The sequence below is a fragment of the Salvelinus fontinalis genome, chromosome 14 (assembly GCF_029448725.1).
Source record: "Salvelinus fontinalis isolate EN_2023a chromosome 14, ASM2944872v1, whole genome shotgun sequence".
Lineage (NCBI taxonomy): Eukaryota > Metazoa > Chordata > Actinopteri > Salmoniformes > Salmonidae > Salvelinus > Salvelinus fontinalis.
In genome coordinates this window covers 11,152,975-11,225,063 of record NC_074678.1, presented here as the reverse complement: position 1 = coordinate 11,225,063, position 72,089 = coordinate 11,152,975, and positions in this window count along the sequence as shown.

Below are 72,089 nucleotides of genomic sequence, written 5' to 3'. Positions count from 1 at the left end.
GTTAGAGTTATAATGGATGAATCGGCCCTGGTCTGTATAGGTTAGAGTTATAATGGATGGTCAGTCCCTGGTCTGTATAGGTTAGAGTTATAACGGATGGTCAGTCCCTGGTCTGTATAGGTTAGAGCTATAATTGATTATCAGTCCCTGGTCTGTATAGGTTAGAGTTATAATGGAAGATCAGGCCCTGGTCTATATAGGTTAGAGTTGTAATGGATGGTCAGTCCCTGGTCTGTATAGTTTAGAGTTATAATGGATGATCAGTCCCTGGTATGTATAGGTAGAGTTATAATACATTATGAGTCCCTGGTCTTTATAGGTTTGAGTTAAAATGGATGGTCAGTCCCTGGTCTGTATAGGTTAGAGTTATAATGGATGATCATGCCCTGGTCTGTATAGGTTAGAGTTATAACTGATGATCAGGCCCTGGTCTGTATAGGTTAGAGTTATAATGGATGGTCAGTCCCTGGTCTGTATAGGTTAGTTTTATAATGGATGGTCAGTCCCTGGTCTGTACAGGTTTGGGTTATATTGGATGATCGGACCCTGGTCTGTATAGGTTAGAGTTATAATGGATGATCAGTCCCTGGTCTGTATAGGTTAGAGTTATGATGGATGATCAGTCCCTGGTCTGTATAGGTTAGAGTTATAATGGATTGTCAGTCCCTGGTCTGTATAGTTTAGAGTTATAATGGATGATCAGACCCATGTTTGTATAGGTTAGAGTTATAATGGATGATCAGGCCCTGGTCTGTATAGGTTAGAGTTATATATGGATGGTCAGTCTCTGTTCTGTATAGGTTAGAGTTATAATGGATGATCAGTCCCTGGTCTTTATAGGTTAGAGTTATAGTGGATGATCAGTACCTGGTCTGTACAGGTTAGAGTTATAATGGATGATCAGGCCCTGGTCTGTATAGGTTAGAGTTATAATGGATGGTCAGTCCCTGGTCTGTATAGGTTAGAGTTATAATGGATGGTCAGTCCCTGGTCTGTATAGGTTAGAGTTATAATGGATGATCAGTCCCTGGTCTGTATAGGTTAGAGTTATAATGGATGGTCAGTCCCTGGTCTGTATAGGTTAGAGTTAAAATTAATGATGAGTCCCTGGTCTGTATAGGTTAGAGTTATAATGGTCTGTATAGGGTAGAGTTATAATGGATGATCAGTCCCTGGTCTGTATAGGTTAGAGCTATAATGGATGATCAGGCCCTGGTCTGTATAGGTTAGAGTTATAATGGATGATCAGACCCTGGTCTGTATAGGTTAGACTTATAATGGATGATCAGGCCATGGTCTGTATAGGTTAGAGTTATATATGGATGGTCAGTCTCTGTTCTGTATAGGTTAGAGTTATAATGGATGATCAGTCCCTGGTCTGTATAGGTTAGAGTTGTAATGGATGGTCAGTCCCTGGTCTGTATAGTTTTGAGTTATAATGGATGGTCAGTCCCTGGTCTGTATAGGTTAGAGTTATATTGGATGATCAGGCCCTGGTCTGTATAGGTTAGAGTTATAATGGATGGTGAGTCCCTGGTCTGTATAGGTTAGAGTTATAATGGATTATCAGGCCCTGGTCTGTATAGGTTAGAGTTATAATGGATGGTCAGTCCCTGGTCTGTATAGGTTAGAGCTATAATGGATGATCAGGCCCTGGTCTGTATAGGTTAGAGTTATAATGGATGATCAGGCCCTGGTCTGTATATATTAGAGTTGTAATGGATGGTCAGTCCCTGGTCTGTATAGGTTAGAGTTATAATGGATTGTCAGTCCCTGGTCTGTATAGGTTAGAGTTATAATGGATGGTCAGTCCCTGGTCTGTATAGGTTAGAGTTAAAATGGATGATCAGGCCCTGGTCTGTATAGGTTAGAGTTATAATGGATGATCAGTCCCTGGTCTGTATAGGTTAGAGTTATAATACATTATGAGTCCCTGGTCTTTATAGGTTAGAGTTATAATGGTCTGTATAGCTTAGAGTTATAATGGATGATCAGTCCCTGGTCTGTATAGGTTAGTTTTATAATGGATGGTCAGTCCCTGGTCTGTATAGGTTTGGGTTATATTGGATGATCGGACCCTGGTCTGTATAGGTTAGAGTTATAATGGATGAGCAGTACCTGGTCTGTATAGGTTAGAGTTATAATGGATGATCAGTCCCTGGTCTGTATAGGTTAGAGTAATAATGGATGGTCAGTCCCTGATCTCTATAGGTTAGAGTTATAATGGATGATCAGGCCCTGGTCTGTACAGGTTAGAGTTATAATGGATCATCAGGCCCTGGTCTGTATACGATAGAGTTATAATGGATTGTCAGTCCCTGGTCTGTATAGGTTAGAGGTATAATGGATGATCAGTCCCTGGTCTGTATAGGTTAGTTTTATAATGGATGGTCAGTCCCTGGTCTGTATAGGTTTGGGTTATATTGGATGATCGGACCCTGGTCTGTATAGGTTAGAGTTATATATGGATGGTCAGTCTCTGTTCTGTATAGGTTAGAGTTATAATGGATGATCAGTCCCTGGTCTGTATAGGTTAGAGTTATAATGGATGATCAGTCCCTGGTCTGTATAGGTTAGAGTTATAATGGAAGGTCAGTCCCTGGTCTGTATAGGTTAGAGTTAAAATTGATGATGAGTTCCTGGTCTGTATAGGTTAGAGTTATAATGGTCTGTATAGGTTAGAGTTATAATGGATGATCAGGCCCTGGTCTGTATAGGTTAGAGTTATATATGGATGGTCAGTCTCTGTTCTGTATAGGTTAGAGTTATAATGGATGATCAGTCCCTGGTCTGTATAGGTTAGAGTTATAATGGATGATCAGTCCCTGGTCTGTATAGGTTAGAGTTATAATGGATGGTCAGTCCCTGGTCTGTATAGGTTAGAGTTAAAATTGATGATGAGTTCCTGGTCTGTATAGGTTAGAGTTATAATGGTCTGTATAGGTTAGAGTTATAATGGATGATCAGTCCCTGGTCTGTATAGGTTAGAGCTATAATGGATGATCAGGCCCTGGTCTGTATAGGTTAGAGTTATAATGGATGATCAGACCCTGGTCTGTATAGGTTAGACTTATAATGGATGATCAGGCCCTGGTCTGTATAGGTTAGAGTTATATATGGATGGTCAGTCTCTGTTCTGTATAGGTTAGAGTTATAATGGATGATCAGGGCCTGGTCTGTATAGGTTAGAGTTATAATGGATGGTCAGTCCCTGGTCTGTATAGTTTCGAGTTATAATGGATGGTCAGTCCCTGGTCTGTATAGGTTAGAGTTATAATGGATGATCAGGCCCCGGTCTGTATAGGTTAGAGTTATAATGGATGGTGAGTCCATGGTCTGTATAGGTTAGAGTTATAATGAATGGTCAGTCCCTGGTCTGTATAGGTTAGAGCTATAATGGATGATCAGTCCCTGGTCTTTATAGGTTAGAGTTATAATGGATGGTCAGTCCCTGGTCTGTATAGGTTAGAGCTATAATGGATGATCAGGCCCTGGTCTGTATAGGTTAGAGTTATAATGGATGATCAGGCCCTGGTCTGTATATATTAGAGTTGTAATGGATGGTCAGTCCCTGGTCTGTATAGGTTAGAGTTATAATGGATTGTCAGTCCCTGGTCTGTATAGGTTAGAGTTATAATGGATGGTCATTCCCTGGTCTGTATAGGTTAGAGTTAAAATGGATGATCAGGCCCTGGTCTGTATAGGTTAGAGTTATAATGGATGATCAGTCCCTGGTCTGTATAGGTTAGAGTTATAATACATTATGAGTCCCTGGTCTTTATAGGTTAGAGTTATAATGGTCTGTATAGCTTAGAGTTATAATGGATGATCAGTCCCTGGTCTGTATAGGTTAGTTTTATAATGGATGGTCAGTCCCTGGTCTGTTTAGGTTTGGGTTATATTGGATGATCGGACCCTGGTCTATATAGGTTAGAGTTATAATGGATGAGCAGTACCTGGTCTGTATAGGTTAGAGTTATAATGGATGATCAGTCCCTGGTCTGTATAGGTTAGAGTAATAATGGATGGTCAGTCCCTGATCTCTATAGGTTAGAGTTATAATGGATGATCAGGCCCTGGTCTGTACAGGTTAGAGTTATAATGGATCATCAGGCCCTGGTCTGTATACGATAGAGTTATAATGGATTGTCAGTCCCTGGTCTGTATAGGTTAGAGGTATAATGGATGATCAGTCCCTGGTCTGTATAGGTTAGTTTTATAATGGATGGTCAGTCCCTGGTCTGTATAGGTTTGGGTTATATTGGATGATCGGACCCTGGTCTGTATAGGTTAGAGTTATATATGGATGGTCAGTCTCTGTTCTGTATAGGTTAGAGTTATAATGGATGATCAGTCCCTGGTCTGTATAGGTTAGAGTTATAATGGATGATCAGTCCCTGGTCTGTATAGGTTAGAGTTATAATGGAAGGTCAGTCCCTGGTCTGTATAGGTTAGAGTTAAAATTGATGATGAGTTCCTGGTCTGTATAGGTTAGAGTTATAATGGTCTGTATAGGTTAGAGTTATAATGGATGATCAGGCCCTGGTCTGTATAGGTTAGAGTTATATATGGATGGTCAGTCTCTGTTCTGTATAGGTTAGAGTTATAATGGATGATCAGTCCCTGGTCTGTATAGGTTAGAGTTATAATGGATGATCAGTCCCTGGTCTGTATAGGTTAGAGTTATAATGGATGGTCAGTCCCTGGTCTGTATAGGTTAGAGTTAAAATTGATGATGAGTTCCTGGTCTGTATAGGTTAGAGTTATAATGGTCTGTATAGGTTAGAGTTATAATGGATGATCAGTCCCTGGTCTGTATAGGTTAGAGCTATAATGGATGATCAGGCCCTGGTCTGTATAGGTTAGAGTTATAATGGATGATCAGACCCTGGTCTGTATAGGTTAGACTTATAATGGATGATCAGGCCCTGGTCTGTATAGGTTAGAGTTATATATGGATGGTCAGTCTCTGTTCTGTATAGGTTAGAGTTATAATGGATGATCAGGGCCTGGTCTGTATAGGTTAGAGTTATAATGGATGGTCAGTCCCTGGTCTGTATAGTTTCGAGTTATAATGGATGGTCAGTCCCTGGTCTGTATAGGTTAGAGTTATAATGGATGATCAGGCCCCGGTCTGTATAGGTTAGAGTTATAATGGATGGTGAGTCCATGGTCTGTATAGGTTAGAGTTATAATGAATGGTCAGTCCCTGGTCTGTATAGGTTAGAGCTATAATGGATGATCAGTCCCTGGTCTTTATAGGTTAGAGTTATAGTGGATGATCAGTCCCTGGTCTGTATAGGTTAGAGTTATAATGGATGATCAGGCCCTGGTCTGTATAGGTTAGAGTTATAATGGATGGTCAGTCCCTGGTCTGTATAGGTTAGAGTTATAATGGATGGTCAGTCCCTGGTCTGTATAGGTTAGAGTTATAATGGATGATCAGTCCCTGGTCTGTATAGGTTAGAGTTATAATGGATGGTCAGTCCCTGGTCTGTATAGGTTAGAGTTAAAATTAATGATGAGTCCCTGGTCTGTATAGGTTAGAGTTATAATGGTCTGTATAGGTTAGAGTTATAATGGATGATCAGTCCCTGGTCTGTATAGGTTAGAGCTATAATGGATGATCAGGCCCTGGTCTGTATAGGTTAGAGTTATAATGGATGATCAGACCCTGGTCTGTATAGGTTAGACTTATAATGGATGATCAGGCCATGGTCTGTATAGGTTAGAGTTATATATGGATGGTCAGTCTCTGTTCTGTATAGGTTAGAGTTATAATGGATGATCAGTCCCTGGTCTGTATAGGTTAGAGTTATAATGGATGGTCAGTCCCTGGTCTGTATAGTTTTGAGTTATAATGGATGGTCAGTCCCTGGTCTGTATAGGTTAGAGTTATAATGGATGATCAGGCCCTGGTCTGTATAGGTTAGAGTTATAATGGATGGTGAGTCCCTGGTCTGTATAGGTTAGAGTTATAATGGATGATCAGTCCCTGGTCTGTATACGTTAGAGTTATAATGAATGATCAGGCCCTGGTCTGTATAGGTTGGAGTTATAATGGATGGTCAGTCCCTGATCTCTATAGGTTAGAGTTATAATGGATGATCAGGCCCTGGTCTGTACAGGTTAGAGTTATAATGGATCATCAGGCCCTGGTCTGTATACGTTAGAGTTATAATGGATTGTCAGTCCCTGGTCTGTATAGGTTAGAGGTATAATGGATGATCATGCCCTGGTCTGTATAGGTTAGAGTTATAACTGATGATCAGGCCCTGGTCTGTATAGGTTAGAGTTATAATGGATGATCAGGCCCTGGTCTGTATAGGTTAGAGTTATAATGGATGGTCAGTCCCTGGTCTGTATAGGTTAGAGTTATAATGGATGATCAGTCCCTGGTCTGTATACGTTAGAGTTATAATGAATGATCAGGCCCTGGTCTGTATAGGTTAGAGTTATAATGGATGGTCAGTCCCTGGTCTGTATAGGTTCGAGTTATAATGGATGGTCAGTCCCTGGTCTGTATAGGTTAGAGTTATAATGGATGATCAGGCCCTGGTCTGTATAGGTTGGAGGTATAATGGATGGTCAGTCCCTGGTCTGTATAGGTTAGAGTTATAATGGATGATCAGTCCCTGGTCTGTATACGTTAGAGTTATAATGAATGATCAGGCCATGGTCTGTATAGGTTAGAGTTATAATAGATGATCAGACCCTGGTCTGTATAGGTTAGAGTTTAAATGGATGATCAGGCCCTGGTCTGTATAGGTTAGAGTTATAATGGATGGTCAGTCCCTGGTCTGTATAGGTTAGAGTTATAATGGATGAATCGGCCCTGGTCTGTATAGGTTAGAGTTATAATGGATGGTCAGTCCCTGGTCTGTATAGGTTAGAGTTATAACGGATGGTCAGTCCCTGGTCTGTATAGGTTAGAGCTATAATTGATTATCAGTCCCTGGTCTGTATAGGTTAGAGTTATAATGGAAGATCAGGCCCTGGTCTATATAGGTTAGAGTTGTAATGGATGGTCAGTCCCTGGTCTGTATAGTTTAGAGTTATAATGGATGATCAGTCCCTGGTATGTATAGGTAGAGTTATAATACATTATGAGTCCCTGGTCTTTATAGGTTTGAGTTAAAATGGATGGTCAGTCCCTGGTCTGTATAGGTTAGAGTTATAATGGATGATCATGCCCTGGTCTGTATAGGTTAGAGTTATAACTGATGATCAGGCCCTGGTCTGTATAGGTTAGAGTTATAATGGATGGTCAGTCCCTGGTCTGTATAGGTTAGTTTTATAATGGATGGTCAGTCCCTGGTCTGTACAGGTTTGGGTTATATTGGATGATCGGACCCTGGTCTGTATAGGTTAGAGTTATAATGGATGATCAGTCCCTGGTCTGTATAGGTTAGAGTTATGATGGATGATCAGTCCCTGGTCTGTATAGGTTAGAGTTATAATGGATTGTCAGTCCCTGGTCTGTATAGTTTAGAGTTATAATGGATGATCAGACCCATGTTTGTATAGGTTAGAGTTATAATGGATGATCAGGCCCTGGTCTGTATAGGTTAGAGTTATATATGGATGGTCAGTCTCTGTTCTGTATAGGTTAGAGTTATAATGGATGATCAGTCCCTGGTCTTTATAGGTTAGAGTTATAGTGGATGATCAGTACCTGGTCTGTACAGGTTAGAGTTATAATGGATGATCAGGCCCTGGTCTGTATAGGTTAGAGTTATAATGGATGGTCAGTCCCTGGTCTGTATAGGTTAGAGTTATAATGGATGGTCAGTCCCTGGTCTGTATAGGTTAGAGTTATAATGGATGATCAGTCCCTGGTCTGTATAGGTTAGAGTTATAATGGATGGTCAGTCCCTGGTCTGTATAGGTTAGAGTTAAAATTAATGATGAGTCCCTGGTCTGTATAGGTTAGAGTTATAATGGTCTGTATAGGGTAGAGTTATAATGGATGATCAGTCCCTGGTCTGTATAGGTTAGAGCTATAATGGATGATCAGGCCCTGGTCTGTATAGGTTAGAGTTATAATGGATGATCAGACCCTGGTCTGTATAGGTTAGACTTATAATGGATGATCAGGCCATGGTCTGTATAGGTTAGAGTTATATATGGATGGTCAGTCTCTGTTCTGTATAGGTTAGAGTTATAATGGATGATCAGTCCCTGGTCTGTATAGGTTAGAGTTGTAATGGATGGTCAGTCCCTGGTCTGTATAGTTTTGAGTTATAATGGATGGTCAGTCCCTGGTCTGTATAGGTTAGAGTTATATTGGATGATCAGGCCCTGGTCTGTATAGGTTAGAGTTATAATGGATGGTGAGTCCCTGGTCTGTATAGGTTAGAGTTATAATGGATTATCAGGCCCTGGTCTGTATAGGTTAGAGTTATAATGGATGGTCAGTCCCTGGTCTGTATAGGTTAGAGCTATAATGGATGATCAGGCCCTGGTCTGTATAGGTTAGAGTTATAATGGATGATCAGGCCCTGGTCTGTATATATTAGAGTTGTAATGGATGGTCAGTCCCTGGTCTGTATAGGTTAGAGTTATAATGGATTGTCAGTCCCTGGTCTGTATAGGTTAGAGTTATAATGGATGGTCAGTCCCTGGTCTGTATAGGTTAGAGTTAAAATGGATGATCAGGCCCTGGTCTGTATAGGTTAGAGTTATAATGGATGATCAGTCCCTGGTCTGTATAGGTTAGAGTTATAATACATTATGAGTCCCTGGTCTTTATAGGTTAGAGTTATAATGGTCTGTATAGCTTAGAGTTATAATGGATGATCAGTCCCTGGTCTGTATAGGTTAGTTTTATAATGGATGGTCAGTCCCTGGTCTGTATAGGTTTGGGTTATATTGGATGATCGGACCCTGGTCTGTATAGGTTAGAGTTATAATGGATGAGCAGTACCTGGTCTGTATAGGTTAGAGTTATAATGGATGATCAGTCCCTGGTCTGTATAGGTTAGAGTAATAATGGATGGTCAGTCCCTGATCTCTATAGGTTAGAGTTATAATGGATGATCAGGCCCTGGTCTGTACAGGTTAGAGTTATAATGGATCATCAGGCCCTGGTCTGTATACGATAGAGTTATAATGGATTGTCAGTCCCTGGTCTGTATAGGTTAGAGGTATAATGGATGATCAGTCCCTGGTCTGTATAGGTTAGTTTTATAATGGATGGTCAGTCCCTGGTCTGTATAGGTTTGGGTTATATTGGATGATCGGACCCTGGTCTGTATAGGTTAGAGTTATATATGGATGGTCAGTCTCTGTTCTGTATAGGTTAGAGTTATAATGGATGATCAGTCCCTGGTCTGTATAGGTTAGAGTTATAATGGATGATCAGTCCCTGGTCTGTATAGGTTAGAGTTATAATGGAAGGTCAGTCCCTGGTCTGTATAGGTTAGAGTTAAAATTGATGATGAGTTCCTGGTCTGTATAGGTTAGAGTTATAATGGTCTGTATAGGTTAGAGTTATAATGGATGATCAGGCCCTGGTCTGTATAGGTTAGAGTTATATATGGATGGTCAGTCTCTGTTCTGTATAGGTTAGAGTTATAATGGATGATCAGTCCCTGGTCTGTATAGGTTAGAGTTATAATGGATGATCAGTCCCTGGTCTGTATAGGTTAGAGTTATAATGGATGGTCAGTCCCTGGTCTGTATAGGTTAGAGTTAAAATTGATGATGAGTTCCTGGTCTGTATAGGTTAGAGTTATAATGGTCTGTATAGGTTAGAGTTATAATGGATGATCAGTCCCTGGTCTGTATAGGTTAGAGCTATAATGGATGATCAGGCCCTGGTCTGTATAGGTTAGAGTTATAATGGATGATCAGACCCTGGTCTGTATAGGTTAGACTTATAATGGATGATCAGGCCCTGGTCTGTATAGGTTAGAGTTATATATGGATGGTCAGTCTCTGTTCTGTATAGGTTAGAGTTATAATGGATGATCAGGGCCTGGTCTGTATAGGTTAGAGTTATAATGGATGGTCAGTCCCTGGTCTGTATAGTTTCGAGTTATAATGGATGGTCAGTCCCTGGTCTGTATAGGTTAGAGTTATAATGGATGATCAGGCCCCGGTCTGTATAGGTTAGAGTTATAATGGATGGTGAGTCCATGGTCTGTATAGGTTAGAGTTATAATGAATGGTCAGTCCCTGGTCTGTATAGGTTAGAGCTATAATGGATGATCAGTCCCTGGTCTTTATAGGTTAGAGTTATAATGGATGGTCAGTCCCTGGTCTGTATAGGTTAGAGCTATAATGGATGATCAGGCCCTGGTCTGTATAGGTTAGAGTTATAATGGATGATCAGGCCCTGGTCTGTATATATTAGAGTTGTAATGGATGGTCAGTCCCTGGTCTGTATAGGTTAGAGTTATAATGGATTGTCAGTCCCTGGTCTGTATAGGTTAGAGTTATAATGGATGGTCATTCCCTGGTCTGTATAGGTTAGAGTTAAAATGGATGATCAGGCCCTGGTCTGTATAGGTTAGAGTTATAATGGATGATCAGTCCCTGGTCTGTATAGGTTAGAGTTATAATACATTATGAGTCCCTGGTCTTTATAGGTTAGAGTTATAATGGTCTGTATAGCTTAGAGTTATAATGGATGATCAGTCCCTGGTCTGTATAGGTTAGTTTTATAATGGATGGTCAGTCCCTGGTCTGTTTAGGTTTGGGTTATATTGGATGATCGGACCCTGGTCTATATAGGTTAGAGTTATAATGGATGAGCAGTACCTGGTCTGTATAGGTTAGAGTTATAATGGATGATCAGTCCCTGGTCTGTATAGGTTAGAGTAATAATGGATGGTCAGTCCCTGATCTCTATAGGTTAGAGTTATAATGGATGATCAGGCCCTGGTCTGTACAGGTTAGAGTTATAATGGATCATCAGGCCCTGGTCTGTATACGATAGAGTTATAATGGATTGTCAGTCCCTGGTCTGTATAGGTTAGAGGTATAATGGATGATCAGTCCCTGGTCTGTATAGGTTAGTTTTATAATGGATGGTCAGTCCCTGGTCTGTATAGGTTTGGGTTATATTGGATGATCGGACCCTGGTCTGTATAGGTTAGAGTTATATATGGATGGTCAGTCTCTGTTCTGTATAGGTTAGAGTTATAATGGATGATCAGTCCCTGGTCTGTATAGGTTAGAGTTATAATGGATGATCAGTCCCTGGTCTGTATAGGTTAGAGTTATAATGGAAGGTCAGTCCCTGGTCTGTATAGGTTAGAGTTAAAATTGATGATGAGTTCCTGGTCTGTATAGGTTAGAGTTATAATGGTCTGTATAGGTTAGAGTTATAATGGATGATCAGGCCCTGGTCTGTATAGGTTAGAGTTATATATGGATGGTCAGTCTCTGTTCTGTATAGGTTAGAGTTATAATGGATGATCAGTCCCTGGTCTGTATAGGTTAGAGTTATAATGGATGATCAGTCCCTGGTCTGTATAGGTTAGAGTTATAATGGATGGTCAGTCCCTGGTCTGTATAGGTTAGAGTTAAAATTGATGATGAGTTCCTGGTCTGTATAGGTTAGAGTTATAATGGTCTGTATAGGTTAGAGTTATAATGGATGATCAGTCCCTGGTCTGTATAGGTTAGAGCTATAATGGATGATCAGGCCCTGGTCTGTATAGGTTAGAGTTATAATGGATGATCAGACCCTGGTCTGTATAGGTTAGACTTATAATGGATGATCAGGCCCTGGTCTGTATAGGTTAGAGTTATATATGGATGGTCAGTCTCTGTTCTGTATAGGTTAGAGTTATAATGGATGATCAGGGCCTGGTCTGTATAGGTTAGAGTTATAATGGATGGTCAGTCCCTGGTCTGTATAGTTTCGAGTTATAATGGATGGTCAGTCCCTGGTCTGTATAGGTTAGAGTTATAATGGATGATCAGGCCCCGGTCTGTATAGGTTAGAGTTATAATGGATGGTGAGTCCATGGTCTGTATAGGTTAGAGTTATAATGAATGGTCAGTCCCTGGTCTGTATAGGTTAGAGCTATAATGGATGATCAGTCCCTGGTCTTTATAGGTTAGAGTTATAGTGGATGATCAGTCCCTGGTCTGTATAGGTTAGAGTTATAATGGATGATCAGGCCCTGGTCTGTATAGGTTAGAGTTATAATGGATGGTCAGTCCCTGGTCTGTATAGGTTAGAGTTATAATGGATGGTCAGTCCCTGGTCTGTATAGGTTAGAGTTATAATGGATGATCAGTCCCTGGTCTGTATAGGTTAGAGTTATAATGGATGGTCAGTCCCTGGTCTGTATAGGTTAGAGTTAAAATTAATGATGAGTCCCTGGTCTGTATAGGTTAGAGTTATAATGGTCTGTATAGGTTAGAGTTATAATGGATGATCAGTCCCTGGTCTGTATAGGTTAGAGCTATAATGGATGATCAGGCCCTGGTCTGTATAGGTTAGAGTTATAATGGATGATCAGACCCTGGTCTGTATAGGTTAGACTTATAATGGATGATCAGGCCATGGTCTGTATAGGTTAGAGTTATATATGGATGGTCAGTCTCTGTTCTGTATAGGTTAGAGTTATAATGGATGATCAGTCCCTGGTCTGTATAGGTTAGAGTTATAATGGATGGTCAGTCCCTGGTCTGTATAGTTTTGAGTTATAATGGATGGTCAGTCCCTGGTCTGTATAGGTTAGAGTTATAATGGATGATCAGGCCCTGGTCTGTATAGGTTAGAGTTATAATGGATGGTGAGTCCCTGGTCTGTATAGGTTAGAGTTATAATGGATGATCAGTCCCTGGTCTGTATACGTTAGAGTTATAATGAATGATCAGGCCCTGGTCTGTATAGGTTGGAGTTATAATGGATGGTCAGTCCCTGATCTCTATAGGTTAGAGTTATAATGGATGATCAGGCCCTGGTCTGTACAGGTTAGAGTTATAATGGATCATCAGGCCCTGGTCTGTATACGTTAGAGTTATAATGGATTGTCAGTCCCTGGTCTGTATAGGTTAGAGGTATAATGGATGATCATGCCCTGGTCTGTATAGGTTAGAGTTATAACTGATGATCAGGCCCTGGTCTGTATAGGTTAGAGTTATAATGGATGATCAGGCCCTGGTCTGTATAGGTTAGAGTTATAATGGATGGTCAGTCCCTGGTCTGTATAGGTTAGAGTTATAATGGATGATCAGTCCCTGGTCTGTATACGTTAGAGTTATAATGAATGATCAGGCCCTGGTCTGTATAGGTTAGAGTTATAATGGATGGTCAGTCCCTGGTCTGTATAGGTTCGAGTTATAATGGATGGTCAGTCCCTGGTCTGTATAGGTTAGAGTTATAATGGATGATCAGGCCCTGGTCTGTATAGGTTAGAGTTATAATGGATGGTCAGTCCCTGGTCTGTATAGGTTAGAGTTATAATGGATGGTCAGTCCCTGGTCTGTATAGGTTAGAGTTATAATGGATGATCAGTCCCTGGTCTGTATAGGTTAGAGTTATAATGGATGGTCAGTCCCTGGTCTGTATAGGTTAGAGTTAAAATTGATGATGAGTTCCTGGTCTGTATAGGTTAGAGTTATAATGGTCTGTATAGGTTAGAGCTATAATGGATGATCAGTCCCTGGTCTGTATAGGTTAGAGCTATAATGGATGATCAGGCCCTGGTCTGTATAGGTTAGAGTTATAATGGATGATCAGACCCTGGTCTGTATAGGTTAGACTTATAATGGATGATCAGTCTCTGTTCTGTATAGGTTAGAGTTATAATGGATGATCAGTCCCTGGTCTGTATAGGTTAGAGTTATAATGGATGATCAGTCCCTGGTCTGTATAGGTTAGAGTTATAATGGATGGTCAGTCCCTGGTCTGTATAGGTTAGAGTTAAAATTGATGATGAGTTCCTGGTCTGTATAGGTTAGAGTTATAATGGTCTGTATAGGTTAGAGTTATAATGGATGATCAGTCCCTGGTCTGTATAGGTTAGAGCTATAATGGATGATCAGGCCCTGGTCTGTATAGGTTAGAGTTATAATGGATGATCAGACCCTGGTCTGTATAGGTTAGACTTATAATGGATGATCAGGCCCTGGTCTGTATAGGTTAGAGTTATATATGGATGGTCAGTCTCTGTTCTGTATAGGTTAGAGTTATAATGGATGGTCAGTCCCTGGTCTGTATAGTTTCGAGTTATAATGGATGGTCAGTCCCTGGTCTGTATAGGTTAGAGTTATAATGGATGATCAGGCCCTGGTCTGTATAGGTTAGAGTTATAATGGATGGTGAGTCCATGGTCTGTATAGGTTAGAGTTATAATGGATTATCAGGCCCTGGTCTGTATAGGTTAGAGTTATAATGGATGGTAGTCCCTGGTCTGTATAGGTTAGAGCTATAATGGATGATCAGGCCCTGGTCTGTATAGGTTAGAGTTATAATGGATGATCAGGCCCTGGTCTGTATAGATTAGAGTTGTAATGGATGGTCAGTCCCTGGTCTGTATAGGTTAGAGTTATAATGGATGGTCAGTCCCTGGTCTGTATAGGTTAGAGTTATAATGGATGATCAGACCCTGGTCTGTATAGGTTAGAGTTATAATGGATGATCAGGCCCTGGTCTGTATAGGTTAGAGTTATAATGGATGGTCAGTCCCTGGTCTGTATAGGTTAGAGTTAAAATGGATGATCAGGCCCTGGTCTGTATAGGTTAGAGTTATAATGGATGGTCAGTCCCTGGTCTGTATAGGTTAGAGTTATAATGAATGGTCAGTCCCTGGTCTGTATAGGTTAGAGCTATAATGGATGATCAGTCCCTGGTCTTTATAGGTTAGAGTTATAGTGGATGATCAGTCCCTGGTCTGTACAGGTTAGAGTTATAATGGATGATCAGGCCCTGGTCTGTATAGGTTAGAGTTATAATGGATGGTCAGTCCCTGGTCGGTATAGGTTAGAGTTATAATGGATGGTCAGTCCCTGGTCTGTATAGGTTAGAGTTATAATGGATGATCAGTCCCTGGTCTGTATAGGTTAGAGTTATAATGGATGGTCAGTCCCTGGTCTGTATAGGTTAGAGTTAAAATTAATGATGAGTCCCTGGTCTGTATAGGTTAGAGTTATAATGGTCTGTATAGGTTAGAGTTATAATGGATGATCAGTCCCTGGTCTGTATAGGTTAGAGCTATAATGGATGATCAGGCCCTGGTCTGTATAGGTTAGATTTATAATGGATGATCAGACCCTGGTCTGTATAGGTTAGACTTATAATGGATGATCAGGCCATGGTCTGTATAGGTTAGAGTTATATATGGATGGTCAGTCTCTGTTCTGTATAGGTTAGAGTTATAATGGATGATCAGTCCCTGGTCTGTATAGGTTAGAGTTATAATGGATGGTCAGTCCCTGGTCTGTATAGTTTTGAGTTATAATGGATGGTCAGTCCCTGGTCTGTATAGGTTAGAGTTATAATGGATGATCAGGCCCTGGTCTGTATAGGTTAGAGTTATAATGGATGGTGAGTCCCTGGTCTGTATAGGTTAGAGTTATAATGGATTATCAGGCCCTGGTCTGTATAGGTTAGAGTTATAATGGATGGTCAGTCCCTGGTCTGTATAGGTTAGAGCTATAATGGATGATCAGGCCCTGGTCTGTATAGGTTAGAGTTATAATGGATGATCAGGCCCTGGTCTGTATAGATTAGAGTTGTAATGGATGGTCAGTCCCTGGTCTGTATAGGTTAGAGTTATAATGGATGGTCAGTCCCTGGTCTGTATAGGTAAGAGTTATAATGGATGGTCAGTCCCTGGTCTGTATAGGTTAGAGTTAAAATGGATGATCAGGACCTGGTCTGTATAGGTTAGAGTTATAATGGATGGTCAGTCCCTGGTCTGTATAGGTTAGAGTTATAATGGATGGTCAGTCCCTGGTCTGTATAGGTTAGAGCTATAATGGATGATCAGGCCCTGGTCTGTATAGGTTAGAGTTATATTGGAAGATCAGGCCCTGGTCTGTAATGGATGGTCAGTCCCTGGTCTGTATAGGTTAGAGTTATAATGGATGATCAGTCCCTGGTCTGTATAGAATAGAGTTATAATGGTCTGTATAGCTTAGAGTTATAATGGATGATCAGTCCCTGGTCTGTATAGGTTAGGTTTATAATGGATGGTCAGTCCCTGGTCTGTATAGGTTTGGGTTATATTGGATGATCGGACCCTGGTCTGTATAGGTTAGAGTTATAATGGATGAGCAGTACCTGGTCTGTATAGGTTAGAGTTATAATGGATGATCAGTCCCTGGTCTGTATAGGTTAGAGTATTAATGGATGGTCAGTCCCTGATCTCTATAGGTTAGAGTTATAATGGATGATCAGGCCCTGGTCTGTACAGGTTAGAGTTATAATGGATCATCAGGCCCTGGTCTGTATACGTTAGAGTTATAATGGATGATCATGCCCTGGTCTGTACAGGTTAGAGTTATAATGGATCATCAGGCCCTGGTCTGTATACGTTAGAGTTATAATGGATTGTCAGTCCCTGGTCTGTATAGGTTAGAGGTATAATGGATGATCATGCCCTGGTCTGTATAGGTTAGAGTTATAACTGATGATCAGGCCCTGGTCTGTATAGGTTACAGTTATAATGGATGATCAGGCCCTGGTCTGTATAGGTTAGAGTTATAATGGATGGTCAGTCCCTGGTCTGTATAGGTTAGAGTTATAATGGATGATCAGTCCCTGGTCTGTATAGGTTAGAGTTATAATGAATGATCAGGCCCTGGTCTGTATAGGTTAGAGTTATAATGGATGGTCAGTCCCTGGTCTGTATAGGTTAGAGTTAAAATTGATGATGAGTTCCTGGTCTGTATAGGTTAGAGTTATAATGGATGGTCAGTCCCTGGTCTGTATAGGTAAGAGTTATAATGGATGGTCAGTCCCTGGTCTGTATAGGTTAGAGTTAAAATGGATGATCAGGACCTGGTCTGTATAGGTTAGAGTTATAATGGATGGTCAGTCCCTGGTCTGTATAGGTTAGAGTTATAATGGATGGTCAGTCCCTGGTCTGTATAGGTTAGAGCTATAATGGATGATCAGGCCCTGGTCTGTATAGGTTAGAGTTATAATGGAAGATCAGGCCCTGGTCTGTATAGGTTAGAGTTGAAATGGATGGTCAGTCCCTGGTCTGTATAGGTTAGAGTTATAATGGATGATCAGTCCCTGGTCTGTATAGAATAGAGTTATAATGGTCTGTATAGCTTAGAGTTATAATGGATGATCAGTCCCTGGTCTGTATAGGTTAGGTTTATAATGGATGGTCAGTCCCTGGTCTGTATAGGTTTGGGTTATATTGGATGATCGGACCCTGGTCTGTATAGGTTAGAGTTATAATGGATGAGCAGTACCTGGTCTGTATAGGTTAGAGTTATAATGGATGATCAGTCCCTGGTCTGTATAGGTTAGAGTATTAATGGATGGTCAGTCCCTGATCTCTATAGGTTAGAGTTATAATGGATGATCAGGCCCTGGTCTGTACAGGTTAGAGTTATAATGGATCATCAGGCCCTGGTCTGTATACGTTAGAGTTATAATGGATGATAATGCCCTGGTCTGTACAGGTTAGAGTTATAATGGATCATCAGGCCCTGGTCTGTATACGTTAGAGTTATAATGGATTGTCAGTCCCTGGTCTGTATAGGTTAGAGGTATAATGGATGATCATGCCCTGGTCTGTATAGGTTAGAGTTATAACTGATGATCAGGCCCTGGTCTGTATAGGTTACAGTTATAATGGATGATCAGGCCCTGGTCTGTATAGGTTAGTTATAATGGATGGTCAGTCCCTGGTCTGTATAGGTTAGAGTTATAATGGATGATCAGTCCCTGGTCTGTATAGGTTAGAGTTATAATGAATGATCAGGCCCTGGTCTGTATAGGTTAGAGTTATAATGGATGGTCAGTCCCTGGTCTGTATAGGTTAGAGTTAAAATTGATGATGAGTTCCTGGTCTGTATAGGTTAGAGTTATAATGGATGGTCAGTCCCTGGTCTGTATAGGTAAGAGTTATAATGGATGGTCAGTCCCTGGTCTGTATAGGTTAGAGTTAAAATGGATGATCAGGACCTGGTCTGTATAGGTTAGAGTTATAATGGATGGTCAGTCCCTGGTCTGTATAGGTTAGAGTTATAATGGATGGTCAGTCCCTGGTCTGTATAGGTTAGAGCTATAATGGATGATCAGGCCCTGGTCTGTATAGGTTAGAGTTATAATGGAAGATCAGGCCCTGGTCTGTATAGGTTAGAGTTGAAATGGATGGTCAGTCCCTGGTCTGTATAGGTTAGAGTTATAATGGATGATCAGTCCCTGGTCTGTATAGAATAGAGTTATAATGGTCTGTATAGCTTAGAGTTATAATGGATGATCAGTCCCTGGTCTGTATAGGTTAGGTTTATAATGGATGGTCAGTCCCTGGTCTGTATAGGTTTGGGTTATATTGGATGATCGGACCCTGGTCTGTATAGGTTAGAGTTATAATGGATGAGCAGTACCTGGTCTGTATAGGTTAGAGTTATAATGGATGATCAGTCCCTGGTCTGTATAGGTTAGAGTATTAATGGATGGTCAGTCCCTGATCTCTATAGGTTAGAGTTATAATGGATGATCAGGCCCTGGTCTGTACAGGTTAGAGTTATAATGGATCATCAGGCCCTGGTCTGTATACGTTAGAGTTATAATGGATGATCATGCCCTGGTCTGTACAGGTTAGAGTTATAATGGATCATCAGGCCCTGGTCTGTATACGTTAGAGTTATAATGGATTGTCAGTCCCTGGTCTGTATAGGTTAGAGGTATAATGGATGATCATGCCCTGGTCTGTATAGGTTAGAGTTATAACTGATGATCAGGCCCTGGTCTGTATAGGTTACAGTTATAATGGATGATCAGGCCCTGGTCTGTATAGGTTAGAGTTATAATGGATGGTCAGTCCCTGGTCTGTATAGGTTAGAGTTATAATGGATGATCAGTCCCTGGTCTGTATAGGTTAGAGTTATAATGAATGATCAGGCCCTGGTCTGTATAGGTTAGAGTTATAATGGATGGTCAGTCCCTGGTCTGTATAGGTTAGAGTTAAAATTGATGATGAGTTCCTGGTCTGTATAGGTTAGAGTTATAATGGTCTGTATAGGTTAGAGTTATAATGGATGATCAGTCCCTGGTCTGTATAGGTTAGAGCTATATTGGATGATCAGACCCTGGTATGTATAGGTTAGAGTTATAATGGATGATCAGACCCTGGTCTGTATAGGTTAGACTTATAATGCATGATCAGGCCCTGGTCTGTATAGGTTAGAGTTATATATGGATGGTCAGTCTCTGTTCTGTATAGGTTAGAGTTATAATGGATGATCAGTCCCTGGTCTGTATAGGTTAGAGTTATAATGGATGATCAGTCCCTGGTCTGTATAGGTTAGAGTTATAATGGATGGTCAGTCCCTGGTCTGTATAGGTTAGAGTTAAAATTGATGATGAGTTCCTGGTCTGTATAGGTTAGAGTTATAATGGTCTGTATAGGTTAGAGTTATAATGGATGATCAGTCCCTGGTCTGTATAGGCTAGAGCTATAATGGATGATCAGGCCCTGGTCTGTATAGGTTAGAGTTATAATGGATGATCAGACCCTGGTCTGTATAGGTTAGACTCATAATGGATGATCAGGCCCTGGTCTGTATAGGTTAGAGTTACATATGGATGGTCAGTCTCTGTTCTGTATAGGTTTGAGTTATAATGGATGATCAGTCCCTGGTCTGTATAGGTTAGAGTTATAATGGATGGTCAGTCCCTGGTCTGTATAGTTTCGAGTTATAATGGATGGTCAGTCCCTGGTCTGTATAGGTTAGAGTTATAATGGATGATCAGGCCCTGGTCTGTATAGGTTAGAGTTTTAATGGATGGTGAGTCCATGGTCTGTATAGGTTAGAGTTATAATGGATTATCAGGCCCTGGTCTGTATAGGTTAGAGTTATAATGGATGGTCAGTCCCTGGTCTGTATAGGTTAGAGCTATAATGGATGATCAGGCCCTGGTCTGTATAGGTTAGAGTTATAATGGATGATCAGGCCCTGGTCTGTATAGATTAGAGTTGTAATGGATGGTCAGTCCCTGGTCTGTATAGGTTAGAGTTATAATGGATGATCAGACCCTGGTCTGTATAGGTTAGAGTTATAATGGATGATCAGGCCCTGGTCTGTATAGGTTAGAGTTATAATGGATGGTCAGTCCCTGGTCTGTATAGGTTAGAGTTAAAATGGATGATCAGGCCCTGGTCTCTATAGGTTAGAGTTATAATGGATGGTCAGTCCCTGGTCTGTATAGGTTAGAGTTATAATGAATGGTCAGTCCCTGGTCTGTATAGGTTAGAGCTATAATGGATGATCAGGCCCTGGTCTGTATAGGTTAGAGTTATAATGGAAGATCAGGCCCTGGTCTGTATAGGTTAGAGTTTTAATGGATGGTCAGTCCCTGGTCTGTATAGGTTAGAGTTAAAATGGATGATCAGTCCCTGGTCTGTATAGGCTAGAGCTATAATGGATGATCAGGCCCTGGTCTGTATAGGTTAGAGTTATAATGGATGATCAGACCCTGGTCTGTATAGGTTAGACTTATAATGGATGATCAGGCCCTGGTCTGTATAGGTTAGAGTTATATATGGATGGTCAGTCTCTGTTCTGTATAGGTTAGAGTTATAATGGATGATCAGTCCCTGGTCTGTATAGGTTAGAGTTATAATGGATGGTCAGTCCCTGGTCTGTATAGTTTCGAGTTATAATGGATGGTCAGTCCCTGGTCTGTATAGGTTAGAGTTATAATGGATGATCAGGCCCTGGTCTGTATAGGTTAGAGTTATAATGGATGGTGAGTCCATGGTCTGTATAGGTTAGAGTTATAATGGATTATCAGGCCCTGGTCTGTATAGGTTAGAGTTATAATGGATGGTCAGTCCCTGGTCTGTATAGGTTAGAGCTATAATGGATGATCAGGCCCTGGTCTGTATAGGTTAGAGTTATAATGGATGATCAGGCCCTGGTCTGTATAGATTAGAGTTGTAATGGATGGTCAGTCCCTGGTCTGTATAGGTTAGAGTTATAATGGATGATCAGACCCTGGTCTGTATAGGTTAGAGTTATAATGGATGATCAGGCCCTGGTCTGTATAGGTTAGAGTTATAATGGATGGTCAGTCCCTGGTCTGTATAGGTTAGAGTTAAAATGGATGATCAGGCCCTGGTCTGTATAGGTTAGAGTTATAATGGATGGTCAGTCCCTGGTCTGTATAGGTTAGAGTTATAATGAATGGTCAGTCCCTGGTCTGTATAGGTTAGAGCTATAATGGATGATCAGGCCCTGGTCTGTATAGGTTAGAGTTATAATGGAAGATCAGGCCCTGGTCTGTATAGGTTAGAGTTGTAATGGATGGTCAGTCCCTGGTCTGTATAGGTTAGAGTTATAATGGATGATCAGTCCCTGGTCTGTATAGGTTAGAGTTATAATACATTATGAGTCCCTGGTCTTTATAGGTTAGAGTTAAAATGGATGGTCAGTCCCTGGTCTGTATAGGTTAGAGTTATAATGGATGATCATGCCCTGGTCTGTATAGGTTAGAGTTATAACTGATGATCAGGCCCTGGTCTGTATAGATTAGAGTTGTAATGGATGGTCAGTCCCTGGTCTGTATAGGTTAGAGTTATAATGGATGGTCAGTCCCTGGTCTGTATAGGTTAGAGTTATAATGGATGGTCAGTCCCTGGTCTGTATAGGTTAGAGTTAAATAGGATGATCAGGCCCTGGTCTGTATAGTTTAGTTTTATAATGGATGGTCAGTCCCTGGTCTGTATAGGTTAGAGTTATAATGGATGGTCAGTCCCTGGTCTGTATAGATTAGAGCTATAATGGACGATCAGGCCCTGGTCTATATAGGTTAGAGTTATAATGGAAGATCAGGCCCTGGTCTGTATAGGTTAGAGTTGAAATGGATGGTCAGTCCCTGGTCTGTATAGGTTAGAGTTATAATGGATGATCAGTCCCTGGTCTGTATAGGTTAGAGTTATAATACATTATGAGTCCCTGGTCTTTATAGGTTAGAGTTATAATGGTCTGTATAGCTTAGAGTTATAATGGATGATCAGTCCCTGGTCTGTATAGGTTAGAGTTATAATGGATGAGCAGTACCTGGTCTTGAAAGGTTAGAGTTATAATGGATGATCAGTCCCTGGTCTGTATAGGTTAGAGTAATAATGGATGGTCAGTCCCTGGTCTGTATAGGTTAGAGTTATAATGGATGGTCAGTCCCTGGTCTGTATAGGTTCGAGTTATAATGGATCATCAGGCCCTGGTCTGTATACGTTAGAGTTATAATGGATTGTCAGTCCCTGGTCTGTATAGGTTAGAGTTATAATGGATGGTCAGTCCCTGGTCTGTATAGGTTAGAGTTATAATGGATGGTCAGTCCCTGGTCTGTATAGGTTAGAGTTATAATGGATGATCAGTCCCTGGTCTGTATAGGTTAGAGTTATAATGGATGGTCAGTCCCTGGTCTGTATAGGTTAGAGTTAAAATTGATGATGAGTTCCTGGTCTGTATAGGTTAGAGTTATAATGGATGATCAGTCCCTGGTCTGTATAGGTTAGAGCTATAATGGATGATCAGGCCCTGGTCTGTATAGGTTAGAGTTATAATGGATGATCAGACCCTGGTCTGTATAGGTTAGACTTATAATGGATGATCAGGCCCTGGTCTGTATAGGTTAGAGTTATATATGGATGGTCAGTCTCTGTTCTGTATAGGTTAGAGTTATAATGGATGATCAGTCCCTGGTCTGTATAGGTTAGAGTTATAATGGATGATCAGTCCCTGGTCTGTATAGGTTAGAGTTATAATGGATGGTCAGTCCCTGGTCTGTATAGGTTAGAGTTAAAATTGATGATGAGTTCCTGGTCTGTATAGGTTAGAGTTATAATGGTCTGTATAGGTTAGAGTTATAATGGATGATCAGTCCCTGGTCTGTATAGGTTAGAGCTATAATGGATGATCAGGCCCTGGTCTGTATAGGTTAGAGTTATAATGGATGGTCAGACCCTGGTCTGTATAGGTTAGACTTATAATGGATGATCAGGCCCTGGTCTGTATAGGTTAGAGTTATATATGGATGGTCAGTCTCTGTTCTGTATAGGTTAGAGTTATAATGGATGATCAGTCCCTGGTCTGTATAGGTTAGAGTTAAAATGGATGATCAGGCCCTGGTCTGTATAGGTTAGAGTTATAATGGATGGTCAGTCCCTGGTCTGTATAGGTTAGAGTTATAATGAATGGTCAGTCCCTGGTCTGTATAGGTTAGAGCTATAATGGATGATCAGGCCCTGGTCTGTATAGGTTAGAGTTATAATGGAAGATCATGCCCTGGTCTGTATAGGTTAGAGTTGTAATGGATGGTCAGTCCCTGGTCTGTATAGGTTAGAGTTATAATGGATGATCAGTCCCTGGTCTGTATAGGTTAGAGTTATAATACATTATGAGTCCCTGGTCTTTATAGGTTAGAGTTAAAATGGATGGTCAGTCCCTGGTCTGTATAGGTTAGAGTTATAATGGATGATCATGCCCTGGTCTGTATAGGTTAGAGTTATAACTGATGATCAGGCCCTGGTCTGTATAGATTAGAGTTGTAATGGATGGTCAGTCCCTGTCTGTATAGGTTAGAGTTATAATGGATGGTCAGTCCCAGGTCTGTATAGGTTAGAGTTATAATGGATGGTCAGTCCCTGGTCTGTATAGGTTAGAGTTAAAATGGATGATCAGGCCCTGGTCTGTATAGGTTAGTTTTATAATGGATGGTCAGTCCCTGGTCTGTATAGGTTAGAGTTATAATGGATGGTCAGTCCCTGGTCTGTATAGGTTAGAGCTATAATGGATTATCAGGCCCTGGTCTGTATAGGTTAGAGTTATAATGGAAGATCAGGCCCTGGTCTGTATAGGTTAGAGTTGAAATGGATGGTCAGTCCCTGGTCTGTATAGGTTAGAGTTATAATGGATGATCAGTCCCTGGTCTGTATAGGTTAGAGTTATAATACATTATGAGTCCCTGGTCTTTATAGGTTAGAGTTATAATGGTCTGTATAGCTTAGAGTTATAATGGATGATCAGTCCCTGGTCTGTATAGGTTAGAGTTATAATGGATGAGCAGTACCTGGTCTGTATAGGTTAGAGTTATAATGGATGATCAGTCCCTGGTCTGTATAGGTTAGAGTAATAATGGATGGTCAGTCCCTGATCTGTATAGGTTAGTTATAATGGATGATCAGGCCCTGGTCTGTACAGGTTAGAGTTATAATGGATGATCAGGCCCTGGTCTGTATAGGTTTGAGTTATGAATGGATGGTCAGTCTCTGTTCTGTATAGGTTAGAGTTATAATTAATGATCAGTCCCTGGTCTTTATAGGTTAGAGTTATAGTGGATGATCAGTCCCTGGTCTGTACAGTTTTGAGTTATAATGGATGATCAGGCCCTGGTCTGTATATGTTAGAGTTATAATGGATGATCAGTCCCTGGTCTCTATAGGTTACAGTTATAATGGATGATCAGTCCCTGGTCTGTATAGGTTAGAGTTATAATGGATTATCAGGCCCTGGTCTGTATACGTTAGAGTTATAATGAATAATCAGGCCCTGGTCTGTATAGGTTAGAGTTATAATAGATGATCAGACCCTGGTCTGTATAGGTTAGAGTTTAAATGGATGATCAGGCCCTGGTCTGTATAGGTTAGAGTTATAATGGATGGTCAGTCCCTGGTCTGTATAGGTTAGAGTTATAATGGATGATCAGGCCCTGGTCTGTATAGGTTAGAGTTATAATGGATGGTCAGTCTCTGGTCTGTATAGGTTAGAGTTATAATGGATGGTCAGTCCCTGGTCTGTATAAGTTAGAGCTATAATGGATGATCAGGCCCTGGTCTGTATAGGTTAGAGTTATAATGTAAGATCAGGCCCTGGTCTGTATAGGTTAGAGTTGTAATGGATGGTCAGTCCCTGGTCTGTATAGTTTAGAGTTATAATGGATGATCAGTCCATGGTATGTATAGGTTAGAGTTATAATACATTATGAGTCCCTGGTCGTTATAGGTTAGAGTTAAAATGGATGGTCAGTCCCTGGTCTGTATAGGTTAGAGTTATAATCGATGATCATGCCCTGGTCTGTATAGGTTAGAGTTATAACTGATGATCAGGCCCTGGTCTGTATAGGTTAGAGTTATAATGGATGATCAGGCCCTGGTCTGTATAGGTTAGAGTTATAATGGATGGTCAGTCCCTGGTCTGTATAGGTTAGAGTTATAATGGATGATCAGTCCCTGGTCTGTATACGTTAGAATCATAATGAATGATCAGGCCCTGGTCTGTATAGGTTAGAGTTATAATGGATGGTCAGTCCCTGGTCTGTATAGGTTCGAGTTATAATGGATGATCAGTCCCTGGTCTGTATAGGTTAGAGTTATAATGGATGATCAGGCCCTGGTCTGTATAGGTTAGAGTTATAATGGATGGTCAGTCCCTGGTCTGTATAGGTTAGAGTTATAATGGATGGTCAGTCCCTGGTCTGTATAGGTTAGAGTTATAATGGATGATCAGTCCCTGGTCTGTATAGGTTAGAGTTATAATGGATGGTCAGTCCCTGGTCTGTATAGGTTAGAGTTAAAATTGATGATGAGTTCCTGGTCTGTATAGGTTAGAGTTATAATGGTCTGTATAGGTTAGAGTTATAATGGATGATCAGTCCCTGGTCTGTATAGGTTAGAGCTATAATGGATGATCAGGCCCTGGTCTGTATAGGTTAGAGGTATAATGGATGATCAGACCCTGGTCTGTATAGGTTAGACTTATAATGGATGATCAGGCCCTGGTCTGTATAGGTTAGAGTTATATATGGATGGTCAGTCTCTGTTCTGTATAGGTTAGAGTTATAATGGATAATCAGTCCCTGGTCTGTATAGGTTAGAGTTATAATGGATGGTCAGTCCCTGGTCTGTATAGTTTCGAGTTATAATGGATGGTCAGTCCCTGGTCTGTATAGGTTAGAGTTATAATGGATGATCAGGCCCTGGTCTGTATAGGTTAGAGTTATAATGGATGGTGAGTCCCTGGTCTGTATAGGTTAGAGTTATAATGGATTATCAGGCCCTGGTCTGTATATGTTAGAGTTATAATGGATGGTCAGTCCCTGGTCTGTATAGGTTAGAGCAGTAATGGATGATCAGGCCCTGGTCTGTATAGGTTAGAGTTATAATGGATGATCAGGCCCTGGTCTGTATAGATTAGAGTTGTAATGGATGGTCAGTCCCTGGTCTGTATAGGTTAGAGTTATAATGGATGGTCAGTCCCTGGTCTGTATAGGTTAGAGTTATAATGGATGGTCAGTCCCTGGTCTGTGTAGGTTAGAGTTAAAATGGATGATCAGGTCCTGGTCTGTATAGGTTAGAGTTATAATGGATGGTCAGTCCCTGGTCTGTATAGGTTAGAGTTATAATGGATGGTCAGTCCCTGGTCTGTATAGGTTAGAGCTATAATGGATGATCAGGCCCTGGTCTGTATAGGTTAGAGTTATAATACATTATGAGTCCCTGGTCTTTATAGGTTAGAGTTAAAATGGATGGTCAGTCCCTGGTCTGTATAGGTTAGAGTTATAATGGATGATCATGCCCTGGTCTGTATAGGTTAGAGTTATAATGGATGGTCAGTCCCAGGTCTGTATAGGTTAGAGTTATAATGGTCTGTATAGCTTAGAGTTATAATGGATGATCAGTCCCTGGTCTGTATAGGTTAGTTTTATAATGGATGTTCAGTCCCTGGTCTGTATAGGTTTTGGTTATATTGGATGTTCGGACCCTTGTCTGTATAGGTTAGAGTTATAATGGATGATCAGTCCCTGGTCTGTATAGGTTAGAGTTATAATGGATGGTCAGTCCCTGGTCTGTATAGGTTAGAGCTATAATGGATTATCAGGCCCTGGTCTGTATAGGTTAGAGTTATAATGGAAGATCAGGCCCTGGTCTGTATAGGTTAGAGTTGAAATGGATGGTCAGTCCCTGGTCTGTATAGGTTAGAGTTATAATGGATGATCAGTCCCTGGTCTGTATAGGTTAGAGTTGTAATACATTATGAGTCCCTGGTCTTTATAGGTTAGAGTTATAATGGTCTGTATAGCTTAGAGTTATAATGGATGATCAGTCCCTGGTCTGTATAGGTTAGAGTTATAATGGATGAGCAGTACCTGGTCTGTATAGGTTAGAGTTATAATGGATGATCAGTCCCTGGTCTGTATTGGTTAGAGTAATAATGGATGGTCAGTCCCTGATCTGTATAGGTTAGAGTTATAATGGATGATCAGGCCCTGGTCTGTACAGGTTAGAGTTATAATGGATCATCAGGCCCTGGTCTGTATACGTTAGAGTTATAATGGATTGTCAGTCCCTGGCCTGTATAGGTTAGAGGTATAATGGATGATCAGACCCATGTTTGTATAGGTTAGTTATAATGGATGATCAGGCCCTGGTCTGTATAGGTTTGAGTTATGTATGGATGGTCAGTCTCTGTTCTGTATAGGTTAGAGTTATAATTAATGATCAGTCCCTGGTCTTTATAGGTTAGAGTTATAGTGGATGATCAGTCCCTGGTCTGTACAGTTTTGAGTTATAATGGATGATCAGGCCCTGGTCTGTATATGTTAGAGTTATAATGGATGATCAGTCCCTGGTCTCTATAGGTTACAGTTATAATGGATGATCAGTCCCTGGTCTGTATAGGTTAGAGTTATAATGGATTATCAGGCCCTGGTCTGTATACGTTAGAGTTATAATGAATGATCAGGCCCTGGTCTGTATAGGTTAGAGTTATAATAGATGATCAGACCCTGGTCTGTATAGGTTAGAGTTTAAATGGATGATCAGGCCCTGGTCTGTATAGGTTAGAGTTATAATGGATGGTCAGTCCCTGGTCTGTATAGGTTAGAGTTATAATGGATGATCAGGCCCTGGTCTGTATAGGTTAGAGTTATAATGGATGGTCAGTCTCTGGTCTGTATAGGTTAGAGTTATAATGGATGGTCAGTCCCTGGTCTGTATAAGTTAGAGCTATAATGGATGATCAGGCCCTGGTCTGTATAGGTTAGAGTTATAATGTAAGATCAGGCCCTGGTCTGTATAGGTTAGAGTTGTAATGGATGGTCAGTCCCTGGTCTGTATAGTTTAGAGTTATAATGGATGATCAGTCCATGGTATGTATAGGTTAGAGTTATAATACATTATGAGTCCCTGGTCGTTATAGGTTAGAGTTAAAATGGATGGTCAGTCCCTGGTCTGTATAGGTTAGAGTTATAATGGATGATCATGCCCTGGTCTGTATAGGTTAGAGTTATAACTGATGATCAGGCCCTGGTCTGTATAGGTTAGAGTTATAATGGATGATCAGGCCCTGGTCTGTATAGGTTAGAGTTATAATGGATGGTCAGTCCCTGGTCTGTATAGGTTAGAGTTATAATGGATGATCAGTCCCTGGTCTGTATACGTTAGAATTATAATGAATGATCAGGCCCTGGTCTGTATAGGTTAGAGTTATAATGGATGGTCAGTCCCTGGTCTGTATAGGTTCGAGTTATAATGGATGGTCAGTCCCTGGTCTGTATAGGTTAGAGTTATAATGGATGGTCAGTCTCTGGTCTGTATAGGTTAGAGTTATAATGGATGGTCAGTCCCTGGTCTGTATAGGTTAGAGTTATAATGGATGGTCAGTCCCTGGTCTGTATAGGTTAGAGTTATAATGGATGATCAGTCCCTGGTCTGTATAGGTTAGAGTTATAATGGATGGTCAGTCCCTGGTCTGTATAGGTTAGAGTTAAAATTGATGATGAGTTCCTGGTCTGTATAGGTTAGAGTTATAATGGTCTGTATAGGTTAGAGTTATAATGGATGATCAGTCCCTGGTCTGTATAGGTTAGAGCTATAATGGATGATCAGGCCCTGGTCTGTATAGGTTAGAGTTATAATGGATGATCAGACCCTGGTCTGTATAGGTTAGACTTATAATGGATGATCAGGCCCTGGTCTGTATAGGTTAGAGTTATATATGGATGGTCAGTCTCTGTTCTGTATAGGTTAGAGTTATAATGGATAATCAGTCCCTGGTCTGTATAGGTTAGAGTTATAATGGATGGTCAGTCCCTGGTCTGTATAGTTTCGAGTTATAATGGATGGTCAGTCCCTGGTCTGTTTAGGTTAGAGTTATAATGGATGATCAGGCCCTGGTCTGTATAGGTTAGAGTTATAATGGATGGTGAGTCCCTGGTCTGTATAGGTTAGAGTTATAATGGATTATCAGGCCCTGGTCTGTATATGTTAGAGTTATAATGGATGGTCAGTCCCTGGTCTGTATAGGTTAGAGCAGTAATGGATGATCAGGCCCTGGTCTGTATAGGTTAGAGTTATAATGGATGATCAGGCCCTGGTCTGTATAGATTAGAGTTGTAATGGATGGTCAGTCCCTGGTCTGTATAGGTTAGAGTTATAATGGATGGTCAGTCCCTGGTCTGTATAGGTTAGAGTTATAATGGATGATCAGACCCTGGTCTGTATAGGTTAGAGTTATAATGGATGATCAGGCCCTGGTCTGTATAGGTTAGAGTTATAATGGATGGTCAGTCCCTGGTCTGTGTAGGTTAGAGTTAAAATGGATGATCAGGCCCTGGTCTGTATAGGTTAGAGTTATAATGGATGGTCAGTCCCTGGTCTGTATAGGTTAGAGTTATAATGGATGGTCAGTCCCTGGTCTGTATAGGTTAGAGCTATAATGGATGATCAGGCCCTGGTCTGTATAGGTTAGAGTTATAATACATTATGAGTCCCTGGTCTTTATAGGTTAGAGTTAAAATGGATGGTCAGTCCCTGGTCTGTATAGGTTAGAGTTATAATGGATGATCATGCCCTGGTCTGTATAGGTTAGAGTTATAATGGATGGTCAGTCCCTGGTCTGTATAGGTTAGAGTTATAATGGTCTGTATAGCTTAGAGTTATAATGGATGATCAGTCCCTGGTCTGTATAGGTTAGTTTTATAATGGATGTTCAGTCCCTGGTCTGTATAGGTTTTGGTTATATTGGATGGTCGGACCCTTGTCTGTATAGGTTAGAGTTATAATGGATGATCAGTCCCTGGTCTGTATAGGTTAGAGTTATAATGGATGATCAGTCCCTGGTCTGTATAGGTTAGAGTTATAATGGATGGTCAGGCCCTGGTCTGTATAGGTTAGAGTTATAATGGATGATCAGGCCCTGGTCTGTACAGGTTAGAGTTATAATGGATGATCAGGCCCTGGTCCGTACAGGTTAGAGTTATAATGGATCATCAGGCCCTGGTCTGTATACGTTAGAGTTATAATGGATGATCAGGCCCTGGTCTGTATAGGTTAGAGTTATATATGGATGGTCAGTCTCTGTTCTGTATAGGTTAGAGTTATAATGGATGATCAGTCCCTGGTCTTTATAGGTTAGAGTTATAGTGGATGATCAGTCCCTGGTCTGTATATGTTAGAGTTATAATGGATGGTCAGTCCCTGGTCTGTATAGGTTAGAGCAATAATGGATGATCAGGCCCTGGTCTGTATAGGTTAGAGTTATAATGGATGATCAGGCCCTGGTCTGTATAGATTAGAGTTGTAATGGATGGTCAGTCCCTGGTCTGTATAGGTTAGAGTTATAATGGATGGTCAGTCCCTGGTCTGTATAGGTTAGAGTTATAATGGATGATCAGACCCTGGTCTGTATAGGTTAGAGTTATAATGGATGATCAGGCCCTGGTCTGTATAGGTTAGAGTTATAATGGATGGTCAGTCCCTGGTCTGTGTAGGTTAGAGTTAAAATGGATGATCAGGCCCTGGTCTGTATAGGTTAGAGTTATAATGGATGGTCAGTCCCTGGTCTGTATAGGTTAGAGTTATAATGGATGGTCAGTCCCTGGTCTGTATAGGTTAGAGCTATAATGGATGATCAGGCCCTGGTCTGTATAGGTTAGAGTTATAATGGAAGATCAGGCCCTGGTCTGTATAGGTTAGAGTTGTAATGGATGGTCAGTCCCTGATCTGTATAGGTTAGAGTTATAATGGATGATCAGTCCCTGGTCTGTATAGGTTAGAGTTATAATACATTATGAGTCCCTGGTCTTTATAGGTTAGAGTTAAAATGGATGGTCAGTCCCTGGTCTGTATAGGTTAGAGTTATAATGGATGATCATGCCCTGGTCTGTATAGGTTAGAGTTATAATGGATGGTCAGTCCCTGGTCTGTATAGGTTAGAGTTATAATGGTCTGTATAGCTTAGAGTTATAATGGATGATCAGTCCCTGGTCTGTATAGGTTAGTTTTATAATGGATGGTCAGTCCCTGGTCTGTATAGGTTTGGGTTATATTGGATGGTCGGACCCTGGTCTGTATAGGTTAGAGTTATAATGGATGATCAGTCCCTGGTCTGTATAGGTTAGAGTTATAATGGATGATCAGTCACTGGTCTGTATAGGTTAGAGTTATAATGGATGGTCTGTCCCTGGTCTGTATAGGTTAGAGTTATAATGGATGATCAGGCCCTGGTCTGTACAGGTTAGAATTATAATGGATCATCAGGCCCTGGTCTGTATACGTTAGAGTTATAATGGATTGTCAGTCCCTGGTCTGTATAGGTTAGAGGTATAATGGATGATCAGACCCATGTTTGTATAGGTTAGAGTTATAATGGATGATCAGGCCCTGGTCTGTATAGGTTAGAGTTATATATGGATGGTCAGTCTCTGTTCTGTATAGGTTAGAGTTATAATGGATGATCAGTCCCTGGTCTTTATAGGTTAGAGTTATAGTGGATGATCAGTCCCTGGTCTGTACAGGTTTGAGTTATAATGGATGATCAGGCCCTGATCTGTATATGTTAGAGTTATAATGGATGATCAGTCCCTGGTCTGTATACGTTAGAGTTATAATGAATGATCAGGCCATGGTCTGTATAGGTTAGAGTTATAATAGATGATAAGACCCTGGTTTGTATAGGTTAGAGTTTAAATGGATGATCAGGCCCTGGTCTGTATAGGTTAGAGTTATAATGGATGGTCAGTCCCTGGTCTGTATAGGTTAGAGTTATAATGGATGAATCGGCCCTGGTCTGTATAGGTTAGAGTTATAATGGATGGTCAGTCCCTGGTCTGTATAGGTTAGAGTTATAATGGATGGTCAGACCCTGGTAGGTATAGGTTAGAGCTATAATGGATTATCAGGCCCTGGTCTGTATAGGTTAGAGTTATAATGGAAGATCAGGCCCTGGTCTGTATAGGTTAGAGTTGTAATGGATGGTCAGTCCCTGGTCTGTATAGTTTAGAGTTATAATGGATGATCAGTCCCTGGTATGTATAGGTTAGAGTCATAATACATTATGAGTCCCTGGTCTTTATAGGTTAGAGTTCAAATGGATGGTCAGTCCCTGGTCTGTATAGGTTAGAGTTATAATGGATGATCATGCCCTGGTCTGTATAGGTTAGAGTTATAACTGATGATCAGGCCCTGGTCTGTATAGGTTAGAGTTATAATGGATGGTCAGTCCCTGGTCTGTATAGGTTAGTTTTATAATGGATGGTCAGTCCCTGGTCTGTATAGGTTTGGGTTATATTGGATGATCGGACCCTGGTCTGTATAGGTTAGTTTTATAATGGATGGTCAGTCCCTGGTCTGTATAGGTTAGAGTTATGATGGATGATCAGTCCCTGGTCTGTATAGGTTAGAGTTATAATGGATTGTCAGTCCCTGGTCTGTATAGGTTAGAGTTATAATGGATGATCAGACCCATGTTTGTATAGGTTAGAGTTATAATGGATGATCAGGCCCTGGTCTGTATAGGTTAGAGTTATATATGGATGGTCAGTCTCTGTTCTGTATAGGTTAGAGTTATAATGGATGATCAGTCCCTGGTCTTTATAGGTTAGAGTTATAGTGGATGATCAGTCCCTGGTCTGTACAGGTTAGAGTTATAATGGATGATCAGGCCCTGGTCTGTATAGGTTAGAGTTATAATGGATGGTCAGTCCCTGGTCTGTATAGGTTAGAGTTATAATGGATGGTCAGTCCCTGGTCTGTATAGGTTAGAGTTATAATGGATGATCAGTCCCTGGTCTGTATAGGTTAGAGTTATAATGGATGGTCAGTCCCTGGTCTGTATAGGTTAGAGTTAAAATTGATGATGAGTCCCTGGTCTGTATAGGTTAGAGTTATAATGGTCTGTATAGGTTAGAGTTTTAATGGATGATCAGTCCCTGGTCTGTATAGGTTAGAGCTATAATGGATGATCAGGCCCTGGTCTGTATAGGTTAGAGTTGAAATGGATGGTCAGTCCCTGGTCTGTATTGGTTAGAGTTATAATGGATGATCAGTCCCTGGTCTGTATAGGTTAGAGTTATAATACATTATGAGTCCCTGGTCTTTATAGGTTAGAGTTATAATGGATGGTCAGTCCCTGGTCTGTGCAGGTTAGAGTTATAATGGATGATCAGGCCCTGGTCTGTATAGGTTAGAGTTATAATGGATGGTCAGTCCCTGGTCTGTGTAGGTTAGAGTTAAAATGGATGATCAGGCCCTGGTCTGTATAGGTTAGAGTTATAATGGATGGTCAGTCCCTGGTCTGTATAGGTTAGAGTTATAATGGATGGTCAGTCCCTGGTCTGTATAGGTTAGAGCTATAATGGATGATCAGGCCCTGGTCTGTATAGGTTAGAGTTATAATGGGAGATCAGGCCCTGGTCTGTATAGGTTAGAGTTGTAATGGATGGTCAGTCCCTGGTCTGTATAGGTTAGAGTTATAATGGATGATCAGTCCCTGGTCTGTATAGGTTAGAGCTATAATACATTATGAGTCCCTGGTCTGTATAGGTTAGAGTTAAAATGGATGGTCAGTCCCTGGTCTGTATAGGTTAGAGTTATAATGGATGATCATGCCCTGGTCTGTATAGGTTAGAGTTATAATGGATGGTCAGTCCCTGGTCTGTATAGGTTAAAGTTATAATGGTCTGTATAGCTTAGAGTTATAATGGATGATCAGTCCCTGGTCTGTATAGGTTAGTTTTATAATGTATGGTCAGTCCCTGGTCTGTATAGGTTTGGGTTATATTGGATGGTATGACCCTGGTCTGTATAGGTTAGAGTTATAATGGATGATCAGTCCCTGGTCTGTATAGGTTAGAGTTATAATGGATGATCAGTCCCTGGTCTGTATAGGTTAGAGTTATAATGGATGGTCAGTCCCTGGTCTGTATAGGTTAGAGTTATAATGGATCATCAGGCCCTGGTCTATATACGTTAGAGTTATAATGGATTGTCAGTCCCTGGTCTGTATAGGTTAGAGGTATAATGGATGATCAGTCCCTGGTCTGTATAGGTTAGAGTTATAATGGATGATCAGTCCCTGGTCTGTATAGGTTAGAGTTATAATGGATGATCAGGCCCTGGTCTGTACAGGTTAGAGTTATAATGGATCATCAGGCCCTGGTCTATATATGTTAGAGTTATAATGGATTGTCAGTCCCTGGTCTGTATAGGTTAGAGGTATAATGGATGATCAGACCCATGTTTGTATAGGTTAGAGTTATAATGGATGATCAGGCCCTGGTCTGTATAGGTTAGAGTTATATATGGATGGTCAGTCTCTATTCTGTATAGGTTAGAGTTATAATGGATGATCAGTCCCTGGTCTTTATAGGTTAGAGTTATAGTGGATGATCAGTCCCTGGTCTGTACAGGTTTGAGTTATAATGGATGATCAGGCCCTGATCTGTATATGTTAGAGTTATAATGGATGATCAGTCCCTGGTCTGTATACGTTAGAGTTATAATGAATGATCAGGCCATGGTCTGTATAGGTTAGAGTTATAATAGATGATCAGACCCTGGTTTGTATAGGTTAGAGTTTAAATGGATGATCAGGCATTGGTCTGTATAGGTTAGAGTTATAATGGATGGTCAGTCCCTGGTCTGTATAGGTTAGAGTTATAATGGATGAATCGGCCCTGGTCTGTATAGGTTAGAGTTATAATGGATGGTCAGTCCCTGGTCTGTATAGGTTAGAGTTATAATGGATGGTAAGACCCTGGTAGGTATAGGTTAGAGCTATAATGGATTATCAGGCCCTGATCTGTATAGGTTAGAGTTATAATGGAAGATCAGGCCCTGGTCTGTATAGGTTAGAGTTGTAATGGATGGTCAGTCCCTGGTCTGTATAGTTTAGAGTTATAATGGATGATCAGTCCCTGGTATGTATAGGTTAGAGTTATGATACATTATGAGTCCCTGGTCTTCATAGGTTAGAGTTCAAATGGATGGTCAGTCCCTGGTCTGTAAAGGTTAGAGTTATAATGGATGATCATGCCCTGGTCTGTATAGGTTAGAGTTATAACTGATGATCAGGCCCTGGTCTGTATAGGTTAGAGTTATAATGGATGGTCAGTCCCTGGTCTGTATAGGTTAGTTTTATAATGGATGGTCAGTCCCTGGTCTGTATAGGTTTGGGTTATATTGGATGATCGGACCCTGGTCTGTATAGGTTAGTTTTATAATGGATGGTCAGTCCCTGGTCTGTATAGGTTAGAGTTATGATGGATTATCAGTCCCTGGTCTGTATAGGTTAGAGTTATAATGGATTGTCAGTCCCTGGTCTGTATAGGTTAGAGTTATAATGGATGATCAGACCCATGTTTGTATAGGTTAGAGTTATAATGGATGATCAGGCCCTGGTCTGTATAGGTTAGAGTTATATATGGATGGTCAGTCTCTGTTCTGTATAGGTTAGAGTTATAATGGATGATCAGTCCCTGGTCTTTATAGGTTAGAGTTATAGTGGATGATCAGTCCCTGGTCTGTACAGGTTAGAGTTATAATGGATGATCAGGCCCTGGTCTGTATAGGTTAGAGTTATAATGGATGGTCAGTCCCTGGTCTGTATAGGTTAGAGTTATAATGGATGGTCAGTCCCTGGTCTGTATAGGTTAGAGTTATAATGGATGATCAGTCCCTGGTCTGTATAGGTTAGAGTTATAATGGATGGTCAGTCCCTGGTCTGTATAGGTTAGAGTTATAATGGATGAATCGGCCCTGGTCTGTATAGGTTAGAGTTATAATGGATGGTCAGTCCCTGGTCTGTATAGGTTAGAGTTATAATGGATGGTCAGACCCTGGTAGGTATAGGTTAGAGCTATAATGGATTATCAGGCCCTGGTCTGTATAGGTTAGAGTTATAATGGAAGATCAGGCCCTGGTCTGTATAGGTTAGAGTTGTAATGGATGGTCAGTCCCTGGTCTGTATAGTTTAGAGTTATAATGGATGATCAGTCCCTGGTATGTATAGGTTAGAGTTATAATACATTATGAGTCCCTGGTCTTTATAGGTTAGAGTTCAAATGGATGGTCAGTCCCTGGTCTGTAAAGGTTAGAGTTATAATGGATGATCATGCCCTGGTCTGTATAGGTTAGAGTTATAACTGATGATCAGGCCCTGGTCTGTATAGGTTAGAGTTATAATGGATGGTCAGTCCCTGGTCTGTATAGGTTAGTTTTATAATGGATGGTCAGTCCCTGGTCTGTATAGGTTTGGGTTATATTGGATGATCGGACCCTGGTCTGTATAGGTTAGTTTTATAATGGATGGTCAGTCCCTGGTCTGTATAGGTTAGAGTTATGATGGATTATCAGTCCCTGGTCTGTATAGGTTAGAGTTATAATGGATTGTCAGTCCCTGGTCTGTATAGGTTCGAGTTATAATGGATAATCAGACCCATGTTGTATAGGTTAGAGTTATAATGGATGATCAGGCCCTGGTCTGTATAGGTTAGAGTTATATATGGATGGTCAGTCTCTGTTCTGTATAGGTTAGAGTTATAAGGGATGATCAGTCCCTGGTCTTTATAGGTTAGAGTTATAGTGGATGATCAGTCCCTGGTCTGTATAGGTTAGTTTTATAATGGATGGTCAGTCCCTGGTCTGTATAGGTTTGGGTTATATTGGATGATCGGACCCTGGTCTGTATAGGTTAGTTTTATAATGGATGGTCAGTCCCTGGTCTGTATAGGTTAGAGTTATGATGGATTATCAGTCCCTGGTCTGTATAGGTTAGAGTTATAATGGATTGTCAGTCCCTGGTCTGTATAGGTTCGAGTTATAATGGATGATCAGACCCATGTTGTATAGGTTAGAGTTATAATGGATGATCAGGCCCAGGTCTGTATACATTAGAGTTATAATGAATTATCAGGCCCTGGTCTGTAAAGGTTAGAGTTATAATGGATGATCAGTCCCTGGTCTGTATAGGTTAGAGTTATAATGGATGGTCAGTCCCTGGTCTGTATAGGTTAGAGTTATAATGGATGGTAGGTCCCTGGTCTTCATAGGTTAGAGGTATAATGGATTGTCAGTCCCTGGTCTGTATAGGTTAGAGTTATAATGGATGGTAAGACCCTGGTAGGTATAGGTTAGAGCTATAATGGATTATCAGGCCCTGATCTGTATAGGTTAGAGTTATAATGGAAGATCAGGCCCTGGTCTGTATAGGTTAGAGTTGTAATGGATGGTCAGTCCCTGGTCTGTATAGTTTAGAGTTATAATGGATGATCAGTCCCTGGTATGTATAGGTTAGAGTTATGATACATTATGAGTCCCTGGTCTTCAAAGGTTAGAGTTCAAATGGATGGTCAGTCCCTGGTCTGTAAAGGTTAGAGTTATAATGGATGATCATGCCCTGGTCTGTATAGGTTAGAGTTATAACTGATGATCAGGCCCTGGTCTGTATAGGTTAGAGTTATAATGGATGGTCAGTCCCTGGTCTGTATAGGTTAGTTTTATAATGGATGGTCAGTCCCTGGTCTGTATAGGTTTGGGTTATATTGGATGATCGGACCCTGGTCTGTATAGGTTAGTTTTATAATGGATGGTCAGTCCCTGGTCTGTATAGGTTAGAGTTATGATGGATTATCAGTCCCTGGTCTGTATAGGTTAGAGTTATAATGGATTGTCAGTCCCTGGTCTGTATAGGTTAGAGTTATAATGGATGATCAGACCCATGTTTGTATAGGTTAGAGTTATAATGGATGATCAGGCCCTGGTCTGTATAGGTTAGAGTTATATATGGATGGTCAGTCTCTGTTCTGTATAGGTTAGAGTTATAATGGATGATCAGTCCCTGGTCTTTATAGGTTAGAGTTATAGTGGATGATCAGTCCCTGGTCTGTACAGGTTAGAGTTATAATGGATGATCAGGCCCTGGTCTGTATAGGTTAGAGTTATAATGGATGGTCAGTCCCTGGTCTGTATAGGTTAGAGTTATAATGGATGGTCAGTCCCTGGTCTGTATAGGTTAGAGTTATAATGGATGATCAGTCCCTGGTCTGTATAGGTTAGAGTTATAATGGATGGTCAGTCCCTGGTCTGTATAGGTTAGAGTTATAATGGATGAATCGGCCCTGGTCTGTATAGGTTAGAGTTATAATGGATGGTCAGTCCCTGGTCTGTATAGGTTAGAGTTATAATGGATGGTCAGACCCTGGTAGGTATAGGTTAGAGCTATAATGGATTATCAGGCCCTGGTCTGTATAGGTTAGAGTTATAATGGAAGATCAGGCCCTGGTCTGTATAGGTTAGAGTTGTAATGGATGGTCAGTCCCTGGTCTGTATAGTTTAGAGTTATAATGGATGATCAGTCCCTGGTATGTATAGGTTAGAGTTATAATACATTATGAGTCCCTGGTCTTTATAGGTTAGAGTTCAAATGGATGGTCAGTCCCTGGTCTGTAAAGGTTAGAGTTATAATGGATGATCATGCCCTGGTCTGTATAGGTTAGAGTTATAACTGATGATCAGGCCCTGGTCTGTATAGGTTAGAGTTATAATGGATGGTCAGTCCCTGGTCTGTATAGGTTAGTTTTATAATGGATGGTCAGTCCCTGGTCTGTATAGGTTTGGGTTATATTGGATGATCGGACCCTGGTCTGTATAGGTTAGTTTTATAATGGATGGTCAGTCCCTGGTCTGTATAGGTTAGAGTTATGATGGATTATCAGTCCCTGGTCTGTATAGGTTAGAGTTATAATGGATTGTCAGTCCCTGGTCTGTATAGGTTCGAGTTATAATGGATGATCAGACCCATGTTGTATAGGTTAGAGTTATAATGGATGATCAGGCCCTGGTCTGTATAGGTTAGAGTTATATATGGATGGTCAGTCTCTGTTCTGTATAGGTTAGAGTTATAAGGGATGATCAGTCCCTGGTCTTTATAGGTTAGAGTTATAGTGGATGATCAGTCCCTGGTCTGTATAGGTTAGTTTTATAATGGATGGTCAGTCCCTGGTCTGTATAGGTTTGGGTTATATTGGATGATCGGACCCTGGTCTGTATAGGTTAGTTTTATAATGGATGGTCAGTCCCTGGTCTGTATAGGTTAGAGTTATGATGGATTATCAGTCCCTGGTCTGTATAGGTTAGAGTTATAATGGATTGTCAGTCCCTGGTCTGTATAGGTTCGAGTTATAATGGATGATCAGACCCATGTTGTATAGGTTAGAGTTATAATGGATGATCAGGCCCTGGTCTGTATAGGTTAGAGTTATATATGGATGGTCAGTCTCTGTTCTGTATAGGTTAGAGTTATAAGGGATGATCAGTACCTGGTCTTTATAGGTTAGAGTTATAGTGGATGATCAGTCCCTGGTCTGTACAGGTTAGAGTTATAATGGATGATCAGGCCGTGGTCTGTATAGGTTAGAGTTATAATGGATGGTCAGTCCCTGGTCTGTATAGGTTAGAGTTATAATGGATGGTCAGTCCCTGGTCTGTATAGGTTAGAGTTATAATGGATGATCAGTCCCTGGTCTGTATAGGTTAGAGTTATAATGGATGGTCAGTCCCTGGTCTGTATAGGTTAGAGTTAAAATTGATGATGAGTCCCTGGTCTGTATAGGTTAGAGTTATAATGGTCTGTATAGGTTAGAGTTATAATGGATGATCAGTCCCTGGTCTGTATAGGTTAGAGCTATAATGGATGATCAGGCCCTGGTCTGTATAGGTTAGAGTTATATATGGATGGTCAGTCTCTGTTCTGTATAGGTTAGAGTTATAATGGATGATCAGTCCCTGGTCTGTATAGGTTAGAGTTATAATGGATGGTCAGTCCCTGGTCTGTATAGTTTTGAGTTATAATGGATGGTCAGTCCCTGGTCTGTATAGGTTAGAGTTATAATGGATGGTCAGTCCCTGGTCTGTATAGGTTAGAGCTATAATGGATGATCAGGCCCTGGTCTGTATAGGTTAGAGTTATAATGGAAGATCAGGCCCTGGTCTGTATAGGTTAGAGTTGAAATGGATGGTCAGTCCCTGGTCTGTATTGGTTAGAGTTATAATGGATGATCAGTCCCTGGTCTGTATAGGTTAGAGTTATAATACATTATGAGTCCCTGGTCTTTATAGGTTAGAGTTATAATGCTCTGTATAGCTTAGAGTTATAATGGATGATCAGTCCCTGGTCTGTATAGGTTAGTTTTATAATGGATGATCAGTCCCTGGTCTGTATAGATTAGAGTTGTAATGGATGGTCAGTCCCTGGTCTGTATAGGTTAGAGTTATAATGGATGGTCAGTCCCTGGTCTGTATAGGTTAGAGTTATAATGGATGATCAGACCCTGGTCTGCATAGGTTAGAGTTATAATGGATGATCAGGCCCTGGTCTGTATAGTTTAGATTTATAATGGATGGTCAGTCCCTGGTCTATGTAGGTTAGAGTTAAAATGGATGATCAGGCCCTGGTCTGTATAGGTTAGAGTTATAATGGATGGTCAGTCCCTGGTCTGTATAGGTTAGAGTTATAATGGATGGTCAGTCCCTGGTCTGTATAGGTTAGAGCTATAATGGATGATCAGGCCCTGGTCTGTATAGGTTAGAGTTATAATGGAAGATCAGGCCCTGGTCTGTATAGGTTAGAGTTGTAATGGATGGTCAGTCCCTGGTCTGTATAGGTTAGAGTTATAATGGATGATCAGTCCCTGGTCTGTATAGGTTAGAGTTATAATACATTATGAGTCCCTGGTCTGTATAGGTTAGAGTTAAAATGGATGGTCAGTCCCTGGTCTGTATAGGTTAGAGTTATAATGGATGATCATGCCCTGGTCTGTATAGGTGAGAGTTATAATGGATGGTCAGTCCCTGGTCTGTATAGGTTAGAGTTATAATGGATGGTCAGTCCCTGGTCTGTATAGTTTTGAGTTATAATGGATGGTCAGTCCCTGGTCTGTATAGGTTAGAGTTATAATGGATGGTCAGTCCCTGGTCTGTATAGGTTAGAGCTATAATGGATGATCAGGCCCTGGTCTGTATAGGTTAGAGTTATAATGGAAGATCAGGCCCTGGTCTGTATAGGTTAGAGTTGAAATGGATGGTCAGTCCCTGGTCTGTATTGGTTAGAGTTATAATGGATGATCAGTCCCTGGTCTTTATAGGTTAGAGTTATAATGGTCTGTATAGCTTAGAGTTATAATGGATGATCAGTCCCTGGTCTGTATAGGTTAGTTTTATAATGGATGATCAGTCCCTGGTCTGTATAGATTAGAGTTGTATTGGATGGTCAGTCCCTGGTCTGTATAGGTTAGAGTTATAATGGATGGTCAGTCCCTGGTCTGTATAGGTTAGAGTTATAATGGATGATCAGACCCTGGTCTGTATAGGTTAGAGTTATAATGGATGATCAGGCCCTGGTCTGTATAGGTTAGATTTATAATGGATGGTCAGTCCCTGGTCTGTGTAGGTTAGAGTTAAAATGGATGATCAGGCCCTGGTCTGTATAGGTTAGAGTTATAATGGATGGTCAGTCCCTGGTCTGTATAGGTTAGAGTTATAATGGATGGTCAGTCCCTGGTCTGTATAGGTTAGAGCTATAATGGATGATATGGCCCTGGTCTGTATAGGTTAGAGTTATAATGGAAGATCAGGCCCTGGTCTGTATAGGTTAGAGTTGTAATGGATGGTCAGTCCCTGGTCTGTATAGGTTAGAGTTATAATGGATGATCAGTCCCTGGTCTGTATAGGTTAGAGTTATAATACATTATGAGTCCCTGGTCTGTATAGGTTAGAGTTAAAATGGATGGTCAGTCCCTGGTCTGTATAGGTTAGAGTTATAATGGATGATCATGCCCTGGTCTGTATAGGTTAGAGTTATAATGGATGGTCAGTCCCTGGTCTGTATAGGTTAGAGTTATAATGGTCTGTATAGGTTAGAGTTATAATGGATGATCAGTCCCTGGTCTGTATAGGTTAGTTTTATAATGGATGGTCAGTCCCTGGTCTGTATAGGTTTGGGTTATATTGGATGGTATGACCCTGGTCTGTATAGGTTAGAGTTATAATGGATGATCAGTCCCTGGTCTGTATAGGTTAGAGTTATAATGGATGATCAGTCCCTGGTCTGTATAGGTTAGAGTTATAATGGATGGTCAGTCCCTGGTCTGTATAGGTTAGAGTTATAATGGATGATCAGGCCCTGGTCTGTACAGGTTAGAGTTATAATGGATCATCAGGCCCTGGTCTGTATACGTTAGAGTTATAATGGATTGTCAGTCCCTGGTCTGTATAGGTTAGAGGTATAATGGATGATCAGACCCATGTTTGTATAGGTTAGAGTTATAATGGATGATCAGGCCCTGGTCTGTATAGGTTAGAGTTATATATGGATGGTCAGTCTCTGTTCTGTATAGGTTAGAGTTATAATGGATGATCAGTCCCTGGTCTTTATAGGTTAGAGTTATAGTGGATGATCAGTCCCTGGTCTGTACAGGTTTGAGTTATAATGGATGATCAGGCCCTGATCTGTATATGTTAGAGTTATAATGGATGATCAGTCCCTGGTCTGTATACGTTAGAGTTATAATGAATGATCAGGCCATGGTCTGTATAGGTTAGAGTTATAATGGATGAATCGGCCCTGGTCTGTATAGGTTAGAGTTATAATGGATGGTCAGTCCCTGGTCTGTATAGGTTAGAGTTATAATGGATGGTCAGACCCTGGTATGTATAGGTTAGAGCTATAATGGATTATCAGGCCCTGATCTGTATAGGTTAGAGTTATAATGGAAGATCAGGCCCTGGTCTGTATAGGTTAGAGTTGTAATGGATGGTCAGTCCCTGGTCTGTATAGTTTAGAGTTATAATGGATGATCAGTCCCTGGTATGTATAGGTTAGAGTTATAATACATTATGAGTCCCTGGTCTTTATAGGTTAGAGTTCAAATGGATGGTCAGTCCCTGGTCTGTAAAGGTTAGAGTTATAATGGATGATCATGCCCTGGTCTGTATAGGTTAGAGTTATAACTGATGATCAGGCCCTGGTCTGTATAGGTTAGAGTTATAATGGATGGTCAGTCCCTGGTCTGTATAGGTTAGTTTTATAATGGATGGTCAGTCCCTGGTCTGTATAGGTTTGGGTTATATTGGATGATCGGACCCTGGTCTGTATAGGTTAGTTTTATAATGGATGGTCAGTCCCTGGTCTGTATAGGTTAGAGTTATGATGGATTATCAGTCCCTGGTCTGTATAGGTTAGAGTTATAATGGATTGTCAGTCCCTGGTCTGTATAGGTTAGAGTTATAATGGATGATCAGACCCATGTTTGTATAGGTTAGAGTTATAATGGATGATCAGGCCCTGGTCTGTATAGGTTAGAGTTATATATGGATGGTCAGTCTCTGTTCTGTATAGGTTAGAGTTATAATGGATGATTAGTCCCTGGTCTTTATAGGTTAGAGTTACAGTGGATGATCAGTCCCTGGTCTGTACAGGTTAGAGTTATAATGGATGATCAGGCCCTGGTCTGTATAGGTTAGAGTTATAATGGATGGTCAGTCCCTGGTCTGTATAGGTTAGAGTTATAATGGATGGTCAGTCCCTGGTCTGTATAGGTTAGAGTTATAATGGATGATCAGTCCCTGGTCTGTATAGGTTAGAGTTATAATGGATGGTCAGTCCCTGGTCTGTATAGGTTAGAGTTATAATGGATGAATCGGCCCTGGTCTGTATAGGTTAGAGTTATAATGGATGGTCAGTCCCTGGTCTGTATAGGTTAGAGTTATAATGGATGGTCAGACCCTGGTAGGTATAGGTTAGAGCTATAATGGATTATCAGGCCCTGATCTGTATAGGTTAGAGTTATAATGGAAGATCAGGCCCTGGTCTGTATAGGTTAGAGTTGTAATGGATGGTCAGTCCCTGGTCTGTATAGTTTAGAGTTATAATGGATGATCAGTCCCTGGTATGTATAGGTTAGAGTTATAATACATTATGAGTCCCTGGTCTTTATAGGTTAGAGTTCAAATGGATGGTCAGTCCCTGGTCTGTAAAGGTTAGAGTTATAATGGATGATCATGCCCTGGTCTGTATAGGTTAGAGTTATAACTGATGATCAGGCCCTGGTCTGTATAGGTTAGAGTTATAATGGATGGTCAGTCCCTGGTCTGTATAGGTTAGTTTTATAATGGATGGTCAGTCCCTGGTCTGTATAGGTTTGGGTTATATTGGATGATCGGACCCTGGTCTGTATAGGTTAGTTTTATAATGGATGGTCAGTCCCTGGTCTGTATAGGTTAGAGTTATGATGGATTATCAGTCCCTGGTCTGTATAGGTTAGAGTTATAATGTATTGTCAGTCCCTGGTCTGTATAGGTTAGAGTTATAATGGATGATCAGACCCATGTTTGTATAGGTTAGAGTTATAATGGATGATCAGGCCCTGGTCTGTATAGGTTAGAGTTATATATGGATGGTCAGTCTCTGTTCTGTATAGGTTAGAGTTATAATGGATGATCAGTCCCTGGTCTTTATAGGTTAGAGTTATAGTGGATGATCAGTCCCTGGTCTGTACAGGTTAGAGTTATAATGGATGATCAGGCCCTGGTCTGTATAGGTTAGAGTTATAATGGATGGTCAGTCCCTGGTCTGTATAGGTTAGAGTTATAATGGATGGTCAGTCCCTGGTCTGTATAGGTTAGAGTTATAATGGATGATCAGTCCCTGGTCTGTATAGGTTAGAGTTATAATGGATGGTCAGTCCCTGGTCTGTATAGGTTAGAGTTAAAATTGATGATGAGTCCCTGGTTTGTATAGGTTAGAGTTATAATGGTCTGTATAGGTTAGAGTTATAATGGATGATCAGTCCCTGGTCTGTATAGGTTAGAGTTATAATGGATGGTCAGTCCCTGGTCTGTATAGTTTTGAGTTATAATGGATGGTCAGTCCTTGGTCTGTATAGGTTAGAGTTATAATGGATGGTCAGTCCCTGGTCTGTATAGGTTAGAGCTATAATTGATGATCAGGCCCTGGTCTGTATAGGTTAGAGTTTAAAATGGAAGATCAGGCCCTGGTCTGTATAGGTTAGAGTTGAAATGGATGGTCAGTCCCTGGTCTGTATTGGTTAGAGTTATAATGGATGATCAGTCCCTGGTCTGTATAGGTTAGAGTTATAATACATTATGAGTCCCTGGTCTTTATAGGTTAGAGTTATAATGGTCTGTATAGCTTAGAGTTATAATGGATGATCAGTCCCTGGTCTGTATAGGTTAGTTTTATAATGGATGATCAGTCCCTGGTCTGTATAGGTTAGAGTTATAATGGATTGTCAGTCCCTGGTCTGTATAGGTTAGAGTTATAATGGATGATCAGTACGTGGTCTGTATAGGTTAGAGTTATAATGGATAATCAGTCCCTGGTCTGTACAGGTTAGAGAAATAATGGATGGTCAGTCCCTGATCTGTATAGGTTAGAGTTATAATGGATGATCAGGCCCTGGTCTGTACAGGTTAGAGTTATAATGGATCATCAGGCCCTGGTCTGTATACGTTAGAGTTATAATGGATTGTCAGTCCCTGGTCTGTATAGGTTAGAGGTATAATGGATGATCAGACCCATGTTTGTATAGGTTAGAGTTATAATGGATGATCAGTCCCTGGTCTTTTTAGGTTAGAGTTATAGTGGATGATCAGTCCCTGGTCTGTACAGGTTTGAGTTATAATGGATGATCAGGCCCTGGTCTGTATATGTTAGAGTTATAATGGATGATCAGTCCCTGGTCTCTATAGGTTACAGTTATAATGGATGATCAGTCCCTGGTCTGTATAGGTTAGAGTTATAATGGATTATCAGGCCCTGGTCTGTATAGGTTAGAGTTATAATGAATGATCAGGCCCTGGTCTGTATAGGTTAGAGTTATAATAGATGATCAGACCCTGGTCTGTATAGGTTAGAGTTTAAATGGATGATCAGGCCCTGGTCTGTATAGGTTAGAGTTATAATGGATGGTCAGTCCCTGGTCTGTATAGGTTAGAGTTATAATGGATGATCAGGCCCTGGTCTGTATAGGTTAGAGTTATAATGGATGGTCAGTCCCTGGTCTGTATAGGTTAGAGTTATAATGGATGGTCAGTCCCTGGTCTGTATAGGTTAGAGCTATAATGGATGATCAGGCCCTGGTCTGTATAGGTTAGAGTTATAATGTAAGATCAGGCCCTGGTCTGTATAGGTTAGAGTTGTAATGGATGGTCAGTCCCTGGTCTGTATAGTTTAGAGTTATAATGGATGATCAGTCCCTGGTATGTATAGGTTAGAGTTATAATACATTATGAGTCCCTGGTCTTTATAGGTTAGAGTTATAATGGATGATCATGCCCTGGTCTGTATAGGTTAGAGTTATAACTGATGATCAGGCCCTGGTCTGTATAGGTTAGAGTTATAATGGATGGTCAGTCCCTGGTCTGTATAGGTTAGTTTTATAATGGATGGTCAGTCCCTGGTCTGTATAGGTTTGGGTTATATTGGATGATCGGACCCTGGTCTGTATAGGTTAGAGTTATAATGGATGATCAGTCCCTGGTCTGTATAGGTTAGAGTTATGATGGATGATCAGTCCCTGGTCTGTATAGATTAGAGTTATAATGGATTGTCAGTCCCTGGTCTGTATAGGTTAGAGTTATAATGGATGATCAGACCCATGTTTGTGTAGGTTAGAGTTATAATGGATGATCAGGCCCTGGTCTGTATAGGTTAGAGTTATATATGGATGGTCAGTCTCTGTTCTGTATAGGTTAGAGTTATAATGGATTATCAGTCCCTGGTCTTTATAGGTTAGAGTTATAGTGGATGATCAGTCCCTGGTCTGTACAGGTTAGAGTTATAATGGATGATCAGGCCCTGGTCTGTATATGTTAGAGTTATAATGGATGATCAGTCCCTGGTCTCTATAAGTTACAGTTATAATGGATGATCAGTCCCTGGTCTGTATAGGTTAGAGTTATAATGGAGGATCAGTCCCTGGTCTTTATAGGTTGGAGGTATAATGGATGGTCAGTCCCTGGTCTGTATAGGTTAGAGTTATAATGGATCATCAGTCCTTGGTCTGTATAGGTTAGAGTTTAAATGGATGATCAGGCCCAGGTCTGTATAGGTTAGAGTTATAATGGATGGTCAGTCCCTGGTCTTTATAGGTTAGAGTTATAATGGATGATCAGGCCCTGGTCTGTATAGGTTAGAGTTATAATGGATGGTCAGTCCCTGGTCTGTATAGGTTAGAGTTATAATGGATGGTCAGTCCCTGGTCTGTATAGGTTAGAGCTATAATGGATGATCAGGCCCTGGTCTGTATAGGTTAGAGTTATAATGGAAGATCAGGCCCTGGTCTGTATAGGTTAGAGTTGTAATGGATGGTCAGTCCCTGGTCTGTATAGGTTAGAGTTATAATGGATGATCAGTCCCTGGTCTGTATAGGTTAGAGTTATAATACATTATGAGTCCCTGGTCTTTATAGGTTAGAGTTCAAATGGATGGTCAGTCCCTGGTCTGTATAGGTTAGAGTTATAATGGATGATCATGCCCTGGTCTGTATAGGTTAGAGATATAACTGATGATCAGGCCCTGGTCTGTATAGGTTAGAGTTATAATGGATGGTCAGTCCCTGGTCTGTATAGGTTAGTTTTATAATGGATGGTCAGTCCCTGGTCTGTATAGGTTTGGGTTATATTGGATGATCGGACCCTGGTCTGTATAGGTTAGAGTTATAATGGATGATCAGTCCCTGGTCTGTATAGGTTAGAGTTATGATGGATAATCAGTCCCTTGTCTGTATAGGTTAGATTTATAATGGATGGTCAGTCCCTGATCTGTATAGGTTAGAGTTATAATGGATGATCAGGCCCTGGTCTGTATAGGTTAGAGTTATAATGGATGATCAGGCCCTGGTCTGTATACGTTAGAGTTATAATGGATTGTCAGTCCCTGGTCTGTATAGGTTAGAGTTATAATGGATGATCAGACCCATGTTTGTATAGGTTAGAGTTATAATGGATGATCAGGCCCTGGTCTGTATAGGTTAGAGTTATATATGGATGGTCAGTCTCTGTTCTGTATAGGTTAGAGTTATAATGGATGATCAGTCCCTGGTCTTTATAGGTTAGAGTTATAGTGGATGATCAGTCCCTGGTCTGTACAGGTTAGAGTTATAATGGATGATCAGGCCCTGGTCTGTATAGGTTACAGTTATAATGGATGATCAGTCCCTGGTCTGTATAGGTTACAGTTATAATGGAGGATCAGTCCCTGGTCTGTATAGGTTGGAGGTATAATGGATGGTCAGTCCCTGGTCTGTATAGGTTAGAGTTATAATGGATGATCAGTCCCTGGTCTGTATACTTTAGAGTTATAATGAATGATCATGCCCTGGTCTGTATAGGTTAGAGTTATAATGGATGATCAGACCCTTGTCTCTATAGGTTAGAGTTTAAATGGATGATCAGGCCCTGGTCCGTATAGGTTAGAGTTATAATGGATGGTCAGTCCCTGGTCTGTATAGGTTAGAGTTATAATGGATGATCAGACCCTGGTCTGTATAGGTTAGAGTTATAATGGATGGTCAGTCCCTGGTCTGTATAGGTTAGAGTTGTAATGGATGGTCAGTCCCTGGTCTGTATAGGTTAGAGTTATAATGGATGGTCAGGCCCTGGTCTGTATAGGTTAGAGTTATAATGGATGATCAGACCCTGCTCTGTATAGGTTAGACTTATAATGGATGATCAGGCCCTGGTCTGTATAGGTTAGAGTTATATATGGATGGTCAGTCTCTGTTCTGTAGAGGTTAGAGTTATAATGGATGATCAGTCCCTGGTCTGTATAGGTTAGAGTTATAATGGATGGTCAGTCCCGGGTCTGTATAGTTTTGAGTTATAATGGATGGTCAGTCCCTGGTCTGTATAGGTTAGAGTTATAATGGATGGTCAGTCCCTGGTCTGTATATGTTAGAGCTATAATGGATGATCAGGCCCTGGTCTGTATAGGTTAGAGTTATAATGGAAGATCAGGCCCTGGTCTGTATAGGTTAGAGTTGAAATGGATGGTCAGTCCCTGGTCTGTATAGGTTAGAGTTATAATGGATGATCAGTCCCTGGTCTGTATAGGTTAGAGTTATAATACATTATGAGTCCCTGGTCTTTATAGGTTAGAGTTATAATGGTCTGTATAGCTTAGAGTAATAATGGATGATCAGTCCCTGGTCTGTATAGGTTAGTTTTATAATGGATGATCAGTCCCTGGTCTGTATAGGTTTGGGTTATATTGGATGATCGGACCCTGGTCTGTATAGGTTAGAGTTATAATGGATGATCAGTACCTGGTCTGTATAGGTTAGAGTTATAATGGATGATCAGTCCCTGGTCTGTACAGGTTAGAGAAATAATGGATGGTCAGTCCCTGGTCTGTACAGGTTAGAGAAATAATGGATGGTCAGTCCCTGGTCTGTATAGGTTAGTTTTATAATGGATGGTCAGTCCCTGATCTGTATAGGTTTGGGTTATATTGGATGATCGGACCCTGGTCTGTATAGGTTAGAGTTATAATGGATGATCAGGCCCTGGTCTGTATACGTTAGAGTTATAATGGATTGTCAGTCCCTGGTCTGTATAGGTTAGAGTTATAATGGATAATCAGACCCATGTTTGTATAGGTTAGAGTTATAATGGATGATCAGGCCCTGGTCTGTGTAGGTTAGAGTTATATATGGATGGTCAGTCTCTGTTCTGTATAGGTTAGAGTTATAATGGATGATCAGTCCCTGGTCTTTATAGGTTAGAGTTATAGTGGATGATCAGTCCCTGGTCTGTACAGGTTAGAGTTATAATGGATGATCAGGCCCTGGTCTGTATAGGTTACAGTATAATGGATGATCAGTCCCTGGTCTGTATAGGTTAGAGTTATAATGGAGGATCAGTCCCTGGTCTGTATAGGTTGGAGGTATAATGGATGGTCAGTCCCTGGTCTGTATAGGTTAGAGTTATAATGGATGATCAGTCCCTGGTCTGTATACTTTAGAGTTATAATGAATGATCATGCCCTGGTCTGTATAGGTTAGAGTTATAATGGATGATCAGACCCTGGTCTCTATAGGTTAGAGTTTAAATGGATGATCAGGCCCTGGTCCGTATAGGTTAGAGTTATAATGGATGGTCAGTCCCTGGTCTGTATAGGTTAGAGTTACAATGGATGATCAGACCCTGGTCTGTATAGGTTAGAGTTATAATGGATGGTCAGTCCCTGGTCTGTATAGGTTAGAGTTGTAATGGATGGTCAGTCCCTGGTCTGTATAGGTTAGAGTTATAATGGATGGTCAGGCCCTGGTCTGTATAGGTTAGAGTTATAATGGATGATCAGACCCTGCTCTGTATAGGTTAGACTTATAATGGATGATCAGGCCCTGGTCTGTATAGGTTAGAGTTGTAATGGATGGTCAGTCCCTGGTCTGTATAGTTTTGAGTTATAATGGATGGTCAGTCCCTGGTCTGTATAGGTTAGAGTTATAATGGATGGTCAGTCCCTGGTCTGTATAGGTTAGAGCTATAATGGATGATCAGGCCCTGGTCTGTATAGGTTAGAGTTATAATGGAAGATCAGGCCCTGGTCTTTATAGGTTAGAGTTGAAATGGATGGTCAGTCCCTGGTCTGTATAGGTTAGAGTTATAATGGATGATCAGTCCCTGGTCTGTATAGGTTAGAGTTATAATACATTATGAGTCCCTGGTCTTTATAGGTTAGAGTTATAATGGTCTGTATAGCTTAGAGTTATAATGGATGATCAGTCCCTGGTCTGTATAGGTTAGTTTTATAATGGATGGTCAGGCCCTGGTCTGTATAGGTTAGAGTTATAATGGATGATCAGACCCTGCTCTGTATAGGTTAGACTTATAATGGATGATCAGGCCCTGGTCTGTATAGGTTAGAGTTATATATGGATGGTCAGTCTCTGTTCTGTAGAGGTTAGAGTTATAATGGATGATCAGTCCCTGGTCTGTATAGGTTAGAGTTATAATGGATGGTCAGTCCCGGGTCTGTATAGTTTTGAGTTATAATGGATGGTCAGTCCCTGGTCTGTATAGGTTAGAGTTATAATGGATGGTCAGTCCCTGGTCTGTATAGGTTAGAGCTATAATGGATGATCAGGCCCTGGTCTGTATAGGTTAGAGTTGAAATGGATGGTCAGTCCCTGGTCTGTATAGGTTAGAGTTATAATGGATGATCAGTCCCTGGTCTGTATAGGTTAGAGTTATAATACATTATGAGTCCCTGGTCTTTATAGGTTAGAGTTATAATGGTCTGTATAGCTTAGAGTTATAATGGATGATCAGTCCCTGGTCTGTATAGGTTAGTTTTATAATGGATGATCAGTCCCTGGTCTGTATAGGTTTGGGTTATATTGGATGATCGGACCCTGGTCTGTATAGGTTAGAGTTATAATGGATGATCAGTACCTGGTCTGTATAGGTTAGAGTTATAATGGATGATCAGTCCCTGGTCTGTACAGGTTAGAGAAATAATGGATGGTCAGTCCCTGGTCTGTATAGGTTAGTTTTATAATGGATGGTCAGTCCCTGGTCTGTATAGGTTTGGGTTATATTGGATGATCGGACCCTGGTCTGTATAGGTTAGAGTTATAATGGATGGTCAGTCCCTGATCTGTATAGGTTAGAGTTATAATGGATAATCAGGCCCTGGTCTGTATAGGTTAGAGTTATAATGGATGATCAGGCCCTGGTCTGTATACGTTAGAGTTATAATGGATTGTCAGTCCCTGGTCTGTATAGGTTATAGTTATAATGGATGATCAGACCCATGTTTGTATAGGTTAGAGTTATAATGGATGATCAGGCCCTGGTCTGTGTAGGTTAGAGTTATATATGGATGGTCAGTCTCTGTTCTGTATAGGTTAGAGTTATAATGGATGATCAGTCCCTGGTCTTTATAGGTTAGAGTTATAGTGGATGATCAGTCCCTGGTCTGTACAGGTTAGAGTTATAATGGATGATCAGGCCCTGGTCTGTATAGGTTACAGTTATAATGGATGATCAGTCCCTGGTCTGTATAGGTTAGAGTTATAATGGAGGATCAGTCCCTGGTCTGTATAGGTTGGAGGTATAATGGATGGTCAGTCCCTGGTCTGTATAGGTTAGAGTTATAATGGATGATCAGTCCCTGGTCTGTATAGGTTAGAGTTATAATGGATGGTCAGTCCCTGGTCTGTATAGTTTTGAGTTATAATGGATGGTCAGTCCATGGTCTGTATAGGTTAGAGTTATAATGGATGGTCAGTCCCTGGTCTGTATAGGTTAGAGCTATAATGGATGATCAGGCCCTGGTCTGTATAGGTTAGAGTTATAATGGAAGATCAGGCCCTGGTCTTTATAGGTTAGAGTTGAAATGGATGGTCAGTCCCTGGTCTGTATAGGTTAGAGTTATAATGGATGATCAGTCCCTGGTCTGTATAGGTTAGAGTTATAATACATTATGAGTCCCTGGTCTTTATAGGTTAGAGTTATAATGGTCTGTATAGCTTAGAGTTATAATGGATGATCAGTCCCTGGTCTGTATAGGTTAGTTTTATAATGGATGATCAGTCCTAGGTCTGTATAGGTTAGAGTTATAATGGATGATCAGTACCTGGTCTGTATAGGTTAGAGTTATAATGGATGATCAGTCCCTGGTCTGTACAGGTTAGAGAAATAATGGATGGTCAGTCCCTGGTCTGTATAGGTTAGTTTTATAATGGATGGTCAGTCCCTGGTCTGTATTGGTTTGGGTTATATTGGATGATCGGACCCTGGTCTGTATAGGTTAGAGTTATAATGGATGATCAGTCCCTGGTCTGTATATGTTAGAGTTATGATGGATAATCAGTCCCTGGTCTGTATAGGTTAGAGTTATAATGGATGGTCAGTCCCTGATCTGTATAGGTTAGAGTTATAATGGATGATCAGGCCCTGGTCTGTATAGGTTAGAGTTATAATGGATGATCAGGCCCTGGTCTGTATACGTTAGAGTTATAATGGATTGTCAGTCCCTGGTCTGTATAGGTTAGAGTTATAATGGATGATCAGACCCATGTTTGTATAGATTAGAGTTATAATGGATGATCAGGCCCTGGTCTGTATAGGTTAGAGTTATATATGGATGGTCAGTCTCTGTTCTGTATAGGTTAGAGTTATAATGGATGATCAGTCTCTGGTCTTTATAGGTTAGAGTTATAGTGGATGATCAGTCCCTGGTCTGTACAGGTTAGAGTTATAATGGATGATCAGGCCCTGGTCTGTATAGGTTACAGTTATAATGGATGATCAGTCCCTGGTCTGTATAGGTTAGAGTTATAATGGAGGATCAGTCCCTGGTCTGTATAGGTTGGAGGTATAATGGATGGTCAGTCCCTGGTCTGTATAGGTTAGAGTTATAATGGATGATCAGTCCCTGGTCTGTATACTTTAGAGTTATAATGAATGATCATGCCCTGGTCTGTATAGGTTAGAGTTATAATGGATGATCAGACCCTGGTCTCTATAGGTTAGAGTTTAAATGGATGATCAGGCCCTGGTCCGTATAGGTTAGAGTTATAATGGATGGTCAGTCCCTGGTCTGTATAGGTTAGAGTTATAATGGATGATCAGACCCTGGTCTGTATAGGTTAGAGTTATAATGGATGGTCAGTCCCTGGTCTGTATAGGTTAGAGTTGTAATGGATGGTCAGTCCCTGGTCTGTATAGGTTAGAGTTATAATGGATGGTCAGGCCCTGGTCTGTATAGGTTAGAGTTATAATGGATGATCAGACCCTGCTCTGTATAGGTTAGACTTATAATGGATGATCAGGCCCTGGTCTGTATAGGTTAGAGTTATAATGGATGGTCAGTCCCTGGTCTGTATAGTTTTGAGTTATAATGGATGGTCAGTCCCTGGTCTGTATAGGTTAGAGTTATAATGGATGGTCAGTCCCTGGTCTGTATAGGTTAGAGTTATAATGGAAGATCAGGCCCTGGTCTTTATAGGTTAGAGTTGAAATGGATGGTCAGTCCCTGGTCTGTATAGGTTAGAGTTATAATGGATGATCAGTCCCTGGTCTGTATAGGTTAGAGTTATAATACATTATGAGTCCCTGGTCTTTATAGGTTAGAGTTATAATGGTCTGTATAGCTTAGAGTTATAATGGATGATCAGTCCCTGGTCTGTATAGGTTAGAGTTGTAATGGAAGATCAGGCCCTGGTCTGTATAGGTTAGAGTTGTAATGGATGGTCAGTCCCTGGTCTGTATAGGTTAGAGTTATAATGGATGGTCAGTCCCTGGTCTGTAACGGTTAGAGTTATAATGGATGATCAGACCCTGGTCTGTACAGGTTACAGTTATAATGGATGATCAGTCCCTGGTCTGTATAGGTTAGAGTTATAATGGATGGTCAGTCCCTGGTCTGTATAGGTTAGAGTTATAATACATTATGAGTCCCTGGTCTTTATAGGTTAGAGTTAAAATGGATGGTCAGTCCCTGGTCTGTATAGGTTAGAGTTATAATGGATGATCATGCCCTGGTCTGTATAGGTTAGAGATATAACTGATGATAAGGCCCTGGTCTGTATAGGTTAGAGTTATAATGGATGGTCAGTCCCTGGTCTGTATAGGTTAGTTTTATAATGGATGGTCAGTCCCTGGTCTGTATAGGTTTGGGTTATATTGGCTGATCGGACCCTGGTCTGTATAGGTTAGAGTTATAATGGATGATCAATCCCTGGTCTGTATAGGTTAGAGTTATGATGGATAATCAGTCCCTGGTCTGTATAGGTTAGAGTTATAATGGATGGTTAGTCCCTGATCTGTATAGGTTAGAGTTATAATGGATGATCAGGCCCTGGTCTGTATAGGTTAGAGTTATAATGGATGATCAGGTCCTGGTCTGTATACGTTAGAGTTATAATGGATTGTCAGTCCCTGGTCTGTATAGGTTAGAATTATAATGGATGATCAGACCCATGTTTGTATAGGTTAGAGTTATAATGGATGATCAGGCCCTGGTCTGTATAGGTTAGAGTTATAAATGGATGGTCAGTCTCTGTTCTGTATAGGTTAGAGTTATAATGGATGATCAGTCCCTGGTCTTTATAGGTTAGAGTTATAGTGGATGATCAGTCCCTGGTCTGTACAGGTTAGAGTTATAATGGATGATCAGGCCCTGGTCTGTATAGGTTACAGTTATAATGGATGATCAGTCCCTGGTCTGTATAGGTTAGAGTTATAATGGAGGATCAGTCCCTGGTCTGTATAGGTTGGAGGTATAATGGATGATCAGTCCCTGGTCTGTATAGGTTAGAGTTAAAATGGATGATCAGTCCCTGGTCTGTATACTTTAGAGTTATAATGAATGATCATGCCCCGGTCTGTATAGGTTAGAGTTATAATGGATGATCAGACCCTGGTCTCTATAGGTTAGAGTTTAAATGGATGATCAGGCCCTGGTCTGTATAGGTTAGAGTTATAATGGATGGTCAGTCCCTGGTCTGTATACGTTAGAGTTATAATGGATGATCAGACCCTGGTCTGTATAGGTTAGAGTTATAATGGATGGTCAGTCCCTGGTCTGTATAGGTTAGAGTTGTAATGGATGGTCAGTCCCTGGTCTGTATAGGTTAGAGTTATAATGGATGGTCAGTCCCTGGTCTGTATAGGTTAGAGTTATAATGGATGATCAGACCCTGGTCTGTATAGGTTAGAGTTATAATGGATGATCAGGCCCTGGTCTGTGTAGGTTAGAGTTATAATGGATGGTCAGTCCCTGGACTGTATAGGTTAGAGTTATAAAGGATGATCAGACCCTGGTCTGTATAGGTTAGAGTTATAATGGATGATCAGAACCTGGTCTGTGTAGGTTAGAGTTATAATGGATGGTCAGTCCCTGGTCTGTATAGGTTAGAGTTATAATGGATGATCAGTCCCTGGTCTGTATACGTTAGAGTTATAATGAGAGATCAGGCCGTGGTCTGTATAGGTTAGAGTTAAAATGGATGGTCAGTCCCTGGTCTGTATAGGTTAGAGCTATAATGGATGATCAGGCCCTGGTCTGTATAGGTTAGAGTTATAATGGAAGATCAGGCCCTGATCTGTATAGGTTAGAGTTGTAATGGATGGTCAGTCCCTGGTCTGTATAGGTTAGAGTTATAATGGATGGTCAGTCCCTGGTCTGTAACGGTTAGAGTTATAATGGATGATCAGACCCTGGTCTGTATAGGTTAGAGTTATAATGGATGATCAGGCCCTGGTCTGTATAGGTTAGAGATATAATGGATGGTCAGTCCCTGGTCTGTATAGGTTAGAGTTATAATGGATGGTCAGTCCCTGGTCTGTATAGGTTAGAGCTATAATGGATGATCAGGCCCTGGTCTGTATAGGTTAGAGTTATAATGGATGATCAGTCTCTGGTCTGTATAGGTTAGAGTTGTAATGGATGGTCAGTCCCTGGTCTGTATAGGTTAGAGTTATAATGGATGATCAGACCCTGGTCTGTATAGGTTAGAGTTATAATGGATGATCAGGCCCTGGTCTGTATAGGTTAGAGTTATAATGGATGGTCAGTCCCTGGTCTGTATAGGTTAGAGTTATAATGGATGATTAGTCCCTTGTCTGTATAGGTTAGAGTTATAATGAACGATCAGGCCCTGGTCTGTATAGGTTAGAGTTATAATGGATGGTCAGTCCCTGGTGTGTATAGGTTAGAGTTATAATGGATGACCAGTCCCTGGTCTGTATAGGTTAGAGTTATAATGGATGGTTAGTCCCTGGTCTGTATAGGTTAGAGTTATAATGGATGATCAGGCTCTGGTCTGTGTAGGTTAGAGTTATAATGGATGGTCAGTCCCTGGACTGTATAGGTTAGAGTTATAATATATTATGAGTCCCTGGTCTTTATTGGTTAGAGTTAAAATGGATGGTCAGTCCCTGGTCTGTATAGGTTAGAGTTATAATGGATGATCAGTCCCTGGTCTGGAAAGGTTTGAGTTATAATGGATGGTCAGTCCCTGGTCTGTATAGGTTAGAGTTATAATGGATGATCATGCCCTGGTCTGTATAGGTTAGAGTTATAATGGATGGTCAGTCCCTGGTCTGTATAGGTTAGAGTTTTAATGGATGATCAGTCCCTGGTCTGTACAGGTTAGAGTTATAATGGATGGTCAGTCCCTGGTCTGTATAGGTTTGGGTTATATTGGATGATCGGACCCTGGTCTGTATAGGTTAGAGGTATAATGAATGATCAGTCCCTGGTCTGTATAGGTTAGAGTTATAATGGATGATCAGTCCCTGGTCTGTAAAGGTTAGAGTTATAATGGATGGTCAGTCCCTGATCTGTATAGGTTAGAGTTATAATGGATGATCAGGGCCTGGTCTGTATAGGTTAGAGTTATAATGGATGATCAGGCCCTGGTCTGTATACGTTAGAGTTATAATGGATGGTCAGTCCCTGGTCTGTATAGGTTAGAGTTATAATGGATGATCAGACCCATGTCTGTATAGGTTAGAGTTATAATGGATGATCAGGACCTGGTCTGTATAGGTTAGAGTTATATATGGATGGTCAGTCTCTGTTCTGTATAGGTTAGAGTTATAATGGATGATCAGTCCCTCGTCTGTATAGGTTAGAGTTATAATGGATGATCAGTCCCTGGTCTGTATAGGTTAGAGTTATAATGGATGATCAGTCCCTGGTCTGTATAGGTTGGAGGTATAATGGATGGTCAGTCCCTGGTCTGTATAGGTTAGAGTTATAATGGATGATCAGTTCCTGGTCTGTATACGTTAGAGTTATAATGAATGATCAGGCCCTGGTCTGTATAGGTTAGAGTTATAATGGATGGTCAGTCCCTGGTCTGTATAGGTTAGAGTTATAATGGATGGTCAGTCCCTGGTCTGTATAGGTTAGAGCTATAATGGATGATCAGGCCCTGGTCTGTATAGGTCAGAGTTATAATGGAAGATCAGGCCCTGGTCTGTATAGGTTAGAGTTATAATGGATGATCAGTCCCTGGTCTGTATAGGTTAGAGTTATAATGGATGGTTAGTCCCTGGTCTGTATAGGTTAGAGTTATAATGGATGATCAGGCTCTGGTCTGTATAGGTTAGAGTTATAATGGATGGTCAGTCCCTGGTCTGTATAGGTTAGAGTTATAATACATTATGAGTCCCTGGTCTTTATAGGTTAGAGTTAAAATGGATGGTCAGTCCCTGGTCTGTATAGGTTAGAGTTATAATGGATGATCAGTCCCTGGTCTGGAAAGGTTTGAGTTATAATGGATGGTCAGTCCCTGGTCTGTATAGGTTAGAGTTATAATGGATGATCATGCCCTGGTCTGTATAGGTTAGAGTTATAATGAATGATCAGTCCCTGGTCTGTATAGGTTAGAGTTATAATGGATGATCAGTCCCTGGTCTGTAAAGGTTAGAGTTATAATGGATCGTCAGTCCCTGATCTGTATAGGTTAGAGTTATAATGGATGATCAGGGCCTGGTCTGTATAGGTTAGAGATATAATGGATGATCAGGCCCTGGTCTGTATACGTTAGAGTTATAATGGATGGTCAGTCCCTGGTCTGTATAGGTTAGAGTTATAATGGATGATCAGACCTATGTTTGTATAGGTTAGAGTTATAATGGATGATCAGGCCCTGGTCTGTATAGGTTAGAGTTATATATGGATGGTCAGTCTCTGTTCTGTATAGGTTAGAGTTATAATGGATGATCAGTCCCTGGTCTTTATAGGTTAGAGTTATAGTGGATGATCAGTCCCTGGTCTGTACAGGTTAGAGTTATAATGGATGATCAGGCCCTGGTCTGTATAGGTTACAGTTATAATGGATGATCAGTCCCTGGTCTGTATACGTTAGAGTTATAATGGAGGATCAGTCCCTGGTCTGTATAGGTTGGAGGTATAATGGATGGTCAGTCCCTGGTCTGTATAGGTTAGAGTTATAATGGATGATCAGTCCCTGGTCTGTATACTTTAGAGTTATAATGAATGATCATGCCCTGGTCTGTATAGGTTAGAGTTATAATGGATGATCAGACCCTGGTCTCTATAGGTTAGAGTTTAAATGGATGATCAGGCCCTGGTCTGTATAGGTTAGAGTTATAATGGATGGTCAGTCCCTGGTCTGTATAGGTTAGAGTTATAATGGATGATCAGACCCTGGTCTGTATAGGTTAGAGTTATAATTGATGATCAGAACCTGGTCTGTATAGGTTAGAGTTATAATGAATGATCAGTCCCTGGTCTGTATAGGTTAGAGTTATAATGGATGATCAGTCCCTGGTCTGTAAAGGTTAGAGTTATAATGGATCGTCAGTCCCTGATCTGTATAGGTTAGAGTTATAATGGATGATCAGGGCCTGGTCTGTATAGGTTAGAGATATAATGGATGATCAGGCCCTGGTCTGTATACGTTAGAGTTATAATGGATGGTCAGTCCCTGGTCTGTATAGGTTAGAGTTATAATGGATGATCAGACCTATGTTTGTATAGGTTAGAGTTATAATGGATGATCAGGCCCTGGTCTGTATAGGTTAGAGTTATATATGGATGGTCAGTCTCTGTTCTGTATAGGTTAGAGTTATAATGGATGATCAGTCCCTGGTCTTTATAGGTTAGAGTTATAGTGGATGATCAGTCCCTGGTCTGTACAGGTTAGAGTTATAATGGATGATCAGGCCCTGGTCTGTATAGGTTACAGTTATAATGGATGATCAGTCCCTGGTCTGTATACGTTAGAGTTATAATGGAGGATCAGTCCCTGGTCTGTATAGGTTGGAGGTATAATGGATGGTCAGTCCCTGGTCTGTATAGGTTAGAGTTATAATGGATGATCAGTCCCTGGTCTGTATACTTTAGAGTTATAATGAATGATCATGCCCTGGTCTGTATAGGTTAGAGTTATAATGGATGATCAGACCCTGGTCTCTATAGGTTAGAGTTGAAATGGATGATCAGGCCCTGGTCTGTATAGGTTAGAGTTATAATGGATGGTCAGTCCCTGGTCTGTATAGGTTAGAGTTATAATGGATGATCAGACCCTGGTCTGTATAGGTTAGAGTTATAATGGATGGTCAGTCCCTGGTCTGTATAGGTTAGAGTTGTAATGGATGGTCAGTCCCTGGTCTGCATAGGTTAGAGTTATAATGGATGGTCAGTCCCTGGTCTGTATAGGTTAGAGTTATAATGGATGATCAGACCCTGGTCTGTATAGGTTAGAGTTATAATGGATGATCAGGCCCTTGTCTGTGTAGGTTAGAGTTATAATGGATGGTCAGTCCCTGGACTGTATAGGTTAGAGTTATAAAGGATGATCAGACCCTGGTCTGTATAGGTTAGAGTTATAATTGATGATCAGAACCTGGTCTGTGTAGGTTAGAGTTATAATGGATGGTCAGTTCCTGGACTGTATAGGTTAGAGTTATAAAGGATGATCAGACCCTTGTCTGTATAGGTTAGAGTTATAATGGATGATCAGGCCCTGGTCTGTATAGGTTAGAGTTATAATGGATGGTCAGTCCCTGGTCTGTATAGGTTAGAGTTATAATGGATGATCTTTCCCTGGTCTGTATACGTTAGAGTTATAATGAGAGATCAGGCCCTGGTCTGTATAGGTTAGAGTTATAATGGATGGTCAGTCCCTGGTCTGTATAGGTTAGAGCTATAATGGATGATCAGGCCTTGGTCTGTATAGGTTAGAGTTATAATGGAAGATCAGGCCCTGGTCTGTATAGGTTAGAGTTGTAATGGATGGTCAGTCCCTGGTCTGTATAGGTTAGAGTTATAATGGATGGTCAGTCCCTGGTCTGTAACGGTTAGAGTTATAATGGATGATCAGACCCTGGTCTGTATAGGTTAGAGTTATAATGGATGATCAGGCCCTGGTCTGTATAGGTTAGAGATATAATGGATGGTCAGTCCCTGGTCTGTATAGGTTAGAGTTATAACGGATGGTCAGTCCCTGGTCTGTATAGGTTAGAGCTATAATGGATGATCAGGCCCTGGTCTGTATAGGTTAGAGTTATAATGGATGATCAGTCTCTGGTCTGTATAGGTTAGAGTTGTAATGGATGGTCAGTCCCTGGTCTGTATAGGTTAGAGTTATAATGGATGATCAGACCCTGGTCTGTATAGGTTAGAGTTATAATGGATGATCAGGCCCTGGTCTGTATAGGTTAGAGTTATAATGGATGGTCAGTCCCTGGACTGTATAGGTTAGAGTTTTAATGGATGATCAGACCCTGGTCTGTATAGGTTAGAGTTATAATGGATGATCAGGCCCTGGTCTGTATAGGTTAGAGTTATAATGGATGGTCAGTCCCTGGTCTGTATAGGTTAGAGTTATAATGGATGATCAGTCCCTTGTCTGTATGGGTTAGAGTTATAATGAACGATCAGGCCCTGGTCTGTATAGGTTAGAGTTATAATGGATGGTCAGTCCCTGGTGTGTATAGGTTAGAGTTATAATGGATGATCAGTCCCTGGTCTGTACAGGTTAGAGTTATAATGGATGGTTAGTCCCTGTTCTGTATAGGTTAGAGTTATAATGGATGATCAGGCTCTGGTCTGTATAGGTTAGAGTTATAATGGATGGTCAGTCCCTGGTCTGTATAGGTTAGAGTTATAATACATTATGAGTCCCTGGTCTTTAGTGGTTAGAGTTAAAATGGATGGTCAGTCCCTGGTCTGTATAGGTTAGAGTTATAATGGATGATCAGTCCCTGGTCTGGAAAGGTTTGAGTTATAATGGATGGTCAGTCCCTGGTCTGTATAGGTTAGAGTTATAATGGATGATCATGCCCTGGTTTGTATAGGTTAGAGTTATAATGGATGGTCAGTCCCTGGTCTGTATAGGTTAGAGTTTTAATGGATGATCAGTCCCTGGTCTGTACAGGTTAGAGTTATAATGGATGGTCAGTCCCTGGTCTGTATAGGTTTGGGTTATATTGGATGATCGGACCCTGGTCTGTATAGGTTAGAGTTATAATGAATGATCAGTCCCTGGTCTGTATAGGTTAGAGTTATAATGGATGATCAGTCCCTGGTCTGTAAAGGTTAGAGTTATAATGGATGGTCAGTCCCTGATCTGTATAGGTTAGAGTTATAATGGATGATCAGGGCCTGGTCTGTATAGGTTAGAGTTATAATGGATGGTCAGTCCCTGGTCTGTATAGGTTAGAGTTATAATGGATGATCAGACCCATGTCTGTGTAGGTTAGAGTTATAATGGATGATCAGACCCATGTCTGTATAGGTTAGAGTTATAATGGATGATCAGGCCCTGGTCTGTATAGGTTAGAGTTATATATGGATGGTCAGTCTCTGTTCTGTATAGGTTAGAGTTATAATGGATGATCAGTCCCTGGTCTGTATAGGTTAGAGTTATAATGGATGATCAGTCCCTGGTCTGTATAGGTTGGAGGTATAATGGATGATCAGTCCCTGGTCTGTATAGGTTGGAGGTATAATGGATGGTCAGTCCTGGTCTGTATAGGTTAGAGTTATAATGGATGATCAGTCCCTGGTCTGTATACGTTAGAGTTATAATGAATGATCAGGCCCTGGTCTGTATAGGTTAGAGTTATAATGGATGGTCAGTCCCTGGTCTGTATAGGTTAGAGCTATAATGGATGATCAGGCCCTGGTCTGTATAGGTCAGAGTTATAATGGAAGATCAGGCCCTGGTCTGTATAGGTTAGAGTTATAATGGAGGATCAGTCCCTGGTCTGTATAGGTTGGAGTTATAATGGAGGATCAGTCCCTGGTCTGTATAGGTTGGAGGTATAATGGATGGTCAGTCCCTGGTCTGTATAGGTTAGAGTTATAATGGATGATCAGTCCCTGGTCTGTATACTTTAGAGTTATAATGAATGATCATGCCCTGGTCTGTATAGGTTAGAGTTATAATGGATGATCAGACCCTGGTCTCTATAGGTTAGAGTTTAAATGGATGATCAGGCCCTGGTCTGTATAGGTTAGAGTTATAATGGATGGTCAGTCCCTGGTCTGTATAGGTTAGAGTTATAATGGATGATCAGACCCTGGTCTGTATAGGTTAGAGTTATAATGGATGGTCAGTCCCTGGTCTGTATAGGTTAGAGTTGTAATGGATGGTCAGTCCCTGGTCTGCATAGGTTAGAGTTATAATGGATGGTCAGTCCCTGGTCTGTATAGGTTAGAGTTATAATGGATGATCAGACCCTGGTCTGTATAGGTTAGAGTTATAATGGATGATCAGGCCCTGGTCTGTGTAGGTTAGAGTTATAATGGATGGTCAGTCCCTGGACTGTATAGGTTAGAGTTATAAAGGATGATCAGACCCTGGTCTGTATAGGTTAGAGTTATAATTGATGATCAGAACCTGGTCTGTGTAGGTTAGAGTTATAATGGATGGTCAGTCCCTGGACTGTATAGGTTAGAGTTATAAAGGATGATCAGACCCTTGTCTGTATAGGTTAGAGTTATAATGGATGATCAGGCCCTGGTCTGTATAGGTTACAGTTATAATGGATGGTCAGTCCCTGGTCTGTATAGGTTAGAGTTATAATGGATGATCTTTCCCTGGTCTGTATACGTTAGAGTTATAATGAGAGATCAGGCCCTGGTCTGTATAGGTTAGAGTTATAATGGATGGTCAGTCCCTGGTCTGTATAGGTTAGAGCTATAATGGATGATCAGGCCTTGGTCTGTATAGGTTAGAGTTATAATGGAAGATCAGGCCCTGGTCTGTATAGGTTAGAGTTGTAATGGATGGTCAGTCCCTGGACTGTATAGGTTAGAGTTTTAATGGATGATCAGACCCTGGTCTGTATAGGTTAGAGTTATAATGGATGATCAGGCCCTGGTCTGTATAGGTTAGAGTTATAATGGATGATCAGTCCCTGGTCTTTATAGGTTAGAGTTATAGTGGATGATCAGTCCCTGGTCTGTACAGGTTAGAGTTATAATGGATGATCAGGCCCTGGTCTGTATAGGTTACAGTTATAATGGATGATCAGTCCCTGGTCTGTATACGTTAGAGTTATAATGGAGGATCAGTCCCTGGTCTGTATAGGTTGGAGGTATAATGGATGGTCAGTCCCTGGTCTGTATAGGTTAGAGTTATAATGGATGATCAGTCCCTGGTCTGTATACTTTAGAGTTATAATGAATGATAATGCCCTGGTCTGTATAGGTTAGAGTTATAATGGATGATCAGACCCTGGTCTCTATAGGTTAGAGTTTAAATGGATGATCAGGCCCTGGTCTGTATAGGTTAGAGTTATAATGGATGGTCAGTCCCTGGTCTGTATAGGTTAGAGTTATAATGGATGATCAGACCCTGGTCTGTATAGGTTAGAGTTATAATGGATGGTCAGTCCCTGGTCTGTATAGGTTAGAGTTGTAATGGATGGTCAGTCCCTGGTCTGCATAGGTTAGAGTTATAATGGATGGTCAGTCCCTGGTCTGTATAGGTTAGAGTTATAATGGATGATCAGACCCTGGTCTGTATAGGTTAGAGTTATAATGGATGATCAGGCCCTGGTCTGTGTAGGTTAGAGTTATAATGGATGGTCAGTCCCTGGACTGTATAGGTTAGAGTTATAAAGGATGATCAGACCCTGGTCTGTATAGGTTAGAGTTATAATTGATGATCAGAACCTGGTCTGTGTAGGTTAGAGTTATAATGGATGGTCAGTCCCTGGACTGTATAGGTTAGAGTTATAAAGGATGATCAGACCCTTGTCTGTATAGGTTAGAGTTATAATGGATGATCAGGCCCTGGTCTGTATAGGTTACAGTTATAATGGATGGTCAGTCCCTGGTCTGTATAGGTTAGAGTTATAATGGATGATCTTTCCCTGGTCTGTATACGTTAGAGTTATAATGAGAGATCAGGCCCTGGTCTGTATAGGTTAGAGTTATAATGGATGGTCAGTCCCTGGTCTGTATAGGTTAGAGCTATAATGGATGATCAGGCCTTGGTCTGTATAGGTTAGAGTTATAATGGAAGATCAGGCCCTGGTCTGTATAGGTTAGAGTTGTAATGGATGGTCAGTCCCTGGTCTGTATAGGTTAGAGTTATAATGGATGGTCAGTCCCTGGTCTGTAACGGTTAGAGTTATAATGGATGATCAGACCCTGGTCTGTATAGGTTAGAATTATAATGGATGATCAGGCCCTGGTCTGTATAGGTTAGAGCTATAATGGATGATCAGGCCCTGGTCTGTATAGGTTAGAGTTATAATGGATGATCAGTCTCTGGTCTGTATAGGTTAGAGCTATAATGGATGATCAGGCCCTGGTCTGTATAGGTTAGAGTTATAATGGATGATCAGTCTCTGGTCTGTATAGGTTAGAGTTGTAATGGATGGTCAGTCCCTGGTCTGTATAGGTTAGAGTTATAATGGATGATCAGACCCTGGTCTGTATAGGTTAGAGTTATAATGGATGATCAGGCCCTGGTCTGTATAGGTTAGAGTTATAATGGATGGTCAGTCCCTGGACTGTATAGGTTAGAGTTTTAATGGATGATCAGACCCTGGTCTGTATAGGTTAGAGTTATAATGGATGATCAGGCCCTGGTCTGTATAGGTTAGAGTTATAATGGATGGTCAGTCCCTGGTCTGTATAGGTTAGAGTTATAATGGATGATCAGTCCCTTGTCTGTATAGGTTAGAGTTATAATGAACGATCAGGCCCTGGTCTGTATAGGTTAGAGTTATAATGGATGGTCAGTCCCTGGTGTGTATAGGTTAGAGTTATAATGGATGATCAGTCCCTGGTCTGTATAGGTTAGAGTTATAATGGATGGTTAGTCCCTGGTCTGTATAGGTTAGAGTTATAATGGATGATCAGGCTCTGGTCTGTATAGGTTAGAGTTATAATGGATGGTCAGTCCCTGGTCTATATAGGTTAGAGTTATAATACATTATGAGTCCCTGGTCTTTAGTGGTTAGAGTTAAAATGGATGGTCAGTCCCTGGTCTGTATAGGTTAGAGTTATAATGGATGATCAGGGCCTGGTCTGTATAGGTTAGAGTTATAATGGATGATCAGGCCCTGGTCTGTATACGTTAGAGTTATAATGGATGATCAGGGCCTGGTCTGTATAGGTTAGAGTTATAATGGATGATCAGGCCCTGGTCTGTATACGTTAGAGTTATAATGGATGGTCAGTCCCTGGTCTGTATAGGTTAGAGTTATAATGGATGATCAGTCCCTGGTCTGTATACGTTAGAGTTATAATGGAAGATCAGGCCCTGGTCTGTATAGGTTAGAGTTATAATGGATGGTCAGTCCCTGGTGTGTATGGGTTAGAGTTATAATGGATGATCAGTCCCTGGTCTGTATAGGTTAGAGTTATAATGGATGGTTAGTCCCTGGTCTGTATAGGTTAGAGTTATAATGGATGATCAGGCTCTGGTCTGTATAGGTTAGAGTTATAATGGATGGTCAGTCCCTGGACTGTATAGGTTAGAGTTATAAAGGATGATCAGACCCTTGTCTGTATAGGTTAGAGTTATAATGGATGATCAGGCCCTGGTCTGTATAGGTTACAGTTATAATGGATGGTCAGTCCCTGGTCTGTATAGGTTAGAGTTATAATGGATGATCTTTCCCTGGTCTGTATACGTTAGAGTTATAATGAGAGATCAGGCCCTGGTCTGTATAGGTTAGAGTTATAATGGATGGTCAGTCCCTGGTCTGTATAGGTTAGAGCTATAATGGATGATCAGGCCTTGGTCTGTATAGGTTAGAGTTATAATGGAAGATCAGGCCCTGGTCTGTATAGGTTAGAGTTGTAATGGATGGTCAGTCCCTGGTCTGTATAGGTTAGAGTTATAATGGATGGTCAGTCCCTGGTCTGTAACGGTTAGAGTTATAATGGATGATCAGACCCTGGTCTGTATAGGTTAGAATTATAATGGATGATCAGGCCCTGGTCTGTATAGGTTAGAGCTATAATGGATGATCAGGCCCTGGTCTGTATAGGTTAGAGTTATAATGGATGATCAGTCTCTGGTCTGTATAGGTTAGAGCTATAATGGATGATCAGGCCCTGGTCTGTATAGGTTAGAGTTATAATGGATGATCAGTCTCTGGTCTGTATAGGTTAGAGTTGTAATGGATGGTCAGTCCCTGGTCTGTATAGGTTAGAGTTATAATGGATGATCAGACCCTGGTCTGTATAGGTTAGAGTTATAATGGATGATCAGGCCCTGGTCTGTATAGGTTAGAGTTATAATGGATGGTCAGTCCCTGGACTGTATAGGTTAGAGTTTTAATGGATGATCAGACCCTGGTCTGTATAGGTTAGAGTTATAATGGATGATCAGGCCCTGGTCTGTATAGGTTAGAGTTATAATGGATGGTCAGTCCCTGGTCTGTATAGGTTAGAGTTATAATGGATGATCAGTCCCTTGTCTGTATAGGTTAGAGTTATAATGAACGATCAGGCCCTGGTCTGTATAGGTTAGAGTTATAATGGATGGTCAGTCCCTGGTGTGTATAGGTTAGAGTTATAATGGATGATCAGTCCCTGGTCTGTATAGGTTAGAGTTATAATGGATGGTTAGTCCCTGGTCTGTATAGGTTAGAGTTATAATGGATGATCAGGCTCTGGTCTGTATAGGTTAGAGTTATAATGGATGGTCAGTCCCTGGTCTATATAGGTTAGAGTTATAATACATTATGAGTCCCTGGTCTTTAGTGGTTAGAGTTAAAATGGATGGTCAGTCCCTGGTCTGTATAGGTTAGAGTTATAATGGATGATCAGGGCCTGGTCTGTATAGGTTAGAGTTATAATGGATGATCAGGCCCTGGTCTGTATACGTTAGAGTTATAATGGATGATCAGGGCCTGGTCTGTATAGGTTAGAGTTATAATGGATGATCAGGCCCTGGTCTGTATACGTTAGAGTTATAATGGATGGTCAGTCCCTGGTCTGTATAGGTTAGAGTTATAATGGATGATCAGTCCCTGGTCTGTATACGTTAGAGTTATAATGGAAGATCAGGCCCTGGTCTGTATAGGTTAGAGTTATAATGGATGGTCAGTCCCTGGTGTGTATGGGTTAGAGTTATAATGGATGATCAGTCCCTGGTCTGTATAGGTTAGAGTTATAATGGATGGTTAGTCCCTGGTCTGTATAGGTTAGAGTTATAATGGATGATCAGGCTCTGGTCTGTATAGGTTAGAGTTATAATGGATGGTCAGTCCCTGGTCTGTATAGGTTAGAGTTATAATACATTATGAGTCCCTGGTCTTTATAGGTTAGAGTTAAAATGGATGGTCAGTCCCTGGTCTGTATAGGTTAGAGTTATAATGGATGATCAGTCCCTGGTCTGGAAAGGTTTGAGTTATAATGGATGGTCAGTCCCTGGTCTGTATAGGTTAGAGTTATAATGGATGATCATGCCCTGGTCTGTATAGGTTAGAGTTATAATGGATGGTCAGTCCCTGGTCTGTATAGGTTAGAGTTTTAATGGATGATCAGTCCCTGGTCTGTACAGGTTAGAGTTATAATGGATGGTCAGTCCCTGGTCTGTATAGGTTTGGGTTATATTGGATGATCGGACCCTGGTCTGTATAGGTTAGAGTTCTAATGAATGATCAGTCCCTGTTCTGTATAGGTTAGAGTTATAATGGATGATCAGTCCCTGGTCTGTAAAGGTTAGAGTTATAATGGATGGTCAGTCCCTGATCTGTATAGGTTAGAGTTATAATGGATGATCAGGGCCTGGTCTGTATAGGTTAGAGTTATAATGGATGATCAGGCCCTGGTCTGTATACGTTAGAGTTATAATGGATGGTCAGTCCCTGGTCTGTATAGGTTAGAGTTATAATGGATGATCAGACCCATGTCTGTATAGGTTAGAGTTATAATGGATGATCAGGCCCTGGTCTGTATAGGTTAGAGTTATATATGGATGGTCAGTCTCTGTTCTGTATAGGTTAGAGTTATATATGGATGGTCAGTCTCTGTTCTGTATAGGTTAGAGTTATAATGGATGATCAGTCCCTGGTCTGTATAGGTTAGAGTTATAATGGATGATCAGTCCCTGGTCTGTATAGGTTGGAGGTATAATGGATGGTCAGTCCCTGGTCTGTATAGGTTAGAGTTATAATGGATGATCAGTCCCTGGTCTGTATACGTTAGAGTTATAATGAATGATCAGGCCCTGGTCTGTATAGGTTAGAGTTATAATGGATGGTCAGTCCCTGGTCTGTATAGGTTAGAGTTATAATGGATGGTCAGTCCCTGGTCTGTATAGGTTAGAGCTATAATGGATGATCAGGCCCTGGTCTGTATAGGTCAGAGTTATAATGGAAGATCAGGCCCTGGTCTGTATAGGTTAGAGTTGTAAATGATGGTCAGTCCCTGGTCTGTATAGGTTAGAGTTATAATGGATGGTCAGTCCCCGGGCTGTATAGGTTAGAGTTATAATGGATGATCAGACCCTGGTCTGTATAGGTTAGAGTTATAATGGATGATCAGGCCCTGGTCTGTATAGGTTAGAGATATAATGGATGGTCAGTCCCTGGTCTGTACAGGTTAGAGTTATAATGGATGGTCAGTCCCTGGTCTGTATAGGTTAGAGCTATAATGGATGATCAGGCCCTGGTCTGTATAGGTTAGAGTTATAATGGATGATCAGTCTCTGGTCTGTATAGGTTAGAGTTATAATGGATGATCAGTCTCTGGTCAATATAGGTTAGAGTTGTAATGGATGGTCAGTCCCTGGTCTGTGTAGGTTAGAGTTATAATGGATGATCAGGCCCTGGTCTGTATAGGTTAGAGTTATAATGGATGGTGAGGCCCTGGACTGTATAGGTTAGAGTTATAATGGATGATCAGACCCTGGTCTGTATAGGTTAGAGTTATAATGGATGATCAGGCCCTGGTCTGTATAGGTTAGAGTTATAATGGATGGTCAGTCCCTGGTCTGTATAGGTCAGAGTTATAATGGAAGATCAGGCCCTGGTCTGTATAGGTTAGAGTTGTAAATGATGGTCAGTCCCTGGTCTGTATAGGTTAGAGTTATAATGGATGGTCAGTCCCTGGTCTGTATAGGTTAGAGTTATAATGGATGATCAGACCCTGGTCTGTATAGGTTAGAGTTATAATGGATGATCAGGCCCTGGTCTGTATAGGTTAGAGATATAATGGATGGTCAGTCCCTGGTCTGTATAGGTTAGAGTTGTAATGGATGGTCAGTCCCTGGTCTGTATAGGTTAGAGTTATAATGGATGATCAGACCCTGGTCTGTATAGGTTAGAGTTATAATGGATGATCAGGCCCTGGTCTGTATAGGTTAGAGTTATAATGGATGGTCAGTCCCTGGACTGTATAGGTTAGAGTTATAATGGATGATCAGACCCTGGTCTGTATAGGTTAGAGTTATAATGGATGATCAGGCCCTGGTCTGTATAGGTTAGAGTTATAATGGATGGTCAGTCCCTGGTCTGTATAGGTTAGAGTTATAATGGATGATCAGTCCCTTGTCTGTATACGTTAGAGTTATAATGAACGATCAGGCCCTGGTCTGTATAGGTTAGAGTTATAATGGATGGTCAGTCCCTGGTGTGTATAGGTTAGAGTTATAATGGATGATAAGTCCCTGGTCTGTATAGGTTAGAGTTATAATGGATGATCAGTCCCTGGTCTGTATACGTTAGAGTTATAATGAATGATCAGGCCCTGGTCTGTATAGGTTAGAGTTATAATGGATGGTCAGTCCCTGGTCTGTATAGGTTAGAGTTATAATGGATGATCAGACCCTGGTCCGTATAGGTTAGAGTTATAATGGATGATCAGGCCCTGGTCTGTATAGGTTAGAGTTATAATGGATGGTCAGTCCCTGGACTGTATAGGTTAGAGTTTTAATGGATGATCAGACCCTGGTCTGTATAGGTTAGAGTTATAATGGATGATCAGGCCCTGGTCTGTATAGGTTAGAGTTATAATGGATGGTCAGTCCCTGGTCTGTATAGGTTAGAGTTATAATGGATGATCAGTCCCTTGTCTGTATAGGTTAGAGTTATAATGAACGATCAGGCCCTGGTCTGTATAGGTTAGAGTTATAATGGATGGTCAGTCCCTGGTGTGTATAGGTTAGAGTTATAATGGATGATCAGTCCCTGGTCTGTATAGGTTAGAGTTATAATGGATGGTTAGTCCCTGGTCTGTATAGGTTAGAGTTATAATGGATGATCAGGCTCTGGTCTGTATAGGTTAGAGTTATAATGGATGGTCAGTCCCTGGTCTGTATGGGTTAGAGTTATAATACATTATGAGTCCCTGGTCTTTAGTGGTTAGAGTTAAAATGGATGGTCAGTCCCTGGTCTGTATAGGTTAGAGTTATAATGGATGATCAGTCCCTGGTCTGGAAAGGTTTGAGTTATAATGGATGGTCAGTCCCTGGTCTGTATAGGTTAGAGTTATAATGGATGATCATGCCCTGGTTTGTATAGGTTAGAGTTATAATGGATGGTCAGTCCCTGGTCTGTATAGGTTAGAGTTTTAATGGATGATCAGTCCCTGGTCTGTACAGGTTAGAGTTATAATGGATGGTCAGTCCCTGGTCTGTATAGGTTTGGGTTATATTGGATGATCGGACCCTGGTC